We start from the raw sequence: 70003 nt of genomic DNA on the forward strand, positions 1-70003 counted from the left end.
TCCCAAGGCCTCGTGATGCTTCATGGCTGCAGCAGAGAGTGAGCACGTCTCTTGAACACAGTCCCAACATCAGAACTTATGGTTCTTTAGAACCATGGAATCACAGAGTCATTCAGGTTGGTGAAGACCTTTAAGATCCCCAAATCCAACCCCAGCCCACCCCCACGGTGCTTACTGACCATATCCCTCAGTGCCCCATCTCCACTGTTCTGGAACACCTCCAGGGATGGGGACTCCCCCACCTCCCTGGACAGCCTGTGCCAATCGTGTATCTGCAGTGAGATGTCTCCTTTGGTTGCCGTGGTGGGACACTTCTCAGTTACAGGAACACTGGCAAGGCCTAGAGAGCCCTAAATCCTACCCTGTGTAGGAGAGATAGTCAGAGCCTCCTTAGTCGATGCACCTGAAGAACCAGGGTCCAAATCCTGCTCTCAGCTTGCCTCGAATGACTCTGACAGAGCTTTGCAGGCAGAAAGCCACTGAAATTTTAGCAAGTGGCCTCTGGGGGCAAAACATGAGGAAAAGGCCACAAAAGATTGAAACTCCACCCACCTGGGTCCCATATCCCCCTCAGGATTAGGGGATCTGCCCTAAACCTCCAGCTGCTCTCCGACTTCATCCCACCAGCCACGTCATGACAGTGATTTGAAAAGGGGACGTTCCCAACATGTGAACACTCCTTGTCCCCACAGTGGGGCACTTGGGAAGAGGAAAGAATTGTGTTACACCGAGACCTCCCCCTTCCCCTCATGGGACTGTCCCAGCGGGATCTTGAATCAGGGCAGGTGAATCCCGGTAGCCCCAAAACGCATTAAAACCCATCAAAAGATTCCACCACCTAGGCTTGGTGGAAGTTAGGGGAGAAACTAAAGCAGCCCTCTATTTCACCGCCTTTAATAGGAGAAAGAACAACCCCCTTCCAAAAAAAAACAACACAGAAACCCCCACACCAAGTCAGAGCAGACCTCTGGCAAGTGCAGACAGCAGCATATAGGGCCACAGGAAACTGCCAACCAGCGCTGTCCTGGAGGGGCTAATATCTGCATAATACTGAAAAGCTTTTGCCTTTTGGATCCTTCCATGAGAAAAGGCTAAAATTTTGGTGTACGCATTTTTCAAGACGAGAACATACCATACATAGTTAAAGTAATGACTAGTGCTCTTAATCCCAGACACAAACTTTTCACTGAAGCTTTTTTTGGGCTGGGTCATGTGATTTGTTCGGTTTTCAGTATCTATATATAAAACGACTCGTTTTTTTTTCCTGGTTCATCCTTACCCATATTCCAAAACCTGCACACTTCATAAGCTATTTTGGTTTACCACATAGCTTGGCACATTTTTCCTGTGATGTGAAAACAAAACTGCAGCTTGGCTTTTGGTGGCCATTATCTGAGATGCAAATCTTCTCACTTGATTGCTGGGCGATCTAATTACCCTTTTTGGCATTCAGGCAAGCCTATTACTCAGAGACCTTCATGCGGTTACCTCAAACCCCCAGGGTGGGAGTCCCCGGGGACCTTCACCTTCCCACATGGAGGATGGCTTGATTTTGGTGCCAAAAGTTTTGGCTTTGGGCAAAAAGCCTCATGGCCAGGCAGAGCAGAGTGAGCCTGATCCCGCTGGCTTGTGATCTGCTCTACCGCATTGCCCATATTCCGGCCCCAAAGCTTATGTTTGCTGTGAATAAATTAATAGTAAATATGTCCTCCAGCCTCAATAGCCCATTCGGAAAACTACTCTGCTCAGCCGCACGCATGACATCATCATAAATTTTAGTTTCGCGAAAATAAAACCAGGATTACCTGCATTTTTAGCACCGGGAGAGGGGAAAAAAAAACAAAGATGGGGCCTCCTCTGGGGGTTGGATGTAGGGTTTGGGTTTTTTTTTTGTTTTTTTTTTTTTCCAATTCTCTTTAATTCTGACTTTCCTCTTGCAGCAAAGGGCCCCATATCTGCCGGACCCGGCTCCGTGCTGTTTCTCAGGCTCCGCAGAGGCGCGTGCACCCGGCTGCTGGCCCCCAGAGCTCACACGCACTTCCCTGAGCTCGCTGGCTGCCAGCCCCATTGTTCTGCCCCCCGCCACGTCCCCATTGTTTGCGTCCCTTGCTGGTGGCATCACATCTCGCTCAGCCAAGCTCCTCCTGAGCGGGGGCCCAGGCTGTGGGGATTGATCTCTTCATTACGATTTTTGTAATTATTATTTGTGATTCCGAACGATGGGTGTTGGGGGGGCCGGTTTTAGGTGCCGCATCTGGAGCTGGTTTGCAAAAAGAGGGCATCTGGGGGGGAGTTCTGCAAGGCAGACACTTTGGCAACGTGGAGAAATGGGAGCGTGAAGACCAAGAATCCGCATACATCGGCTGTGAAAAACTTGCAGCCCCATTTTTGTCCTTCTCATCTCTAGCAGGTTCTGCCCCACTCATTGCAAGGTGGGGAGAAGGGGAACCATCAGCCAGGCATGGACACGCTGTTCTCTGCAAAGCTTTCATGTTGGCAAGACCTTATCTTCTGCTTTGGCGCTGGGCTGCTCTGGGGCCTAGCTTTAGAGCAATGCTGCTCTCAGAGCGGAGGGAAATGAGTTGTCACTCAGGGCTGTCATCTTGCTGACAAACATTGCAGCTTGCAGTATATCGGAACAGCATGGGAGCATCGTATCCACCAGGAACAGCACTGGGTCGATGCTCAGCATCCTCTTTATGTCAAATATTGTCATTCTTTTTTTTATAGGAAGCCGAGAGAACCATGCATCTGGGATTCCTATGGAGTATCACCAACTAAGTCACTTTTCAGCAGGATGATCAATGTTGCAGTAGGCTCAGTACATTCCCAGCTTGGTTTCCGAGCTCATCTCCTGGCTAGCAGATGCTGGCCAAAGCACAGCATCTCTCCAACCATCCCGAGCTACCTGCCTTCTGCTCACCCACCTTTGTCAGGTCCTCACTGACATGGCCAAGAAATAGCACACACCTCCTACGTGCATTTTTAGGGAGAAAAATGAGACAAGGCACAGCCGCATCACTTGGACCCAATGGTAACACAACATCCACACTGTTTGTGTCCCTGCTGCATACAGGAGAAGGGCAGGATCCTGACCCTGCAAAGCTGTGTTGCTCAGGTCACGGGATAGGAAGGGGTCATTCTGATGGGGGCTTGGCTGTCGGTTCAGAGAGGAGATTGAGCAGCCCCATACGTGGGATCAAAGACCCTGTGCCTTTGGCATAGCCAGCTCCTAGGTCCACTCCAGCACACAGAGGCGGAGATCATGGAACAGCCTTCTGCTACTGATTCCCCTCAAGAAGCCACTTCTGCAGCCTTGGCCCCTGCAGAAGAAGCTCTCCAGGGTTGTGCTGGGCACATCACCTGCTGCAAGCAGAGCGAAGCAAGGCGATGGGCTCCTACCTACCAGCAACATCCCCAGGGGTGGTTACCTTCTCTGAGTCAACTGTTCTCATAGATCTGGAGGGCTGAACACTTTGAACGCATCCTAGCAGAGAAGTTTTACCTTTATACTGGAGTTTGCCTACAGCCACAGAGCTCCAAAGCTCCAGCCAGCTCAGTAATACCAGCTTGGCTCCTTAATCATACATAAAACATTCAAATATACAACAAATAAATAGACACGTTTTGTGCTCCTCCAGCAGGGCTTAGCACCTTTACGAAGGGATTTCTTTGATACTTAAGCAATAATAGATTGGCTTTCATTTTCTTCAGACTTCACTTATATCAACATATCTGTTCAAGTGCTACACTTCCTTTTATGAAACGCTGGAATTTTTTCATGTTGAAAACGCTTTTACAGCCAAGTCCTCAGTTGTGCTGGCATTTCTCGTGTCTTGAACTCCAAACTGGCTAACCGCAGTCTCAGAATTCCCAAAGGAAATAATGAAAATTCCTAAAATCCTTGGCAAGGAAACAGTTGAAATTTTAAATTGAGTTAATCGTTTTAGCGAAAATGCTTGTAATAAAATAAATATGGGGATCTGGGGTGAGGAGGGGGAGAGATCCGCTTCAGAAATGAGCGTCAAAGGAAAAAAAGAGAGGGGGAGAAGATCTTCAGAAACGAAGCCTTTGCTGCTGCGTCGCAGTATTTTGTGTTGGAGATGGCTGGAAACTCATGTTGAAAGGAGACTTTTCTTGGGTTTTCTGGTGCTGTGGTGGAAGCAATTTGCTCGAGGTCCCTCTCAGTGCTTCAAGATTACTCTGGTCCTAAAGAATTGGCATGGACAATGCCTGGTGACTGCAGCGGCTGCTAAAAGGCTTCCGAGGGCAGAAGCCACGTCAATGTGACTGCAATTCTGTGACACCAAGATGACTTAATTAAGCTTCTAATCAAAACTATCATGATTTTTGTCTCTTCCTTTCTTTTTAGCTTATGTAACAGCTTCCTGCAAGAACACTCAATTATCAGATCATCTCAGCAAATAATTTTCAGATGATTGGTTGTTGCTGGTGCCTCTTCACCATGTCTTTTCTCCCCAACCTGTTCAGGTGAACCAGCAAACGGGAAAGAACAGCAAGGAACAGCAACAACAGCAAGATGCACCAAGAGAAGGGCATGGTGACAGAGAGGCGGCCAAGCCCCAGAGCTCTGCGCCTCACATCACTGGTGTTTCATAGCTTCCCCTGAAAGCTTTGCAAGGCATTACTTTGTCACTTGGTCTTTTGTAACCACCAGCTCGCTGACCAACCCGTGCTGCATGGGAAGAGTTGTGTATTTCTGTGTATATTCACTCCTTCCCCAAGCCAACCATCCATCTGCTGGGAAATCTCCTCTGGCATCCAGATATTCCCGCTTCTGTGCCACGTACTGCAGTATTTGTTTATTGCCATCTGGGGCTTGGAAAAACACAACAGCTGGGTTCCGGATAGCATGCAAATGTCCACAGTCACCATGGGGTTTGTCATTCCCTACTGCACACCCACCAGCATCTTCTATTTGCAAGCTCTGGGAGGTCAGCAAATGACACAACAGTCATCTCCACATTGAAATGACACCCCAGAGGCAGCCCCTTCCCACTTGTGCTTTGCAGCCTTGTCTTACAGGAAAGACCATAAAAGGCTTTACCACAAGATATAAGACTGGCAGAACTTGGCCAAGCCAAAGGCTCATCTGGACTACAACTGTGCCTCCACCCACAGGCAGTGCTAGGGATGGGGTGTAGGAAAGGGTTGCAATATTTACACATGGAAATAGCAACAGGGGACTCTTCTGGAGTCCTGCTCTGCGGTAGATCTCTACACTTTCTCCAGAGAAATATCCTCATCTTTTTCCAATCATGATGCAAAATATGTTGGTATCAATTTCAGTTTTCTCTCTGGGCCATTGTGAGCAGTTGGTGTCACAGAAGCCAGTGAGCATCCCTGCCATGATAACTGCATGCAGCTGGTGCTGGCATGAGGAGGATCCATGCTTCAGAGCACAGAGCTTCTGCCTTGAGACCTGAAATGCAATCAGTGTGATATTGCAGCTACTAGGTTCCTGACCTGCCCCAACTTACAAATGGAAAGAAAGCATTTCTCTGTCTGTCTGAGCCATCTTCCCTTAGTACACCAGGCAGATGCATTAGCCTCCTCCAGGCTTCCATCATCAGAGATCAGGCTCTTGAAACTAATTGCACCTCTGCTCTTTGCTCAAAATATGGTTTTCTAAGGTTCTATGTCTCCAGAACACAGTACATTAAAGCCATTTTTCAAGGAAGCCTTGCCCAACGAAAGGCATGTGTCCCATATGGTAGCATTAAGGATATTTGACCAAGTGACACCAAGTTTCCATTTCCTGCCAAGCACATAGAAGAACAAACACTCTCTTTTCCCCGAGAAAGGGATCTCCCCAGTTATCCATAGGAAAGAAGTGATAATTGTAGAAGGGGTTTAGATATTTTCAACAATAAACAACCTTGAAAATAAAATATTATTATTATTATTAAAGGAAAAAGAAAGCAGACTAGAAAAAGAGCTCTAAAACATGATGCGAAGGTAATGTCAGGAAAACAGAGGCAGCAGGGGTAACAAGTCAGATAAGATCATGCCATCAGTGAAAGCAGTTGAAAAAGGAAATGGATATTGTTATAAACCTCAATTAATTTAATCTACTGCTTCACTGAAAACAAACCATGACCTCAGATAAAACAAAACTCCAGTGAAACAAAGAACAAAGCTATTGCAGTCATGATTTACAGTTCAAAGATATTTTGTTTATTTCATCTTCATCAGAGATCTTTGTTTCCTCTAGAGAGCATATGAATAATTAAAGGTGGTTTCTTAAGATGTGTTTGCTATTGCTCACTGTTGCCAGCCCAAGGAGTGATATGGGAACAATGGTAGGTTATTAGCCTTGCTGGTTGCACGCTGCCTTCAGTAAATAAACCACAGGAATAAATGACTTCCGGCAGTACTAGCAATCATAACTCTTTGTTTAAGTCAGGAATCTAAATAATGGGTGGTTGAAGACTTGTGTGGTTTTTACACTTGGGATGTGTTTAGGGAGTACATGGTGAGGACCACGCTCTGCAGGCAGCCTCAGTATCTGAGGAAACACCTGCAAGGCTGGAGGGAATCAGAGCTGTCCCACCAAAAAGGCCCAACTAAAATCCATATGTAGTGCTCAGACAGGAGCGATAAAGCTGAGCTTATTTGGGGCTTATCTGCCCCAAAGAGGGATGTAACACATCAATTTCTTAAGCTGATCTAGTAAGTGGCAACTCTAACCACTTCAGGAGTGCCGAAACTAGACGGTCTCTAAAATCCCTTCCAACTAAAGCTATTCTATGATATGTGGAGCACAGATGGCTGCAAGCCCAGCTCCCTCTTCTGCATCATCAGGACTCAAGGGCAAGCATGGGCTTTGCAAGCCATGCAGGCCTCCTCTTTGAACAGTGGAAATCAGGGAGCAAGTCTGGGAACACGCCATCAGGATTAAACACACAAGTAAGACTGAGCTGGGCTGGGTTTCAGTGGGGCCAATCTCTTCCCTTTAGCCTCAAAGGAAGGATCATTACATGAGGCTTGTTATATGTCCTATGGCCTTCAGGGAAGGGTGAGATGAGCCAAAACCATGTTTCAGCTTTTGAGATCCCTTTGACATGCCCTTGTGAGCAGTTTAACTATGGCAATGCCCTTGTGAGGCCCCATCTGAAGTACTGCGTCCAGATCTGGGGCACCCAGTACAGCAAAGACAGGGAGCTGTTAGAGAGGGTCCAGAGGAGGGTCACAAAGGTGATCAGAGGGCTCGAGCACCTCCCCTACAAAGACAGGCTGAGGGAGATGGGAGGCTTGTTCAGCCTGGAGAAGAGAAGGCTGCATGATGACCTCACTGCAGCCTTCCAGGACCTGAAAGGAACCTACAAACAGGAGGGGAGTCAACTCTTTGAAAGGGTGGATAATGGCAGGACAAGGGGAAATGGTTTTAAGTTGAAGGAGGGAAGATTTAGGTTTGATATCAGGGGGAAGTTCTTTACCAAGAGAGTGGTGAGGTGCTGGAACAGGTTGCCCAGAGAGGCTGTGGATGCCCCGTCCCTGGAAGTGATCAAGGGCAGGTTGGATGGGGCCCTGGGCAGCCTGGTCTGGTATTAGATGTGGAGGTACGTGGCCCTGCCTGCAGCAGGGGGGTTGGAACTTGATGATCCTTGAGGTCCCTTCCAACCCAAGCCATTCTATGTTTCCATGATCCTATGATAATGAAGGAAAGCAGGAGGATCGCCTTTTATCTGTGCACAGGGACAAAATGGGGTATCCAAGGAAGGAAACTGGATAGCAGAGGAGCACTGGCTGGTGCTGGATGCTGGCAGGGACACTGTGTGAGGCTGACTGCCTGCAAACTGCAGCAAGCACATAGCAGAAATGATCCAGAAATACCATCCCCAGGGACCAGGGAAGGAAAGTGTCTTCATTGTACCCTCGCTAAGACACGCCAAGCACCTCACAAAATATGTGGTCAACATCCTGGCTGCAGCAAGTCCCAATTGCCGGTGGGGTCCAGCTGAGAAGCACGTGGAGTGCTGCTGACAGGGCAGAACGAGCGTTGCTGGAGGCTGGTGCAGGACAATGGCAGGACACAGAGCCTCCCCGAGGCTGCCAGGCTGCTTGGGGTTATTGGTCTGTGCCTGGTGTACGAGGGTTTGAGCCCTGCTCCTGGAATGGGGTCCCCAAGGAACTGCCACAATTGAAGAGAAAATAATGAGAGCTCTGGTCTCAATGCAAGTTACCCTCTCTCCCAACGAGGTTTTGTTCCAGGGCCTCCAGTTTAACCCAAATTGACACTAACTTGGTGAAAGCCCCCAGCTGCACATTCCTTCCATACAGTTTTACAAGCTGCAAATGCAAAACCACAAACCAAGCTGGGAAATAAAAAAAAAAAAATTAGAAATGACGAAAAAAAAAAGAGGAGCCTGAACCATGCAGAATCCCAATACCTTCCCTCCTGCCTCTGTTTCTGGCCATCTTACCCCTGTTTCCGGCCATCTTACCCCTGTTTCCGACCACTTTTCTGCAGCAGCTTCTTGCCTTCGAAAACCCTCGACCTCCCACGAACAGAGACTGAACTCCTTGCTGAGTGCTAACCTGTCCCATCTCTGCCTCAAGGGAAGAAATCAGCTCCTGAACTCTTCATTGTCCCCAGCTGGGTTAGAACATCTTCCTGGGGTTGGGCTTGGGGTGAGACGCTGGGATCCACAACCCACCAGAACCCCCTTCCCCACTGTCATAACAAACAAACAAACAGAAACCTACTAATGAAATCCAAGCAATGAGCACGAAGCTCCTCTTGGACAAGGAAACTACTTGCCAGTTGGCCAGAATTGCTGAAACACAATCTGTGGGACTACGTGCTCGTGAAACGCCGCCTCACTGAAGCTCTGTTCCCTGGCAAAACGTCTCACCCTGTTTTGTGGGCAGAGGGAATGGGGATGAGTTGCCTTCCTGGGTTACGCAAGCCACTGCAGTGCTGTCCAGATGTTAAACAGGTTGAATCCCATCCTGGTGTCTCCTAAACCAGTGACGTGACAACAAATGATATCTCACAGCCATGAGATACGTGCTTATCTCCACCAGAAGAAACAGATTTGTCCACCAGCCTTTGCCAGTGGAAGATGGATCAAATCTTTGTTCCGTTTTGCTTCTTTTCATCTCCATTTCAGTAGTGCTAGCTCATCCTCCAGTCTCAGCAGGCTGGTGGCACACAGAGCATCCCAAGACTTAGCAAGCTCTCAGTCCCCTTCCCAGGGCAAAGAGGTGTCAAGAGGGGCAGGTTTGCCCAGGGAAAGGAAAATATCACATTATAACAGATTACATCCTGGACTAATGAGGTATTGATGCTACTGAGGTGGTTAATGAAGAAATATACACTTTCCAAGCCTTATACAATGAGTGCATTTTTGCTGCAAGAGGCAACTCTCATGTCACCTACTTCAACCACATGTTGGAAATGGACTATTGTATTACACCATCTTTGCTCTGGACTGAGCAGAGCAGCAAAGTTGATGAATCCTCTTCTCTCTGGCTTCTCCATCCATACCCAATCTCCACTGGAATATCTGAAGAGCTCTTTCTAATTCCTTGCCTGGTTGGGAGCTGGCTGGAAAGCTGCCCACACCTACCAGTATCTCCCAGTTGGTGTGAGGGCTGTGTCATGCAACCAAGATTGTCATAACAAAATGAGCCATCAAAATGGGCACATGTGCACCTGACTGGTCTGAGTCACTTTGGTCATGTTTCCACACAACATCTGCTGCCCAGCCTCCAAATTTAGCCCCAGGCATGAAGGTGATTCTTCCTCTCCCTTTTTAGGTGGAAGAGCAGCCGAGAAATCACAGGGAGTCAGCGCTGGAGTCAAGGGATGAGAGCAGGGTGTTCTGGTTTGTTTTTCTTTCCCTTCTTCTGCTGTTTTCAAAGTGACTATTTTTTGGTATCTTCTGCTGCCAGCTCTATTTGGATACTGCTCCATCACACTCCAAGCTCTGTAAATATCTGAGACTGCTCTGGTACATTCAGCAGTAACGAAAAGAGGGACTGAACTAACCCTTGTGCAGGAAGGTGGTCGGGTTTATTAATACAATGGAGATAGCGATGGAAAGTACAGTGCACCTACTGGGTCTTCTCATTCTGCTTCTGGAAGGATGAAAGCACACTAGGACAACAGCTGTTCTCTGAAGATGTGTTTGCATACCAGCGTTGCTAATGCATAGAATAAACTGGATTTTTCCAATTGCTAACAATTTTAATCTTTTCCTTCTGCCTCTGAAATCAAGGGGCCGACAGAACGCAGAGTTGGCTCATGGTGTTTCCTTCTCCTTCTCAGTGTATTTTATGTAATGTTAACCACACGCAAACTCAGAGATCACCTTCTGCCTGAGGATGGCCATGGTTATTCCATTTCCCTGGGCGTTTCTTCCAGCAGGCTGTGACCTATTGCAGTGTTGAAGAAAAGATGCTGTTTTCCAACATGCGTCGCATCGTCCCTTGGCAGCTCTGTCTCCTTCACCAGTCTTTGCCTGGGAGCTGTTCCTGTTGTTTGTCAGCTGAAGCAGGGGACAAGCCTTAATCTCCACATCAGCTGCTGCACAAAAGCCAAGCCATGCAGATCTCTGCTTGCTCTTTGGTGGAGCTGACCTTGAAACCCTCTGTTCAGCCTAGGCACTGCACAGCTGTCCATAATTACACAATCATTGGAAATACCTCCTCCCCAGGGCCAAACGCAAAGACTTTTCAATTCAGACAAAGCACTTAGTCAATTTGAATTATTGTCATTTGCAGACATATCCCCACAGGTTGGCCTGGTGTCTTGGGCCCTGGTAAGGCCCATCTACTTTTCAAGGCATGCTATTCCATCCTGAATTTCGCCAGTAGCGTACAAGTTTTTTCCATCTTCAGCATTCAAGGGTCAAGCCTGGTCACCACCCAGTAAGGGAGCAGAAGGCAGGGACCCAATGCGAGAGCCCCAAAGGATGGAGAGAACTCAACCAGCTGCCCATTACACCAGCAAACAGGTCATGGGCAGACCCTTTTGAAGAAAGTGCAGTTTTCTGCATCTCAGATCCTAGAGGCTGTGCATGGACCAGGAGCCTGGTCCATGAAGAATTCATGGGGGTAACAGGCACAAGATGTGCAGGACCCACTCTTTGTTAACTTCTCCCGCTGCAGCAGGTAGCCCCAGTCTTCCTTCACATCCTGGATTGCCCCTCCTTCCTACTCTCACCTCCAGTCAGTGCTCAGAGCACAAATCTTACTTTTTTTTTTTTTTTACTTCAAAGTGAAACATTCAGTACCTTATTTATTTTGAAAACAATTTATAAGGGCAATAATAACATCCTTTGGCTTCTTGCCTTGATAGCCCCAGGCACTATATATGCCTCATTATTGCAACAGCACACACCCTGCCATGTACTAGTAATATAGGCAACTCACTGTGCGCTCATTAAAATTCTGCAGGCATTGGCTGATATAAGCAAAGTAGAAAATGCGCGGTACTAGCAAGTCTGCATATTACTGCCGAGCATAGAAAATGACTGTATAATAGGTCGTGTGGTTCAGCAACACGGCTCGGTATCCTGGACATCTGAAAATCTTTTGTGGTTCCAGCATCCCACACAACCGCACGCCGTTCCTGGACACAGGAGGTGGTGATACGAGCGGTAACGCAAGGAGGCAGTCGTTTTACACGGATCTACGCTGGAATCGACACAAAAAAAGTTTGCCTTTCGTGGAAGGAGATAAATAATGCAAAATCAAAGCTGCTGTTATAGAAGATATGGGGAAAAAAGCCAAAGCGTGGAAACCTTGGCCTCTCAAGTGCAAGAGAAATGCCCCTCAAAATGGCCAAGAAGAAAAATGCACAGAATGTCCTTGCATTGTAAAGAGTAATTGCACTGGAAAGGAGTTTCAAAGTAAGCAAACATGACTTCCAATCCGTATTAAGATTTATTGACCCTTAAAGTCAATATTCTCTGCATTAAGGCCAAGGTTAACATTGACTTTGAGGCCAATGAGAAAGCTGTAATGAAGAGCAGGTTAAGAGGCCCTCAGAAAACTGTGTATTTTTTTGAGAGGGGGTTGAAAGTCTCTACACAGGATCAGCTCCATCTTCCTCCATATTTCAAAGCCACCCAGATCTGCTAAGCTTTCTCCAGAGCCCCAGACATTTCAATACCGTGCCAAACTGATCAACTGTTTGGAAAACACTTCCACAGAAGCATATGCAACCTCCACTCTACAATCACCCTGATCTTAGAATCATAGAATCATAGAATGGTTTGGGTTGGAAGAGACCTTGAAGATCACCTAGTTCCAACCCTCTGCTAGGGACACCTCCCTCTAGACCAGGTTACTCACAGCCCCATCCAGCCTGGCCTTGAATGCTTCCAGGGAGGGGGCATCCACAACCTCACTGGGAAACCTGTGCCAGTGTCTCACCGCCCTCACAGTAAAGAATTTCTTCCTAATTGAGACCTGTTCATCTCAATTCAGTGTAAACCCAGACAGAAGGAAAACTTGACGTCTGCTGATGACTATCTAAGAACTCAACAACACTGTAGAACAAGCCAGTATTCGTGAAATTCTGTCCTTTGACAACTCTTACTCTAGGGAAGAGCAGGCAATTCCTGCTCTGGGGAACAGTAGGCATGCATTGTCAAAACCAGAGGTTTGCAAGGTTGTACATGTACAAAGTATTTCTTTTGAGTTAATAATGACGTGACTGCTCACTCAAGGAGAAAGGAACCCGTCCTGTACTGTCATACCCTAGCCTCAGGATTGCAAGTTTACGATTTCCTTTCATTTCACTGTGAGATGTTAAATGGACAGAAAATGAGCAAATCCAGAAGACTGAAAATAAAAAGCAGTCACCCAGCATCTGCTCTGAGGTGTAATGCTGTGCTTTCAGAATATCCATGCCTGCAGAAGCCCAGATTTCTGAAGTTGGTTTGGGCACTGGCCCAAAACCTTGCTACACCTGCAGAAGGGCTTGTGTCCCAGATGCGGTCTGCTCTCCCCAGTATTACTAATCAGGCCGGTAAATGATATGACCTCTCCCAGCAATTCTTGGCTTCCTCAATACCAATCTGCCAAACCTTCATTAGCAAGAGGTGGGGAGCCCAGCTGGAGAGAAACGTGGTTATTACGCTCCTGGTGATAGTGCAGTGCAGCACATCTCACCATTCACTGCATGAACATGGATGGCTTTGGAGTGCAGCACACATTTCAGCTCAGGGCCAGAGGCACAACTTACTTTTCAAACTACTTTGAATAAAGTTGCAACAATTTCCCTGGGATTGTGTTAGTTTTGTACATTTTTATGTCTTTCCCCAGCTGCTTGCTTTCTCCTTGCATTCATTAAGACATTTGGTTTTGTTTCAAGGCCTGGGCAAAAGAAAAATAGCTGTATGTATATATAAACAGACTATTAAAATACAGAGCACCATGTACTGGCTCTGAAGAATTTCTAGTGTTATTCGAACGTTTTTAGGTTCAGCAAGGCTGTCGTTACGCTCAGAAAACAACATCTCAAGCCCAGCTCTTACCAGTTTTCTCATCACCGTCTTGTTTACCCATGCTTCATTTTTCTCTCCCCAAGAAGCGCCTAGTTTGGGTCAGATCCTGCAGTCACAATTGTCTTCTGTAGGGAGTGAGGTTCACTCAGCTCTCATGGATCTCGAGAAAATTGCTCCCTGATGACCTCTTTTGGCACTCTGTCATGGGCTGACTGCTAACCACCTCCCTCTGACCCTCTGTGTTTGTGCTTTGCACTGTGGCAGCATCTTTCTTTAATAATCTAAAATAGGAAGCACCTCAGCAGGGCCTATGGGGTGTATCCAGGCTGCTTCATTATGCCAGAATTAGGAAAAAAAGAAAAAAAAAAAGGGAAAGAAAGAGACAGATGGACAACACATACCAAATGGGAGCCCAGCCTCTTTGCAGCAATAGAAGCATGTGAGCCGTGCTCCCATCTCACAGGTCTTGGGGAAAGGAGGGGGGACTTGATACCCATGACCCAAGCGAGGTACACCCCGAGCCCCACGCCGTGGCCCTTCTTCAAAATGCCATCCATAAGAAGTCAGTGCCCAACCTCAACCTTTATTTAGCTGCTTTTTACCATTACCGCATAACTTGGCTCCATGGGCATGGCCCTACATGGACTAGGAGAGCGCGCAGGGAGCAGGGAGGCGAGCTGGCTGTGCAGCTTTCCCACACTTTCTTAGAGAACTAATTTTCTTCTCCCAAATGACAAACAGAAAAAAAGAACAACAAGAGGAAAAAAGCTGTTGCCATTCACTTGCTCTGGGGAAGATACAAAAGATGCCCTGGCTGCAACTACTCCATCCTAGCCATGCAAGATAAAGCCATTAGCATTTCCACACCGTTCTGTGCTTTTTCTCCCTTAAAGATGTCACCGTTATTTTTTTGCAGGAAATACCCACACTCCCACCCAATCATAGAATTATAGAGTCATGGAGTCACTTAGGTGGGAAGGGACCTCGAAGATCGTCTTAGTTCCAAACTTTCCATGTGCATTTGAATCGTGTATTGCAAAATTAAAAGCCTGTGCAAACAGAAGCACCAGTGAGCATCCCCACCTGCAGAACAGGGCAAGCAGCACGAAGCCCAAGGTGAGGCTCCAACTTTCTGCGTGCTTAAATTGTACCTTTAAGAGGAACAACCACAAAAAAATAATTAAAAAAAAATAAAAATAAAGCCGATCCTTGGGATGAGTCACTGTGAAACGTGCCCGTTTTCCCCCTCGCAAGGCTTATCAGCCTCGCACAATGCCCCGGGGCACAGGCTCCTCATTTGGCAGGCTCAGCCTGCGGAGGGGCCGGGGAATACCTTTACGCTGGAGAATTTGGCTTGTAACAAGGCTTTTCAGGAACATGGCAATTGCCCACGTGAACGCATGGCTTCCTGCATTAATATGCTAAAGAGACAAGACAAGCATCTTTAGCTACAGCTGAGGACTAATTAAGACTGCTCTTTTACAAATATTGCATGGTTCATTCCATTCTTCCCCGATTAAGAACAAAAGAAGAAAGAAGTCATTTATTGTCATGAGTCACTTCAGATACAATGGAAGGAATTCCAACAGATGACTGAGACAAAACAAAAGCTGACATTATGAAAGCCACGTCTAAACACTAATTTAAACTGTCAACTTGCTAGTGAGGAAGGTTCATGACAGAGGGAGAATTAAAACTTAAAAGAGCACATAAATCATTGAAGAGATTAGCTACGTGTGATGGGGCCAAAGTACGCCGCCTGGGAGCTCGCTGAATGGTAGCAAGCTGCCTCCTGGTTTGGGGGTGAATGCTGTGTTTTGCCAACAGTCGTGGGCTAAGCAGAGTGGTTTGGGCCATTTTCCCAGAAGTGGGAGCTGCATGAATCTGCAGCATTACTCCCGGGCCCAGCAGGTGAGCATCAGGCAGCAGCTGAGTGCTAGATAACATCCAGCCCAAGCTTCCCTCCGACTTATCGGCAAGTGCTTGGTTTCAGAAAGGAGCCAAAATGGCTTTGGTTCACATCTGAAGCTGCTGTGAATAGCCACAACTGGAGAATTTTATTTTTTTTTCCTACACATAAGAACACGTTCTTCTACAGATTTGCAAGCAAGCATATACATTGCACCCCATGCTTTTCAGCTGGTGCACAGCCTCCAGCCATTACACGCAGCTCTACAGCACAGCTTATCCTGTGCAAGCCTTCAAAGGGCTGTGGGAAATAGTTCAGCAAGATGAATGAATACGGGGACTCTGGACCATCTGAAGTCTGTCTTCCCCATTTAGAATCATAGAATCACGTGAGTTGGAAGGGACCCTTAAAGGCCATCTGGTGCCAGCCCCCTGCAATGCATAGGGACACCCACAGCTCCATCAGGAGCTCAGAGCCCCATCCCCTGACCTTTGGTGTCTGCAGGAACAACCACCAAATCTCTGGGCAACCTGTGCCAGTGCTCACCACATTTGTTTAGTTGTGTCTAATACGCTCACAGCAGAGGAACCATTACAGATTACCAAGGACAAACCATTCGTGTTGATGGATTTATATAAGTTTAGTGGCCATTTTAACTATTGATTAGCCAAGTGACCCTGAAATCCATGAAAGTAAAAGCTCCATCTTTTCTTCAACTCAGCACACAGACTGCTTCCCTCCTAGAGCAGAAAGACACCAGTAAAGTCTCCAGCCACAACTCTGTCCTCCCAAAGTTTACTTTAGTTGAAAGTTGAAGGCCATTCAGCAACTATTTGATTAGTTGCTGAATTAGAAGGCTTTTGAAAATGCTATCGTTTACCCATCTTGGGGAAAACATTTAACACCTTGCCCTACAGGCTCATGGGCGAGATGGCCTCTTCTGGACACTAGCAATGAAGAAGTCTCCCATCCTGCTGCACCTCTCTTCCATGGACAGGGATATTAGCCTGGACAGACTGCAGGCTCTCTTTAGCTATCTGAACATCGTGCCTAAAATTTAATGGAGAGACTGCGCTGCAATGGTCCGGGCCTTCACATCCTCAAAGTGCTGCTGGAATTAGGTCACTGTCTGCTTTGGCTCCAATTCAGGCAGGAGTTCAAAAAGTCAATTATAAAATAAATAAAAAGAGAGAAAGTAAATGAGATGCAGAGCCCTTTAACTTAGAGGGATGAAATCACTGTGGATGTTGAGGAAAGCTTTGCTATGAGTTTAGGAGTGATCAGAGCCCTTTCCAACATCCTTGCATTTGACTAAGCTTGTTAAAGAGCAACAAATTTTTTTCCTTCCTGCCCTTGCCATGGAAATCGATATAGCTTTGGTTATATGACTGTTGCCTACTAGTGTTACATTAGCTGTTGGGACCCATGGCCATTAGTACTGTTGTGTAAAGCACCACAGGAAGTCTGAACAGCAGGATTGACCTGCCCTTTATGTGCAAGGGGCAAAGAGCACAAGTGAACAAGAGGACAACGCTGGCCACAAACATGAAAAAAGACGTTTCAGTAGAATTTGGTTGTTTTTAATCTATGGCAAGCTCCTCACAAGTGTGAAAAAAGTGCAAAGGGTCTCTACTTGGAGGCTCACTGCCTCCTCGTCTGGCCTCTATTACTGAATGATGGTTAGCTCCTGGCCTTTGCCTCTTCTGGCTAGAATAAGGAAGGAGGAGATTATTGGGGAGCTGCTAAGAGAGGAATCATAGTCAAGGTGGGGTCAAGCAAAGGGCTCGGGAGAATGATTTTTGTAGCAGTGTAACAGGTCATTTCAGCAAAACTAGGGTGCACATGAAGACCAGAGGAAGTGTATTGCAGAAATCAGGACAAGAAATGAGATTGTGGGTGGAACATTTAGCTGTGTGAATGGGGGACTCCCACTGTGTCTATTAGAGATGTTCTCCAGAAAGTCTACAAGAGTTGACCATTTCCTGGATGAGAGGCACATAGATGAGCAGGATAAAAATGATGCATGGGTTATGGACCAGAATGGAGGAAATATTGGTAATGCTATCTTTGGCATGCAACAAAGAAAGAAACAGTGGAATGCAGAAAGAAAGATGAAGACCCATTGTTTCAGCCATACTGGTCATCTGAGGAGACAGATCATGGATCCATTCTTGGAGTAGAGAACAAAGCTGGAAATTCCACAGCAGAGAGATCCCAGCTGATTCTTTATGGATTGATAAAATTAAGTGGAAAAGGAAGAGGTCCCATGTAGAAGATAGAGCAGGACAAACTCAGGGCAAGATTGCAAGGTTAAGAGAAACAACAAAAGCAAACAGAATTATGAAATCCCAGGGAGGCAAGACTTCGCAGGGAAGGATGTGAACATTTTCTCCCAAAAGAAAGAGGAGGAGGATGAGAGAACTGGGCTTGCTCCAGCTGCTGGAGGTAAGGATCCTATTCAGGACATTGAGTATGGGGTGAGGCTAGTGCCCTGGCAAAGGCAGGTCATCCGATGAGGGTCATGCTTTGTGCACTTCGGTTACCTCTCTTCAGAGCCTCCAGTGGGAAAGGTGGAGCATTGTGAGAATCCACCATAGTTGATGGGGTCACATGTTGGGTTGATGGCTCATGCTGAAGCCAGCGTTAACATTGGAGATACTTTTCCGTAAGCCTTTGTTCAACAGTGCTGCAGTGAAGGGGTGAATCAGGCCTTCTCACATTGACGTCAGTGAAGTTACACCCAGGGTAAAATTAGCCCCAGGACAGTTGTTCTGACACTTTCACAATAGCACTTTTTGGGGTTTTGGCTTAGTTTTGCCTTTCTTTTTTTCTTTCTTTCTTTCTTTTTTTTTTTAAGTGATTCTCCACTAAGCCTGCTTTCTACAGCATGGAGAGGGAAGGAGGTGGCCCTGACCACTTCATGTGTGTGGATCACGAGCAGTATAACTGTGCTGACAAACATGTCATGCTTCGGAGATCTGAGCCTGAGTGTTACCTTATGTTTTAGCTGCTCCACTGGCTCGCATGCCTGGGACCATTTGAATTTCCCACCAGCTCAGCCCAACTATTTTCCACATATTTTAGGTGCTGAATTAACTGTGACCTCAAAGGAACGACATTTCCAGTCCATCAGTTGAGAGCAAGACAAGTTGCCAAGCTTCTCAAGGGTCATTCACCCACATCTGACATGTAGATGAGCATCGGCCCCACGAGGTTATTTGAGGACCCACCGGTACATGCTGCAAGATGAGGCCAACGTGAGTACCCTACATGTGTTGACCGAATAGAGATCTGCAAAGACATGTGCAGTTGGCGGCATTTTGTGCTCAGCTCCCATCCGTGTTTGTAAACACTGGAGAAAGAGACCCAAATCTGTGTCCAACCCCGAGCAGTTACAGAACATACTGTAATTCTGTAATGTGAAACAGAGTGGCTCGCTAACCGTGCAGATCTGGAGAGAATTCCTGACATGATCCTTTTACGTATTTTATGTTAATCACTTCCATCTCAAGAACACACGCAAACAATACTCCATTAGACGTTCCCTTTGGCACTCGGACAGCAGCGCAAGCCGCTGCGTGTACCCATGTGGCGGCCGGAGCAGCCGCAGTAAGGATGGGAGGCCTTTGGTGCATGCTGCAAACAGGAAGAAACCAAAGGGCAATGTGCAAAGGGCAGAGACGTGGCCACCAGGTCCTCCTTTGGGTTTCTGTGCAGGTTTTCTTCTGGGTTTTTCGTAGAATCATGGAATAGTTTGAGTTGGAATAGACCTCCAAAGGTCATCTGGTCCGACTCTCCTGCAATGGAGTGTACACCTACAGCTCCATCAGTGCTCAGAGCCCTGTCCAGCTGGTGTCTCCAGGGAGGGACATCCACCAACTCTCTGGGCAACCTGTGCCAGTGCCTTACCACCTTCACTGTAAAAGCCTTTTCATTATATCCAATCTAAATCTCTCCTTTTTCCAGGATACCGTGTGTCTGGCTGCCTGCCCAAGAGAGCTCATAAACATCAGAATGTTGCTGTGGTTCCAGAGACCCCAAAGCTCTTCTGCATTGGAGTAGGAATTTCCCCACACAGAGCTGCAGGTCACTCTCTTGAGCACATGTCCTGCCCTGAGTAGAACACAAAGGATTTGTACCCTCCTGCTCAGGTTTGAATTCCTGTGCTGAAGTTTACAGAGTGGTGTGAGCGATATGTGATTATTTGACTCTTCAAATAAGCCTTTGCTGCTTTTGAAATCAGCTGGGAAATATTTTCCCAGTGGAAGGAAAAAGGCTGAATTACCTAAGAGCATGGATGTGCACAGAGTTGCAGCACGGCTTTGTTGCAGCCTTTGACACCAAAATCCTCTATGGAGTGGAGGTTGGACATGCTCAGACACTAAGGGGATGAATCCTGCTGCTATGGGAAATAGGCAGGAGCCCATGAGGATCTCAGCATTGCTCTGCAAAGAGCCTGGCAGCAAGAAGAGAGATGGAATGGGAGAGGAGGCATTCACTGCATTTGCAGGAGCAAACCCTGCAAAGCAGTGTCTGGGAGATGGGTTATTTCTGCTCAGGATGTACTTTTGAAGCAATTAAGAAGCAGCCCTGACTTTGAATAGTACTGCTGAAACAGAATCCACTCCAACATTCACTCACCCAAATGTCTTCGCTGAAATCATGCTGTTTCCCTATTGTTATTCAACAATAAATCCTGCCCCCTGGGAAATGCATATAAATATGAATTTAAGAGTTCCCACATACAAAGAATCTCCCTTTTTCACCCTCTCAGTGATAAATAGCTCAGAAATCTTCCTACAAATATGTGCTTTTCTCCGTACTTTTCCCCTTAATGCTGTAAAACGCTTCTGTAGGAAAGGGAAAGCATCTGGACACTGCAAGGACGCAGCATGATGAAGAGAAGCTTTAGGATCTGCTGGATGAATTCCTTCACCCTACTGCTGAGGGTTTAAGCACCTCTGTGCACAAGCGTTTGTTGCTCTGGAGCCTAGTTGAGTGGTTTTGCTCTAGAACTGTTTGGGAAGAATAACCTGGCCATATTTTTGCAAAAGGTTTCCAAAAAATTGCAAATGTTAGTGCAATTTTTGCACAATTTTCCTGAGTCTAAGCTGGACAGAGAGGCAGGGTGGGGGCTGCCCGTGGGGCTCTGACTGGTTTCTTCATCTGGCGAAGCACTATGCAGAGGTGCTTCCATAAGTTTCATTCTATGGCTGATGGGAGGGAAATTCTGCCCTCTCCAAAGCAGGTAACCTTCATCCTCCTATGGGTATTAGAATCATAGAATCATGGAGTCATTAAGGTTGGAAGAGACCTCTAAGAACCCTAAGACCAACCCCAGCTGTAGCGGAAATGCTAAGTCACGGCTTGAACCAGTGATGGAGCACCTGGTGAGAAGGCAGGGCCAACCCAGGGGAGCTCAGCTGCATGCAATGCAATGCACTTGCATGATGGAAGGGGTGGAGCCAGATCCGCCCCTTCCCAGACCTCATGTAAGGGTTGGCAGTGGAGGCAAAGGTATCTCACTGGAGATCCCTGCCTACTGGAGGCATTCCAAAGGTAAGGAGCTATTCTTCCTTTGTTTCTGTACCCATGGCTGCTGAATTTGGGCTTGTTTTCTTTTGCTGCAGCCTAGGATTGTGCCACTCTGCTATTATTGCTGTACTTTCCATCACGTTGTTGCATTACATTAGCCCATGTCCACTGACCATGTCCCTCGGTGTTCCAGTTCTTGAACATCTCCAGGGATGGGAACTTTACCACCTTCCTGAGCAGCCTAGACCAGTGCATTGTCACTCTATCTGAGAAGAATTTCTTCCTAATATCCAACCCAAACTGTGGCAGCCTCCACCCCATGGATCATGGGGATCAGAGGACCAGAGCAACAACGTAGGGACATTTCAAAACATCTAAATTAGTTTCCCCCCCCAATTCACCCCAATAATAGTATGTTCTAAAGGATCCCCTGATGGGGATTTATCCAGGGAAGCAATGTTTGGCTGCCAACAAACACAAAGGCACGTGGATGATTGGCAAGGAGTGACATGGTACAGCGGGCGCTGAGCATTCCCAGCCTCCCTGCATATTCAGCAAGCAGGTTGGACACAGTCCCTGGGAGTAACTCAGAAATGCCCCAGGCACTCAGAGAGATGTTGAAAGTAATCCAGCTAAAGCTCCACCTGGAAAGCAGGGAGTGGGAAATTTAAGAGCTCGGTGACTGGCATGCCAAGAACGTGCAGATGAGATAGCTGGAAGGAGAGACACCATAGGAGACAATGCTCTTGCTGCAAAGGAAGACACCTATCGATATGTTTGTCTATCCTGAATTTTAATCAACAGTCTAATAACCTGATGGGGAACTTCTATCCCATGCAATATCCACAATTGCTCATTTCTCCCAACTGTGTCTACCTTTATCAGTATTTTTTTTTCTAGCTCTAGTTCTGCCTGGAGGTTTTCACTGAACTTTGTGGGGAGAACTAATAAGTTCTTATGATCTGTTCCAAGGTGCTGGCAGTAGTGAGGGAGTGCTGGCCATTCCCATCATCCATGTTGTGCAATGCTCTCCCTGCTCCCCCTGCCTCTGCCACAAAAAGCCAGAAATACCACTTAAATCACCATTGTTCCCTATGATTTAGTCTCATATCAAGGCTCAGCAGCTACAGCTATTTACAGCAGTCCCCCGCTAGGTGATCACAGCTCACTCTGCATATTTATAAATTTGAAATCTTCTTCTTGGTGTAAGATCATCCCCAAATTCAGCATCTCTCCTTGCAGCTGGTGTATAGATAGGGCGTGTTTACTTAAAGCACTGGAAGCTCAAATATTTAGCTTGTGGTTTCAATGGCTGAACAATCTGTACTGTGCTTGGGGACTACATGTGCATCTCTAAGGCAGAAGAGCTCTGCAAATGAAGGCACAAACATGTTTGTCAGCGCGGCAGAGGGCCCCCCCCCACACTGCTTCTCACCTCCCCGATGGCAATTTTTAAGAGGGCATGAATTAATATAAACAGCCTGCTGATGTCTGTTTGACAGAATATGTGGGAAATAGAGTTTACCTTGAATTTACGAACTGGGAAGGCTATTTCTCATGGTGATCAATGGTGAGTCACAGAGCAAACCTGAGGCCATTTGCAAGCCCGTGTGCTGTACGTCAGGTGTCGTGGGAGTGAGAACAGTGGGAGAGCAAAGAAAGGTCTCATGACAGTCTGTTAACTAATTTTCATGTGCCAAGTGAAGACGTGTCCTGGAATTTTGCAAAACTATATTTAGCAATGCTGACTGTCTCCAAAGAGAGCTTTGTAAGATGCTGGAACGGGAAGGAAAATACACACAGGTATAAAAGCACTCTAAGAAAGCAATAACTTACACAACTTTGGAGGGATATCCGACAATATATTTACTGCCAGCTGGGGACTGAGATGTATATCCAGAAGGCTGACGAACAGCAGGCTGCCCAGCCTTGTGCTTCTGCTTAAATACAAATGCAATAATCACTCTTGCATGGCTTTCCAGGGGTTGTACCTTGGGGAGCCAGTACTCCCACACCGGGAGCCCTGCATTGGACCATTCACGCACAGCAGATCTGCTTCCAGTGCAGCCTGAAAGATCAGCAGAATGCAGAGGTATGGTTTTGGGGGGCTGCATTTTGGAATACTGATCTGTGCTGACGATAGTGCCAAGGAAGAAGGCAAATCCTTACATCCTCAAGCACGCAGAGAAGACAGCAAGGAAAGGTGTCAATGTGCAGCATGATAGAGTGGGCAGCTGACCAATGACACAATGGAGCTTGGGCTGAAGATTGCCTTTGTGCACAAAGGAGTATAGCATTTAATTTAACAAGGTGTCTTTTCCTGGTCAAAATAAGCTGTTTATCGTGCAATCATAGGATTGAGTTGGCACAGACTTTTAAAGGTTGTCTGGTCCAACTTGCCTGCAATGAACAGGGGCACCTACAGCTAGATGGACAGGACTTCAGGATAGGGCAGAACTCATTCTTTTACATGTATCAGTAATCTCTTATGGGCGCCAAGGGGCCTCCTACTCGTCAGAGGCTTGACACAGGCTTAGATTCAATATTCAATAGAATGGCAACACAGAACCAATGTTATTTCACCCCATGGTTACCCATTGCTTGGTCCTATGTCTGAGGAAGATTTCTCACATCTTCAGAGTTTTTCTCCATCCCATGTCTGATTCTTTGGACACTGCACGAAAGAAAAGAGAATTTCACCCCCAAATGACCTTTCAGAATACTCTCTAGTTGAATTATAGCACAATAAATCATGTCCAAGCAGCATTACCATCAGATATCTACAGGGCAAACAAGCCTACTGCCATACACACGAGTTTCTTTCATAAAACAGAAGAGAGGGGAAAAAAAAAAAAGAGGGGGGGAAAAATGAAAACAAAACAAAAAGAATAATGCTGTAGGGTCTCTCCAATAGAACAGGGACGCAATCTAGTGCTGTATATATGGCAACACGATGAAGGCCCAGAGGACATGCTGTCCCAGCATCCTGACAGAATTAGGAAGTCTTCTCTCACAGTTGCCCCGTAGAGATGAAATTACACAAAGAAAGACTTCATTAGGATCCCAAGCTAAATATAGTCAAGTGGGGAGAGTGGAACATTCAATTTTCGCTCTTGGCAAGTGGCATGGCTTCGCAACCTTTAGGGTATTGTTTTAACAAAGCTGGAATCCCACACCGCTGATTCTGAGAGCTCAGCACCTACAAGAGGGAGGAAAACATTTGAATATAAAATCTTTACCTGGAAAAACCCTGAAAAACACACATGCCCCAGTGGCAAAGTTCTCACCCAGCTAAAACTGCCTCTGTCAGTAAGAACGAAGGGCTGGAAAATTCTTGGTGTCAATAGGAGCTTTGTATGAGCAAAGATCATGGGGTCAGAGCCAAACAGATCACTTGCAGCTCTTAGAAAACTGTGGATGAGAGAGAAGCAGCGGTGCTGAGCCTGTAACAAGCTTTCCTGAATGATAAAGGTCTGTCAGCATCTTGGCTGGGGCTCATTCCTGGTGCGAGAGCCCTGTTCTGCCCATTAGTGAGCACCTCAGCATCACAGCTCCTGCAGCATCGCAGGGCTTCAGGCTCGGTACTCCTCATACAAGAAATTCTTTGCTGTTCTTTGGATATGTAGGTGCCATTAAGGTAGTCAGTTGTGCAGTCAAGCATCTTGGGCAATTATGTGGACAATAAGGGAAATGGAAGCATGGGGACAGTGACTGAGGCTTCTTTTCGGGGCTATCATATTCTGTTCCTGCCTGCTCTGCACACGGAAGTAGCACATAGCGCCCTCAAGACAGCAGAGGACCAGCTTTCATGACCAGAAAGCCAAAGGCAAATGGGTGCTCAGCTCAAGCACATAACAAGTCCCATGGGGTTAGGACTTAGGCATGTAGAGGCTTTCACGAATCTGGCTTTGGTCTTGTCCTGGATCTCTGTAATACCTAATTCCTAACAAAGAATCAGAAATCCCAAACTCATCCAAATAGCATCCATTCAAAAGCGAGTGAATCCAGCACATGGGGTGATAAGGAGCAGGAAATCCCAGCAACAAGAAGGACGCATTAAGAGAGAGTGGAGGTCACAGAAGGAGAAACATCCAACCTGTAAAAGATGTCTCCTATTTCCCCAGCAGTAACATCAGTAAGGGTGGGACCTTTGATGGAAATAACTCTTCCATGGGAATGCTGCACAGGGCGAAGCTTTCACAGGGGCATCCCACCTCGCCTGTAATGGAAAACCTGAAGTAGCATTTTGAAGACATCTCCCATGAAGCGCACTGCCTCCAACAGATGTTCAGGGGAGAGGGAGAATGACCGCACACAGCTGAACTGAGGGAGTTTCCAACCCAATGGGAATATCCATGGATTGGAGAGGAAAAGATGCACAGCCTTGAGCAAGTATTCACGATGGGTTGGTCAAGTGAACCAGGTGAAATGAAGCCAGATCCGTTTATTCTGATGAACATTTAGGCATGGAGATGTCTGCGCATTGCCGTGAGCAAACAGAGCCCTCCGGGTTGCATTCCACTATCCCAGTTCAGGCTGTGCCATGGGACCTCAGCCCCAGCAGCTGGCAGCCAGGACTGGCGAGGGCTGCAGCACTCCGCAAACATCACTCTTTTAGGAAAAACATCAGCAAACAGTGGTCATGTGTTTCACTCCCGGAGCTGAAGGCGTGAGAAGGGCTTTAAAAAAAAAAAAAGAAATTCTATTCATTGAAGAAAAGCAATCCAGAAAAGAAACCAAAAAAGGAAGCAGCCCTGATGCAGATCCCCCCCCCAGAGCACTGCAGGGCATCGCTAGCAGCAGAGTGGATTTGGACAACAGCAGCAGCCTGGGCTGGGCTGCCTTGGCCTGGTTGTGTGCTGGTACCCAGCTCTCTGGAGGGGTACAGGGACACATCCCAGCAGCTCACGCTCTCAGGGCCCCATCCATGGCCTCAAGCACCTACAGGATGGGGGACCCACAGCTCTGGGCATCAGTGCCAGCACCTCACTGCAGGAGTGGCAGCAGGATGCTGCAGCAGTGCTCTTCTGCAAGCATGGCACCACCAGGGACAAAGTGACATGTGAGTCTAGCATCTCGCTTCTCTACCAGCCACCCAAGACCAGCATTTGTCCACTGGTTTAAATGCACCATCTCTTGTGTCCACCCCTAGACCAGATTCTCACAACCAGGGGCACCAGCAGCAAAGTGGAGGTAGAAGGGTCCAAAAGCAACACCAGAGCTACTGAGAGGTGAAAACAAGCTCTGCCACTGTGCAAGAAGGAGCAGGCGTGTATAATATGGTATATACTGTACATACCAAGAGAAAGAATATACTTCTCACTGTGAAGTGTTTTATATGCTAACCATCAGGCATACGCTAAGTCAATGGGTGCTGGCACTTTACATAAATATATGATGATGCAGTGCTATATGTAATAAAAATCTGGAGCTCAAAATATGGAAGCAATTCAAGAAAACAGATCTCACATTTTTGCCTTTGTTACAGTCAGATTCTGACATGCTCTGATTAAAATTCAACATCTGCATGTATTTAAAATTAAAATATATAGGTATTCATGTTTTCCTCCTTCCACGATGTTTTACTGCTGCCTTTTTCTTCTTAAATATTAAAAACATTACATTATTTTATTTCAGATGTCTCAATATATTACACATCACCCTTTCACCTCAGAGCTTTGGTTCAAATCCAGCTCTTCTCTGAGGAAATAGAAAACATCTGAAAATATTTAGTAGTCTCATCTCAGTGTCTAATCACAGTCTGCTCTGACATGACAAAACACAACAAACAAACTGGCTTGCCACAGATGAAAAATGTTTACACAAAAATACTCAGGAGTGTAAGAATGAATAAAGGCATCTCTAAATGCATTAAAGCTTGTGTTGTTAAGTCATAAAATAGTTTGCAGATAATCTGAGCTGCACCTGCCCCTCTGGAAAAAAGGAAAAAGCAGGTGATTTAGAGTCCTCACAGTCTAGCAGGTCCTGGCTGCATGTTTTTCTGTTATTCTAAAGCAGAAAGATGTGTCAAGCTACAGTGCAAATATTGTCCATGGGCATCATGGTCTGCAGAGCCTAAGTACCTCGTGATTTAGGAATCTCAGAAGAAAACTTTATTGCCAGTAAATCCTCCAGGACTAAAATATATGTACTTTGAGAGGCATGAGCATAAATAAGGTCTTTGTCCTTGCTGGAGAATTCAGCCATTTGGTGGGCGGATAGGGGAGCAGCTGTCCCAATAGATGTCCTGGTGGGCGCTGGGACAGTGCGCAGCACAGTTCCTCCTTCAAAGCCATGACAATTTAAACATGCAAAAGAAAGGCTTGGGGAGAAATAAAAGCTGCAGGGAGGTGCAGTACTTTCCCCACAGCCAGTGGGAGAATGAGTTGTGATTGTCCCTGCCCTTGACAAATGGTCCCTGGATTTACCTGGCCTGCAGGCATCAAGCCTGAGCACATAGTAGATGTTGGCTGTCCTTTGGTTCTCCGGCAGACTCAGCTTCACTTTCTATCTCTATTTTACTGGAAGTAAGAATGGAAAGTACTGCAAAGGGTGGTGAGTTAGTAGAAGCTGCTGCCCAGGATGGTGGTGGAGTTACTGTCCCTGGAGGTGTTCAAGATCTCATCAAGAGATGTGGCACTGGGGTACAAGGTCAGTGGGCATGATGGGAATGGGATGGGGTTGCACTTGGGATCTTAGAGGCCTTTTCCAGCCTTAATGATTCAATGATTCTATGGTTCTCTGGTTCTTTGCCCATGGATTGGATTGGGTTGGACTTGCAAGTTGTCCTGGACTTGTGACCTCCTTATCCTGCTTGGGTTCAATCCACCACTTGCTGAAGCTCTACCAGGACAAGATGTGTTCCCCCTGACCCTGGATGCCTGCTGTCACAGCTGCATCCCTCCCCTGAGATTTAGCAAATGCCCCACCAGCATGGCCGATGCACCTCAGGAACCAATGGGGCTCATTCATTCTCCCAGCTTGGCAGAAGAATCGGGAAATTATACCTTTCTTTATGGCTTTTCAGAGCTCCAACATAAGAAAAAAGGCTGAGAGTAAAGACAGAGCAACATTTCCTCTGTATTTCAGTCCCCCATCTACAGATGCTTCCCATTCATCCATCCTCCACAGATCTTTGGGGGAAATGGGTCCATAAACTATTTCTAAGCCAACCTGCAGGAGCTGACAAAGACCTACAAGGGGAAAAAAATGTTAAAATCCATTGCCCTCTCTGTCAGTATCCTACAATGCCTTATTATAGGAAGATATTGTTGTATCTCCTGCTGCAATGGCCAAATTCAATGTGAATAAATTAACATGCTCACATTTCACTATATCCCCTTTAATGCAAAATGATATGTATCCTGTAATTCAGTAAATTTGAGAGTTTATTTTCTTAAGGGAAAAATAGCAGCGTAGCTAAGCCTCTGCAGATCTTGGCATGTCTACAGTACACAAAGGACAGGCCAAGAAGAAACCCAAAGGATGACCACGCTGCCTCCAGAAGTGAGGATTCATCTCATAAAGCTTGCTGGGAGGAATGCTTGCTCTGCCTGGGCACAGTGCTGATGGATAATAATTTCCTTTGCACATGACATAGGCAATATTCCAAGCATTTTCAATCTCGTCTTCTCTACAACGTCCTTTGGTCTGTCCTTAGGTTGTATTGTCTGTGTTTCATGTACATGTGTTTTCTCTCTGCTGTCATGTTTTCCTTGTGCTCCTTGAGGAAATTTCTCACTTTGCTGTATAAATGCAGCATCGACATGCAAGCTTGTTCACACAGCCTTTACTTCTTTGCACTTCGTTACCCTCTTGCAAGGCTATTCCCAAGTAGTCTCCATTCCAAGATGTGAACATCCTTCCAATTAGCCATGTTGGCCTTCTAGGCAGTATATTAGCAAATTATTTCTGCAGGCTCTTGATTGACATTGCTGAAAAGATACTTTTCATGCGTGTCAGTCTTTGTGGGGTGAAAATGCCTTTAACATGCTTCTAGGATTTACATGGGCTTCCCTGGGCTGCTGCTGCCAAGTTCAGATGCGGTTGGAGCATGTGGCATTCTTTCTCCTACTCTTGTTACATTTTCCTTTTTATCCAACCCTGCTGCATAGCTCATATTTTTTATATTTCTGCCCTGTGATGTAAAGAACAGCTAGTTGCTAATTGTGCCCTTGTCACACCTGTCCACTCTGGTGTGAGCCTCTCAGATTCTGCTGTGATCACCAGGGCTCCTTCTTCCTTCCTTCTGTTTTTTTGGAGGGTAGGGAAGATTTTTGTTGTTTGTTTTGAGTTCTTTGTTTTGAAGTTTGATTTGTTTGTTTGGGGTTTGTTTGCTTGTTTTGGGTACAGTTGTTTGTTTTGGTTTTCTTTTAACCATTTAACTCCTTTAATATTTGCTGGCTGAGACTCTCAAACTGTTGAGCAAGATGCCCCATGTCAGCTGAATCATAGAATCATAGAATTAGCTAGGTTGGAAAAGACCTACAAGATCACCTAGTCCAACCATCCACCTACCACCAATAACCCCACTAAACTATGTCTCTCAAAGCTGAACCACAGTAAGGGACCGCACGCATGCTTGTAGATGTGGACAGACCCAGCTCTTTGCAGGCACAGCCCTTTCTGCTCAAGCTCTTCCAGAGCTTCATGCTACTCAAGATGTCATCACACCATTGGCATCTCCACAACCTCATTACATGTCAAATTCCATCCCACCCCACTGTGCCCACTGCCCATGTCCCTCAGTGCCACATCTCCATGGTTCTTGAACACCTCCAGGGATGGTGACCCCAGCACTTCCCTGGGCAGCCTGTGCCAATGATGGAGTTGTACATTCCCTGAGGGCTGGAGTGCATCATGAAGCTCTGGGTGTTTCCTAACTGGCAGTCTTCAGCTTGGACACACACTTGTCTTTAAATCACAGCACTGTTTCTTCACCCCTAAGAAGGGTTTGATCTACAGTACAGTACCTCAAAGTGCATGTCCAACACCTTCTCTGGTGACAGACCTGCCACCAACATGAATCTCACCCAATTCCTTGGAGAACACCAGGAAGATACAACTTAGTACAGACGGTGACCATACTTTAATCCCTAGAGCACTCAAACACAATCAGCAAATCACACACCACGAAGGAAAATCTTAGGAATAGAAGTATTAAGGCACAAGCATTTAAGTCATAGTTGATTTCTGTGTTCACTTCCCAACCTCCAAAAGGAAACCTCAAAACCCTGCAAAAATCACCTGTTTCTTTGGCAAGCAGCAACTTGAGGAGATCTTTCTTAAATGTGTGGCAGTGGAGTCCACGCTCACATTGTTCTGCTGATGGAAATCCAACAGTCTTCTCCATCACTATTGTGGGTAGAGGACAGGCCACCGATGGGAATAGTTGCACAATTCTTTTATTGGAAGCATCTGTAGAAACCATAAAACAACAACTACAACAACAGCAACACAAAGCCATGTTTTCTCACTTCTTTCCGAGCAAGGAGGGTGCCAGAGCGATTCTCCCCTCCCACCCCACCGCATGGTGGTTTCCTTTGTTCACATTTCACTGCCTGCATCCAGCAGAGAGATTGATGGGCTGGTGCTGAGCTCGGGACACACTGCACAGCTCTCCGGGGGCCTGAGCTTGACCATGTGGAATGGGGCTGCAGAATAGCTCCCGTGGCTAGAAGGGAGGAGGAAATTTGAGGGAGGAAGGTTACTTCGGGCGAGGTTCCAACAACTTCCACTGAGCTGCAGCTTACCAAAAGTCGAGCCCTGGTAGCAGACGAGACTCTTCATGGAGAACATGTCTGTAGGGCATCTCACTCAGGGACACAATGCCTGGACCCAGACCGACATTCCCTATGCTCCCCTCTGATCCTGGGCCACATCCTAGTGACAAGAAGCCCATTTATTTCAACGTCAGATGATTTCCCATCAGCAAAGGGTGCCAGGAGCACTTGCCAGCCTTGCTGAGAGCAGCTTTTGGTAACACAAGCTCTGTTGAGACCTGACATGGAGCTGGGCAGAGCAAAGCCCAGAGGGGAGAGGTGGTTGGAGAGCGGGATGTGAAGCCCTGGGTGCACTTCTTGGCTTAGACACATGCTCTCAGTGTGATTTTCGGTAAGTTGTTACATCAGCCCTGAGTCACCCTACCCCAGCAAAGGGGGGACATGGCATTTCCTGGCTTGTCAGGCTCTCTTCAGAAAGAAAGTCTCCTGATTTGTGATGGGTGGGAGGTGGAGGCCAGAAAAACAAAGCCAAAAAGAAGACAAAGAGCTAGCAGTACAGCAGCTCAGCAAAAGCAACAAGGCTCTGAGCACGCAAGGTAATGCACATAAATATTCATGGTCTGTCCGACATCCACCCCTTCTGAAAGCCCGAGTGATGTCCAAAAACTCATATGAGCAGGGCTCCAGCGCTGCTGGCAATGGTGACAGCCATCAGAGTAGAGTTTATTGTCTCAAATAGAGAAACAGGCAAACACTTCTGCCTCAGCAGAGCCTTCCCCCGGGGTTCAGACCTAAAATGCCTCCAGAGTCTGGTTTGACACTCACACAGCACCCAGTGTCACAGGACTCTGAGCCAAGCTGGGTCCCAAGTGTACAAAACCAGCAATTTTCTTGCAATCCTGTGCATGCGCATGTTTTTGCAGTGCATGTGCTCATGATAAACATAAACCAGTAAAACAAACCCAAGTGAAATACAGACTGGGAAAAATGTAACCTATTAAAGCCATGGAGAAACTTTTTTTTCCCTGTTCTCGCTCTTTTTTGGTTTGTCTAAATATACCTCCGGGCTCTTTCTCTTGGTTTAAGTGTGCTCTTTCATGGATGGTTTTCAATGTATGCTAAAGCTGCTGCCTGCTGCCAGCTCAGATTTTTGCACTGCGCGTCTCGGCTTTCCGTTCTATTAAGACAAAGTGCTGGCACTGCTCTCCGGCCGAGAACATTGTTCATGGTACTGAGCAGCGATTTTCCATATCTGACCGTCTCTGGGTTCACCCCAGGAGGAAGGGTGAGCCTGGTTTGTTAAGCTCTTGTTTCTCAGAGAGCAGCAACATCTGGAAGCCGGAGCGGGCTGCTGGCACGCCTCAGCGGAAAGGAATTCGGCACGGGGTGAGGTCTGCCCAGCTCCAGAGGTGTCATTGCAATCGGTTCTGGTGGCAGAGAAATAACGAAGCCCCCACATGAAACAGTATTAGGAGTGCATTTCGAGCTCTGTCGTGCCGCTCGGGGGTTTCGTTTCATCAAACAGGGAGTCCGGAGGCCCAGCAACCATGTAGTTCTTCATTTTCATGATCAAAACTACGTTTTCCTCAAGAAAAGAGGTTTACACTTCATAAAAGCTTGCTTCCCCTGTTGCCTGCCTCAGTGGGTTAGCAAAAAAATCAAAGCTGGGTAGAGGATGAACTCTCGCACTTGATTTCATTGCCACATTTCTAGCTGCCTTTGAGGCACTGCCTAAAACACATCCCCAGTGCAACTGTCCCATGGTGCGGAAATCACCTTTGGATGAAGACGAGCAGCGTGTGCCACGGCCACCAATGTGGGCACCTTTCAGACACAGGGACCTTTTCTGCATTTTGGCCAAGGTGAGAAGAGATGCTGTGAAACAAGCTGGTACTGCTCTGGGGCACAACACCTCCAAAAGCTATACGTGAAACTCCATCACGTCACACCTCTACAGATATCCTCCCTTCCTCAGGCTCTTATCCATCCCAGCTCTCACTTTGAGCTGACACATTTTTCCCTCTCAATGTCATAGAATCGTTAAGGGTGGAAGAGACCAGTAAGATCACCCAGTCCGGTATTGTCAGAGAGCTATGTGGACAAACCTTCACTAGACATTGCTTTCCAAAGCGATGCCGAGATGTGGTAACTGAACACCACCTCACCCGAATGTTTGCATTTTTGGGTCTCCATATGGGCTTGTAATTGTGCTTGCTGGAAAGCCAACCCACCACCACAACGGGAGATAAGAGCCATCCAGCATGCAGCTCCTAAAAGTTTATTTTGGCTGCCAAACCAAATGTGGAGATAATCTCTAATTAGAAGTGTTGCCTCTGAGACAGTGCGAAGCAGTAACAACAACAGTGGAATTTGTCTGAAGCGCGTGCTCCCCTCACTTGGCTATGGTGAATTAAGCAAAAACGTCAAACTCAGTCTGCACCCAGCACACATGTTCCATCACATTAGATGTTTACACCGTACAGTAGCCTGACAACGGAGTATTGATGAGAGCACGCGTCTTGATGAGCACTGGTGATGTTCACACTAGTTTGGATCTAGATACAAAGAAAGAGCTTCAGATGTTCCACTCTCCACCTTTCCCGAATGCTGGGGTAACAATTAAGAAAAGGCAGAAGTGGAAACTAATGCCTATCAGCACTTGGTTTGGGGCAGATCTATAAGGCATTTTAACCAGAGAGCTCCAAGGGCTGGAGTGCACTCCCTCAGGGTATTCCTTGCTCCTGGCAGCATTTATCCAGAGCTAACATTCAGAGACCTTTAGACTAATAGAAATATTTGCAAAAATTAGTTTATCACTCTAAAAGCTTTCTGCTAAAGCTATACTTCTTATTTTATTTGAAAAGTTTTGCGTCTTCTTGTATTGTATGCAGAAATGATACTTACTTAGCTACAGATGTTCAGGATTACAAAGACCATGAAACTGAATGTGTGGCAGCACTTTGCCCATCACAAATATGCTGCATTTCTTGCAGGAAGAACAATATTTTAATAATGTATGATGTTCTTACGGGTTCTATGACTATGTCTGCATGCAGTCTTGCCTGAAAAGCTCATGTTCCCACTTGTTTGTTTGTTTGTTTTGTAGCAGAAACCTAGCAGGCTCCAACATCAGAAGAATACTAAAAAAAAAAAAAAAAGAAAAAAAAGCTGAAAAAGCTGGAACCTTCCAGCAACTCTTCAAGAAATAACTTCTCCTTCTGTGATGACAATGTGATGTTAAGGTAAAACATTCTCAAGACCTACCAAACCTAGAAATAATTGCTCCATCAAATGAGGGTCTCTGGTTTGAAGCCCGGGGGACCAGGCCTGCTCTCAAGAAGTATAAAGCTATCGGTTTTCTCCTCTGTGCCAAATGCTGTCAGTACCCCGGCTCCTTGCCAGAGCACATCGCTACACACCAGGCAGAAAAGAAAACGAAGAGTGAGAACAAAATGGTCAAACCCCTCCAGGCCCTCGGCTGGAGCTCCACAGGGTCAACAGAGGCCAGGATGCAAATGTGAGGTTCATTTCTCCCCACCTGCAAGAATTAGTCTGATTATTTATGAGGGCTGCTCTGCAAGAAATGGCTCCTATTTTATGATGTTGGCCCATGACATCAGAGGTGGATGGTGGTGGAATGGCAGTAGAGGCTGAACATTCCTGACAGTGTCCTGTTACATTTCGGTGACAGATGGCTGTAGAGGGGCACTCTGACAAAATGGCGTCTGACACGGAAGTGCACATGAAGCAATGATGCATCACTGAATTCCTCCATGCAGAAAAAAACTGCACCCATTAACATTCATCAACACTCACTTGAACGTTTACAGAAACCAAACAGTGGATGTGATCACAGCGAGGCAATGTGTGGTGCATCTCAGCTTCAATGTGTTGGAAACAATGGAGACAATGTTGGAATATCCCAAAGTTTGCACCAGGTGGGGTTCCATGAACGCTCTGCAGGAACAGAAAGAACCATATGCAAGTTTGTAAGGGCCTGTTGATCCATTATGAGACTGATAGTAATTGTTTCCTGGATCGCATCATTCCTGGTGACAGGACATGATGTCACCACTACAAGCCAGAGTCAAAACGGCAATCCATGGAGTGCCAGCATGTGAATTCCCCCATCGAAGAACAAGTTCAAGACACAACCTTCAGCGGGCAGTGATGTGCACTGTCTCTTGGGATAGGAAAGGGGTGGGTGATCCTTCTGGATTTCCTGGAACCCAGACAAACCATCAACTCTGACTGCTACATCATGATGCTGACTAAGCTGAAGGCTCAAACTTCCAGAGTCAGATCAGAGAAGACGACTTTTCTATTGCCAGGCCCTATCCTACTTCAAAGACTGTGGAGCACATTGTCAGTCTTGGTTGGACTATCCTACCACACCCACAGTATAGTCAGAATTTGGTGCCTCCTGACTCCCATCTGTTTGGGCTGATGAAAGTTGGACTGTCTGGACAACATTTTCCTAGCAACTATGCCATCATAACAGTTGTGAAACAGTGGGTCACCTCCACTGGTGCAGATTTTTATGAGCATGGTGTGTGGGTTCTTCTTCATAGCTGGTGAAAATGGAGAGCTCATGGTGGTGGTGACTATGCTGAAAAATAGTGCTTTGTAGGTGAATACTTGCTCCATCGCGCAGTGTTATTGTGCTCTTTGTATCTGCTGTAGTCTCCACAGAAACAAGTAGGAAGCAACCTATGTAAATCAGGCTTTAAAAGCCCTCAGCACTTATTGTAACACATTTACACCTTTTTAGAAGCCAGACAAAGTCTAGTGCCCCTTAAGTGACTGCATGGAGGGACAAACCAAGACTATCTCAGCTTGGAAATGTCCAAGCATGGTTCTATTGCAGGGGTTGCCCCCGTGCTAGCTTGCTCTTGGCTACCCCAAGCTAAAAGCTGTGTTTGAAACACCTGACTGCAACCAATTCTTTCCAGTGAAATCATGTGAAAGCAGAACAAACAACTTTCTTCCTAATAAAAGCAAGGCCCTCAGGACCGACGGAGCCAACAAGTTAATCAAGTTTCCTACTAAACAGGAAGTTGTGGGACTGCAGCAGGAGGAGCAGAACTGTGTTTCATCTGGAGAAAGAGCAGAGAGGAATAATATAAATGAAAATTATAAAGAAGAATTGTAACATAGCATATTCTCTTACAAGGGTTTTATAAGGAGAAGAGACTCACTGCTTGCCCCATTCTCTTATGCACAGGGCAATTTCCGCTTTCAAGGATTTGCATGTTACCCTGTCCTCAGATGGGCAAACACTGCAGTGCATCTCACAATGGTGGCGATAGGTCAAATGGAGGAGAGCAAAAAAAAAAAAAAAAAAAGAAACAAAAATGCAATCATGTCATTACTGCAGAATATACGACCCCACTTTGCTCCTAGCTACCAAGCAGTACTGTGGGACGTGCATTCATGTGAAAATAAGCCCAGCCAGACATTGAGATATATACAGAATGGATGATTCATGGTAATTGTTGCACTGGAATTGCTCGACAAAGAGACAGAAGGAAGCTGCTGATTATCAAGCACCTCAAGAAAGACCACAGATACACAGGAATTAAATATTACAGTCACTGTGGACGTGTGAATTTTCATCCACAGAATAACAGGCAGGCCTGTGCAAAAGAAATGAAGAAAAGCGTGCTCATTAGATTCAAAATAACTGGAAAAAGTTGCGTATCCACCAATTCAAAAAGGGTGGAAGTCACTGAGTCACGCCGGCTGAGACCATTGAATAGGTCAGTGACGAGCACTCAGAGGTTCTAATGGGCACTACACCCTTTATGGGGTATAATCCTTTTCTAATCCTTTGAATTAGTTAAGTCCTGAAGACAGAAGAGACAGCAGAGAAAGCACATCAACCATCTGCTAGTTATCGCCCTTCTGTTCTTGGGGACTTTGCTTTCCTCAGGGAAAGGAGCCTTATTGAACCCTCAGCACCACGAGTGACTCGAAAGTGTAAGTATTTGTTGGAGCAAAGTATGCATTACTTCAAAAGCATAAAATGCCTAGATATTGAAGGTAATAAATCTTTCTCTTCAAATATATGCATTTATAATTTATACGATAAGCTTAATACTGAGATTTTCATGTTGGCTTCCAGCAGACACGAGATGCAGGCATTTACGTTCCCCAAGAGTGAGTCTGTCTGTCCCCTCTCCATCCCAAAGAAAATAATTTTTGATCCCATTAGCCAGTTTCAACCAATTTTGGCAGAAGGATAGAGGTCTTGAGGGTATCAGGTTCCCATGTGCTCTGTGATGGTAGGTGGCCAGGTAGGAGTGCCAGGCTTATCGATGCTCACCTTGAAGGCATGGCATCAGCATGGACACAACCCTTTCTTAGACCTCAGAGAATCCCAAAAGACCTCATGAATGCCCAGACAGACATGCAGTAATGAAAGCTTCGGTCAAAATTCACGTCTTATTGGATATCAGCAAAATCAAAGAGCAGAACACAAAGTAAATGTTGCCCCGTTGCTTTCCTGCTTGTGAAACCACCCATTTCTCCTTCTCTGTTGGTCACGACGGTGCCTTCAGAGCACCTTCACATCACAGCTAGCAATTCTACACGTCCTGCTTTTGTTTCTTCCCATTTAATGGGAGCCCCATCGCATTTTTATGCCTTAACTCTCTGCTCATAACTGTCAGGCTATCTCCTAACATATGGAAACAATTCATTTTCTTTGTCATCATTTGGATCTGAAACGAGGGTACTCTGAAATGCAGCTATACACGAATTTCCCTGAACTAATTACATAATATTTATCCTATTTTCTTTAAAGTAATACTCGCTAGCTAAGAAATGAAGAACTGCATTGCTTATAATAAACTCTGCATGCTACATTGTAATCTAAACTGTACAGTTATATATGGTGAAGAACTAAAAGGTCTGAGTTATTCCCCTTGGCAAACATTTTTTTAAGGATTGCTTAAATAAGCAGTACAGAAACCAGATGTCATTTGGTAAGAGTATCTGAATGACCAAAAATTTGCTGTCTGGGTATTTTTTTTTATTTTTTTTTTTTTGCTTTATAAAAACATGAGAAATTCTTTGGATTTATATCATATTTAGCAGCTGTGAAACAGTGCAAACATCTGTTTGTACCTACAGGGAGCTGACCTACGGGGTCCCCATCTCTTAATCACCAAGCAACAAGCTAGTCTCATATACATAGTTTATTGTTTTCTTTTCAGCTGCCTCCTGCACTTCAAAGTTTTTATACTCTCATGTTCTATTATCGCGGCGAGAGGGACAGTCCATTTATTATGAGCCCGGATCGGTGCAACCACCGATCACAACTGCCATAAAGCACCACGGACCCAGAACTGCCCTTCAACACGGTTGCTTTTTCCTTTTTTTTTTTTTTTAATTCTTCCAGCATTGTTGGGTTACGTATTTTAACTTAAAGACTGGAAGAAAAGAAGATGAAAAGGAACAGAAGTCTCTCTTTGCGGCTAGTCCTGTTGTGGGAAGAGGGGTTGACAAGACAGCTCCATGAGGTCCTACCCATCCTATTTTTCTAGGTTTCTATGATTGTTATCACAAGGCTGGTATTTCCTACATCCAGACAGCATCCCATTCAGTAGAGAGCAGGGGAATCGGGTAACTTTATTGGCTGTCCCCCTCCAAAGTAAGATCCCAGCCTCCTTCAGGCTTTTAATGCAAGGCAGGGGAGGGAAAGGGAATTTACTCAAGGGGAACGTTTTACCCTCTCTTTACAGCGTTACTTACACACACACACTATCCTGCAGTGATTTAGCCAGGAGCAAAATTTTTCAGCCTCTGCGATAATCTCTCCCCTTTTTTCCCTAATGGAATATTGACCTCGGGACCTTGATTTTTATGCAGTGAGAGAAAGGTGCAAACAGCGGGAAAGAAAAGATTTGCGAGCCTTGGACATGAGAGTGGAATCAGCACTCCCAGATATACTATGGGAGCTTAAACTGTACTCTGAACTAAGTCTGAAAACAAATGGGGAACACTGTATGATTCCATCCCATTACAGTACAAATAAATCATTTCTGGAAATCTAAAACAAATGGCTCGAGCTCAGCTCTACGGATGATCCAAATGCAAAAAAGCTGCTAATTCTAAAAGGCAGATGCAAGCAACCAATTAAGCAAGAATGCAGCAAAAAAAATTAGGAGCATAACTTGTTTAGCAGGAAGATGTTAAGGCCATAGAAGTGGGTCTTCCAATCACCTTTTTTGGTATTCCTGAGCAAACATTCTTTTTTGCTTACGTTAATATGGAATGTATTATGACAACGTTCTTATGGATATCCATGCCTTTTGTCTATCAGTACTTGCAGATACATTCAAAACAGCTGCAAATATTTTTTAAATTATGTAAAAGTCTCAAACACTTTGAAAAGAATATTAATATCCCTTTAAAACAGCAGTGTATTATATTAAATTAAGGGTAGGAATTTAGAGAACAAAAAAATATGTTGTTAGCATTAACGTTTTCACTGTTCTCAAATGCAGTCATCTTAGATAAGGATTAGGCTTATTTGGGTTAAATTTAAAAGAGTTATGGTGTTTGCACATTTAGATGACAAAGTAGATAATCACATATATGGATTACAAGGAAAGGTTTGTGTTCACAAAGCTCGGCAGGTTTTCTTTCACTATTTGTACACACTTATCTCTCTCTCTGCACATAACCTCTCTCTACAGCTCTTGTCTCTTTTATCACAGAATCCTGGAATCATAGAATGGCTTGGGTTGGAAGGGACCTCGAAGATCCTTTGGTTCCAAGCCCACTGCCACAGGCAGGGTTGCCATCCACTACACAGGCACCAGCTCAGGGTGCCCAGGGCCCCATCCAGCCTGGCCTTGGGCACCTCCAGGGATGGGGCACCCACAGTTTCTCTGGGCAGCCTGTACCTGTGTCTCACCAATGATCCGCAGATCATCGTGGCCGTACCATCGCTCCTCGTGCAGATAGAGAAATTATGTCTCTTAATGCTGCTTACTCTGTTTTCATCCATGCAGCTGTAAAAAAAAAAAATTACCTTGGAGAGATTTTCAAAGAACCTTTCTATCATCGTCCAGCGATGGCTTATTGCAGTCTGTCACAAGGAGCAGGCTGGTCTGGGGCACAAGCATCAATATCCATCCTCTCTTCCATACTCACTGGGGAAGGAAAAACATTAATTAGTGCTTTTCCCTGGTGCATGAGAGCAATGCCACTGTAACCCAGAAGCACTGGCACTACCAAAGAACCGCTGCACAAGTACAAGCACAGGACCATGGGAAACCCCAGAAGCCATCGCAGCTTTCCACACAGTTTGGGGACCATTTGCTCCACAAAAGCAGGAGGACTGGCAAACTGACCCAGACTCCAGCAGAAAAGAGAAACAACAGCGAGAAAGAAACCAGGAGAGCTAAGAAAACGTGTTGCAAAATAATCCTGTGAAAGCATGCACATGCAGAAGTGATTGCAACTTGGAAATGTGTTTCCTGGCTCTCAAGCCAACCATTGTTTTTAATTTTAAGAGATGCCCGAAGTGTAACATGGAGGTAGCGTAAGTTCTGCAAGCAAGGGTCCCGTCTTTCTTCTGCTTATTTCTTTTGTTATGGTCTGTGATGTCATTTCTTTTGGTTTGATGTGTGCAGCTCCATTTACAGACTCCTAGCCTTGACAAACAACATGACAAATAACAGGGAGGATAGGGAAAAGAGGAAAGAATAAAGCTGATCCATGTGCTAACTCCGCTGATGGGGACTTATGGACTGTTATTACATTTCATTTTTTGGTAGGATTAAACAGCTAATAAATATAGATTTCATGTCCCATAAATAACATTGTGTTTGTCAGCTCACTCAAAGAATAATCGATAGTTAGTGCATGAGATTTTCCAGCATGATGAAATAAGCTCTACGTTTACTTTTTCCAGAGATACCTATGACTTCTCCATTTGATGTTGTCCCTATCTAAAGTACCAGCTATAGTCTCCCCAAAACCACCTCGAGTGACCTAGATGTTGGCAGCTGGGTGCCTTCAAAACTTCTGGAAATAAGACCTGGACCTAAATAACTCCTGCATCTGTGGAAAAATGAAAAACCACTTGGGAACTGCTTGGAAAATCAGGATATAAGCCCTGGTCAGAAGCTGCTATCCATCCTGGGTTGTCTCCCAGTGCCAAGTCCTTGCTTGGAGTTCATCGTGGGGGAGCAGCTTGTGGATATAAACATCTGGATGCTGTCAGCCCCTCCTGACATGGGCATTGCCTCTCTGCCAGGCCCATGGGTTACAAATCTTGGAAGTCTGAAACCACTCTCCACACTGCTGCAAGCTGCAGAATGGATAGCTCAGTGTCACAGAATCATAGAATCACAGAATGGTTTGAGTTGGAAGGGACCCTTAAAGGCCACCTGATCCCACTCCCCTGCAATGAACAGGGACACCCACAGCTCCATCAGGTGCTCAGAGCTCCGTCCAGCCTGACCATGCTATGCTCAAAGCATTACACCAACCTGGACTGAGAATGAGTTCATGATACAGTCGTCTCTGCTAAAAACATGGGAGATGTTCACTTTACTGCAGGGATTGGGGCCAGATGGTATTTAGGAGTTCCTTCCAACTCAAACCACTCTATGATTCTGTGATTTCAGCATCTTTACCATGGGGCAGGACGTCTCCTATTCAGCCCTACAAACCAACCAAGAGAGATTTTTAAAAAAATTTTTAAGTGCTCGAGTATTTTGCTACTTGTGCACTGCTTGTTTGGACAGAGGCAAAGCCCCATACTCAATGCATTTGTTTTTTTTCTTTTCATCTCTACCTTCCACTCATGGGTGGCACTTATCAATTCTGCTTTTTCACCTGTATCTAATTTAAAGGTTATAGTCCGTCCATTAACCCCTGCTAATACCACCCTAGAGGCAGAGCAGTGATATTAATTCAGTGGAACTCTTTCCTAAACCTTCATTTCTGCATTTCTGACTCCACATACTCCTGTCCCCTATTTCTCTCTAGCCAGCAGACTTCGTATGCACGAAAACAGGCAGCAGTTCAGCATCAGGATGCTTGTTGTATGGCATTCCCAGATATTCTATCATAGTCACTCTCCTGGCCTCCCCCATTCACTGGAGTTATTTGCTCCTCTGTGTGCACGTAGCCTGGGGTTGTCTCCCACCAGCTGCTCCCAGCACACAGCTTGCAGGAGCAGTGGTCTCACTGGAGGAGCTGAAATTTGCTGTGTCTGCACATGGAAGCAGCCCTGCTATCTGCACATGTGGTTACCTGGCAATTCCAGCAGACAGTTTTTGTATTACAGTTCCATTACCCGCACTGCTACCAATTCTTGCAACCTGCCCCTGCCAAGAAAACTCCAAGAGAAACAAAATCCCTTGAAACCCATGCTCACAATGCTCACAAAGCTTGGCAGCTTCCTTCCAAAATTAAGTGATTAAAGCAGTGCTAATGAGACATTCATCACCTGCACCTTTTCCCTTAAAGTAAATATACAGGGCTCTGTATATTTTGCATACAGGTGCATGCAAAATCGCTTTAATAGACAGCTTTGAAGCACAGTAAAAAAAAAAAAAAAAAAAAAAAAAAGCCTTTCTGGCAAAATGCTCCCCAAATACTTGAAAATATAACTGAATAAATAACTCCTTTTTGGACTGAAATCTGCAGACCTTAGCAGATGTGTCCAAGCTAAACGAAATATCCAGGGAACTGGACCTCCTTTCTGATGAGAAATAATGAAGAGCACTGCCCTGGCACGGAGACAGCCTGGAGGAGCCCACTTGGCCTTTTCCAGCTCTGACTTCCGTGATAGCTCTGTGTTATCCTTAGGCATTGGCCTGATCCACCAATGAGGTTATTTACTGTGAACCCAGACCAACGAGCCTCCAAGCCCACATCCATACTGAACTGGAAGCGCTCAGACCTTCGCCAAGTGGATGGGATTATTGGATGCTTACGGTGGAGCACGTGTCTGTCTATGCAGGAGTGGAAGCACTGTAAAGATGACTGCGTGGAAAGAGGGGAAAATCCTCTTAGGAAGTGGTGGCTTTGGAAAGATATAGAGGTCACTTAAAGAAAAAAAATTAGCGTTTTAAAAATGCCACCGTGGAAGAGTCAGCTTAAATTATTAGGTAAAATGCTAAGGCAAATAAAGAAATCACATTCCACAGACCTGCATGGAGGTGTAAAAGGGATATATTCAGCGGGGTGGTTTTTTTTTTTTAGGCTGTGCTACAACAGTACCCACCATTGTATTTGCAGGGCAGGGTGTGAAATCTGCTTACGGGATTTCTGGCGGCGCTGCTCTGCTCCGCGACCCTTTGCTGTGGGGCTCCGAAGGTGAAGCCCTCAGCAAAACCTTTTTCTTCAACGGCAATGGGAGCAGGAGCAGGCCTTGAGTTTGTAAATATTAACTCATTTCAAATGTCAGATTATTTACTCTCCGCTCTTATAAGCGCCCAGGCCAAATGGACGGGATCCAAGTTTGTTAACAATAGCTCTTGGCCAGGACAAGCTGTAGCAAAGGTTAAATCCTGTTTGCCGTACTCCAGCCCGGAGCCCCATTGACTCGAGCAGCACTGGCTGCTTTGGGAGGATGGCAGTGAAGGTGGTGAAGGCATGGCAAGCGGGACCCCTGCCAGCATGGGTTTGCCATCACCTTGTCATGGGCACCTTGCCAGGGAGGGTGCGGACACGTCCGCATGTGCACACAGATGCACAGCACGATGGAGGTGGAAAAGAACCACGTCCTATGAAACAAGGCTCTTTGCTGTCAAGGTAATACAAGTAGGTTTGCTTGTTGTGCACTGCAAAACTGAAAAAGTGTCCCTTACCTTGCGTAGGGTCTTTCTGCACGATGTTCCCTTTGCTCTCAGCCCACGTTGCCACCATCTCTGCCAGCGGGAGGTGGTCCATAGCATCCCCACTGAGGGTTACTGCGCCAATACACAAATGTGCAAGGGTGAGTGAATAAACATATATATATGCAGATATACGTTTATATGTATATGTAGATGTTTATGTATTTATAAGTGCATATATACAGAATCACAGAATCAAAGGGGTTGGAAGGGACCTAGTCCAACCCCCAAATATTTATGTTTTTATATATAAACATACGTATGCACTAGAAAATTTGTTCCATTCTATTACACAGCTCCTGCATCATTCCACATTTCCTCCTTGCCTTGCTCTATGCCACCTCCACCATAATATATGGCTGCTGCATGGCCCTGTGAAAAGAGAAACTTTTAGGAACATGGAATGCTCTGGAAGGGACCCGGGGTATGAGCCACCCTGTTTGAGATCTTCGCTCTTCTCATCTTGTTGACCAACCACGCAACAGCAAGCAGCTGCCATTTGAGCACAAGTCTCCAAATTCATTCCAAAAAACAAGTACTGGGAGGCAAGGAGGTATTGGAGGTACTGAAACAGGCTGCCAAGGGAGGTGGGGGGTGCATCATCGTCCCTGGAGGTGCTCAAGAACGGCAGAGATGTGGCACTGGGGGACATGGTCAGTGGGCATGGTGGAGGTGGGTTGGGGTTGAACTTGGGGAACTTGGAGGACTTTTCCAACCTCAATGATTCTATGATTCTAAGGAGGTGGCAGACCATCCTGAAGCACACACGGCACATAATGAAGAGTTACCTGCACCTGGCAACAGCAGTGGGACCACAAGACCTCCATAGACCTCAGGATTTCCATGGACCACAGAACGTCCAGTGGATCACAGGAGCACAAGACTCTCTTCTGGCTCGGTGTGATAAAACATGCTGACCCATCAGGGCACGTGGTGTGCTTTGCCTGGTGTGACCTGCACAGATGGCTCGCAGAGGAAGTACTTGCCAAGCCAAGTGGTGCACAGAGCAGTTTAGCCGGGAGCACTCATGTCCAGAGACATTCCTGCGTTGATTAGGGAGGCTGAGCGGGAGCCAGGGGTGGGTCGGCCATCTCCTTCCTCCGGCTGCAGCTCAGATCACACCTCTTGGAGATGCTTGAGTCGGGCACGGGAAGTTCACGGCTGCGAGCTCGCCGGCGGGGAAGGGGATGCGGGGGAAGTTCACCGAGGTTCAGCCAGAGCCAGGTCCGGAACAAAGGGTCTGATAAGCAGAGAGAGAGTTCGACACGGACATGAGCCCCAGGGAGTCCTCACCTATTCTCCAGCTGCTGCAAGGTGCTGGGTGCTTTGGGAACAAAGGGCCAGGCTCTGCTCTGACTCAAATTATCGCTGCAGTGAATGGAGGGACCAGTGTCCAATGAATAAAAAGAGCAGAGTACCAGATGGGACGGATCAAGCTGACCACAGAGCCTCTGTCCAACATTTTTTGACAACTGTCAGAGACATATGTTCACGAGGGTTTTGGAATAACATGTGGGCTCGGGTGGAAATGCATGGCTGCAGGAGGACGCAGGCTCTGGGTGCTAACTTGGTGCCTTTGGTGTGTGGCCCCACATTCTACAAGGGGAAAGAAGCTGGTAGATCATTCATCTCACCTCCTTGCCAGGCTGAACCAGCCCTTTGCGTGCTTTTCCTGGTGTTTGGTCCGTCACTAATGAGCCATGTGCTGGGGGAACTCTTAGGTCATTTATTTTGCATCATGTCTGCTAGGAAAGGTAGCAGTACAGTGGCTAATTGGGAAAGCAGACAGATAGCACCAAACAAAGCCATGGGCAGGGGGACCGTGTCTGTGAGCATGAAGGACTGGAGCCATCCCTTCTGCCAGCTGCCCTGATGAAGTCTGCATTTGAATTGAGCAGAAGTGGCACATCCCAAACAGCCTGTCCTGCCCTTTGTGCAATGTCTCTGCAAAAAAAAAAAAAAAAAAAAAACACTTTGCTCATTTATTTTGTCAGCTGCTCTTTTGGTTATTTAGTGCATTCCAAGGAGCGTGAGGAAATACGACGGATGACGTTCTGCAAAATCGATGGCGACAGTTTGCAAGAGTGACTGGCAGCAGCGGGTGCCCAGAAAACCACAGCCCTGGAAACGTGCAGTTTGTCACCCACTCATTGGTGGGTGCTGTGCCTCCATCAGGCAAAGCCAGGTCCCTGTGGCGTGTTAGCTATGTGGCAAATTCAAGACCCTGGAGATGGAACCCAACCATGCAAGAAGTGGCTTTGGCCTCTTAAAAGTGGAAAGAATTTAGCCCAATAATACTACTTCCTCCTGGCCCAGTCATATTACCGTTACATCATTACAGCCTTCTTAACAGGCTGCTTCCCACCCTATGCTGCCTTTTCGTCCATGAGTATTTGCATTGAGGTAGTTTTACACCGCGAGCTTCTCATCTGGCCCTGGGCTTTAACAGAGCCTTGAGTCCTTCTGCAATCAGAATAACACATGTTCCTAAAAGCATGGTTCCTTCCCATGTAGATTTGCTTTCTCTTGCTCTCTCACACACATGAGGAAACTCTGGTTTCCTGAAAGAGACTGGCTAGGAGTTGGACTTGATGATCGTTACGGATCACTCTCAATTTGGGATATTCTATGATTCTAAAGAGCAATTGGACATTACTGCCTTCATTTTACCAACTGTAGGCAGACACAAAAAGGTCACTCAAGGAAGCTGGGACCAAAGCAGGGATTTTATAAAGCACTTATTCCCTTTGCTGCAGGCAGGAAACAGGGAGCAGCAAGTCAACTATGAGTGCCATTTTCTCCAGGGCCAAAACACCACACCAGCAGCAGTGACAGCCACGGTCTCACTGTCCCTATGTGTCACTTCCCCATAAGAACTGCTGCCATCCCTGAAGAGAAATTCTGCAGTAAGGCTGACGGTGTTCACACTGCCTGGGCATCGCAGCAGGAACTCTTCATCCCAAGGAACACCATTCATGGTAAAGATTTGTCCATGAGATGTCCACCAGCACCACAGCAGCTCCCAAATCCTTCTCTCACCCTTTCCCCCAGCACCTCGAAGCTCCATACAAACTTTGCACCATTTCCTAGCTTCCTGCATGACCCATGTTTTATATACGCACACCTCCCAGAGGCTGACTCCATCAGTGGATCCAGCTCAGCTCTGCACCTTGCTGTAATTCCTCCAAATTCTCACCAACAGCAGGTCATTCCTCATGTTAAGGGTGTGTTAAAGGTTTTGCAGGGTAGTACTTCCTGAATTTCTATCCCGTGTGCTGGTGTTATCCCAAGAGCTCAGCAAAGGCATGCGGACCGCGTCCCCTGTGCTCAGCAGCCTCCCACTGCCACACTCATACACACCTACATAGAAGAAGGAAAAAGGAAAAAAAACAATTTGCTGTGAACAAGAGCTCCCAGGGAGTCAGAGTTAGCAAAACAGCCAACCACCCAAGAAAAGGGGAGTTTCCAGTGCATTTACATGGCTGTGGCTGGAAGCAGCAAAGCTTCCCGGGCAGATGGGACCGACATCCAGGTTAGCAAATGCCACCCCAGCCCACTCCCCGCCAGTTAATGTAAACAGGGCTGTCGGGCGCAGCGAGTGCTGCAAGGCTTTGATCAGAGCCAGCTGCACAGCTGGCCTCACCGTGAGCCCACAGTCCCTGCCCCGTCCCAGGACGGGGGCCTGAAGCAAGCTGGCGTGTTGGTCGGGAGGGGAAGGAAGTTCTCGGGATCTGTACCTCGCACGAGCAAGTTTTCTGATGTGGAAGAAATCGTGTGGGTCATGCCAGGAGCTGCCTAGGCATAGCTAGGAGAATTTGCTAGCCCATTTTGCTCTTGAAACGATTCCCAAGTGAAAAAAAAAATAGCATTAGGGTTGGGGATTCCTTTTTGGGGGGTGAGCGTGGAGGGAGCTCAGCAAAGGTTTTTCTCCACCGGCAAAGCCCAGGGAGCTGGTGTGGGAAGTTCCCACCACAAGCATTTTGCAGCAGAGCCCTTCCTCAGAGAAATGATCCAGGTTAAGAAAATAGTGACTGGGGGAGTGAAGAGACTTTTACAGGCCTGGGTCACCCCAGGGATGCGCTTCACAACCCAGGCTGCAGACGGCTTCATCACCCAGCAAGGGTTGGGGGGACAGCGCATCTCACCTTACATCCCCCCACCCGAGAGCTCTGCCGTTGCCCTGTTACACGACAGCTGCAGTCCTTACAGAGACAGGGAATAAGCTGGCTTTTTTTGGTATGGAGCTGACCTACGCTGTGCAATTCCTGCATGCTGGTAGAGGAAATAAGTGTCCCAGGCTGGAAAACGCCAGCGTTTTCTGTTTGAGAGGAGCAATAACTCAATGAAGTGGTTAGGAGTTTACAAGGGCTTGGAAAAAATTACCTCGTTTTAGTAAGTGTTAATTATATGACTAATTAAATAGAGAGGAGGTTGAAACGCTTTGCTAGTCATAACCTGTGTGCTTCCAGACCAGTCCTTGCGTGACAGAGAAAACAGGGAAGGAATCCTGTTTGGCCTCCATGGCAGGAAGTGGCTACTAAACCAGCTCTAACTTCTAAGTTATTTATCTGGAACTGTTTTAAAATTCACCAACGTTTCTGCTACTTATAAAAAAAAAAAAAAAAAAAAAAAAAAGAAAGAAAGAATAGAAAAAAAACCACCAGCCATTCAGTAAAACACATTTGGAACAGCCCGAGTTTTAGGAAAGAGATATAACAGGCCACTTTGTTTATGTTTTTCAGCAATGGTATGTTGGCTTCTTTTTTTTCTAAATGGCGGCGGAGAAAAAAAAAAGCCATTATGTTAAATCTCTTATCTTCACACAAAGTGGTTGCAGCTATCACAAAGCACACACATTGTGTCATTTCAAAACACAAGCAGGCTCGCAGACAAACATTCTCCAGATTACCTCTTCTCTCTCCCTCTGTTTTTTGTTTTTTTTTTTTTTCAATTATTTTGTTGATATTAATAAAGTTTAGCATATGCGAGTGAGGTGCTTGGTTCCTCCAGTCAGGTCTCAGTTGCGTTCTTCTGGGGAAGCACAAGGAAACCACAAAGTCCCAGACAAGTCCTCAGCGCCTGTAGAACTCCCTCTGCACTGCAGTGCCTCTTCTCACTCTCACTGCTCCCATAGGCTTTAAAGGGGAAAAAATATTACCTAAAAGTGATGAGCATAGGGCTGTGATGCAGAAATCTATAATAAACAAAAAAAAGATCAAATCTCCCCCCCCCGGAGATTTCATCTCTGTTCCATAGGACCACACTGCAAACTCTTCAGCTTTGTGCAGACCCAAGATGCTCTGATCCTGATGGGATGTAAGGGATTGCTGGCATATGGACACGTGCCATCATCTGCTGCCCTCTCCCTCCCACCAGCTTCCACTCACACTGGCAGGACTGGGCTGGGCAACAAACCCCAAGCCAGACTCCAACTTGAGAGCACTGGGGAAGCCCAGCCAAAAATAAATTCTAAATGTAACACAAACATGGAGGAGTGGAAAGCAAACAGCAGCTGTGCAGGTGCATGGTGCTTTGGTTGGTACCTTTCTAGAGAGGGCTGCAGGTTGATTTGAGCCAAGCTTGGTCCTTCCATGTTACCAGTGCCATAGGACACATCTACTGGCCACCAAAGGAGGGACACTTCATTTGCTAGAGCATCCACTGGCTCCCATCACGTTTCCCTCACAGCGATTACATGCCCCAGCATTCTCCTCCATCCCCAAACACCTCTTGGTGTTACCAAAGATGAGTTTGACACAGAGTCAACAGTCTCCAAGAGCAACTCTAACCCAGGCCATATGCCTCGGTCTCCATGACAGAGTCATAGAGGTTCAAGATTTGTGAAAAAGAGAAACTAGTGGAACAGAGATGGCCAGAGTATGACCTGGTTGGTAGTGCCTGGTTGGCATGCCCAGCTAACTGACCAACCAGCTCTTACACATTCAGACAGCCAACCCAGCCAACCACCACGTGTGCATTCAGCCGACCAACCACCACATGCACAAGCACACTAACCCAACCAGACAGCACATACACGTGCACAAACAACTCAGTCAACTCACAGACGTACTTGCCCAAACAACGAGCACCTGCACAAACACAAACAACAATCACTTGCACACGCACCACCAGCCAGCACATGCACATGCACAGCCAACCAAGCAGCACTTCTCCAGCCAGCGCTGCCTCGAACCACGTTGGGGCATCATGGCAGAAGACAGGTTGGGTTGTTATAACCATGGGCACAGAAGACCAAAATGCTTTGGGAAGCAGGATTTGCCTTTACAACCTGTTGGAAACGTACTCCATTGTCACAGCAGGATCCTCGGTGTTGTGCATTGCTCTGATAGCTGTGATGATCCTGGAGGAGTGTCACCAAGCTTCGGGGACACTGTGTAGATTCAAACAGAGACTGTGAAACCACAGGTTGCTTGCAGAGAGATTTCCTCTTCTGGCAGCAATGGGAACTCAGAGGAACTGAACCCCACCAGGTCTCTGCCCACCAGCAATGGTTTGGGATGCTGCCAGATCCCATCAGCAGGAACCAGGAAGAATATCCCAGGGCCTGGAGAGTGGGTGCCCTCCCCAGGAGGCTCACATATCCCTGCCCTCATGGTGGTGAGAGTGCAGGAGACAGTGACACCAGAAAGACACAAGGTGAGGCCACCATCTCTGTGCAGAAACCACGTCCCTTTCCTCCACTCTGCTGCCATGCAGACGCTCAGCCTGCCAGCTCAGACACAAACCCCTGGTTTCCCCATGAGTTCTCACTCTGGATTAGCCTGGGGCAAAGGAGGTAAATGGACAATAGATATCAGGCTAGTCCAAATAAAAAAGTTCAGAGGCAGCACACACTCTAAAAACAAAGGTCTAAACTTCAAAACAGAACGAATGCACCATTTCAGGGAAACTTCTGAAAGCATTTGTTTCCTCTAGCGCCGTAAACATGATGGATTTAATGAGCTTGTCCCACCGATGTGCTGAAAACAGACGGAGTCGCCGTGAGTCACCCCTGGTGCTAGCAGCAAACAAACCCACGGAGCACAACACCAGCACCGATAACACTTGAGCAAGGCACAAACCGGAGGACCTTTCAGCAGCTATAACTAATCTATTTCCACCGCCACGCTGCATTGCTTCAGAGACAAAGTGGGAATTTTTTTACTGTTAATTAGCATTTGTTCGCACACAAAATGCAGAAGCCGGTGCCAACCGGACATACCTAGATACAGCCTAATATTAGATTTCACAAAAGCATTCATCCTGTCTAAACAAACATCCTCCATACGATGTTAACCTTAAAATCTTTGCCCAAACAGATGTTTGCATTCGTAGGCACGGCTTGGCATCGTTTCCCAGGGCGAGGCGAACCCTCCGCATCCATGACCGTCCCTGCACCCCAATTAACCCAGGCATTGACAGGAAAACAGGCTGTTGTTTTAGTAAGCTTTGCATAAAACTCGGTTTCAGATTTAAAACCGTATCAGTCGCTATTTGTCTCTAGCAGAGGCTCGGTGTAAGGTTTCTTCCTCTGGCTTTATTGCCGTGCAGTGTTACTCACGTTTTGTTACAGCCAGAGACAAAGTCCTGCTTTAACAGCTGAGAAAATTTGCTGGCAGATGATATACGACGTTGATTAACCAATGATGTGGCTCAGGTCTGGTCGAACATGCGAGCGGCTGAAATGGGAAAGCAAGTTTTTTAACAATTTGTTATACACAGTAGCAAGAAAAACAGGAAGTAGGTGTTTATTAGCAGTTTCCAAATATACCAGCCAAAATAAAACTCCCCGTGCAGTCTGAGGTATTCAAAATACAGCAACGACCAGAATTCCTAAGATTATAAAAGGGTAATTAATCACAAACTGTGTTCACAGACCAGTGACTTGGAAACTTCCTTTTTATTGAAGATCTGGATCAAGAGCAAACTTCAAAGCAAAACTAATTGATCTGAGATTCATTGCGTCTGGTCGATAAAGCAAAAAAATAAAATATCATTCCAACGAAGCCAGATCTACGGTTTACATTCATTATGCCCTGACAGCCCATAAAGCACATTAAAAAGCCATTTTTCAACGAATGCTATAGCTCTGACCTATTTCAACATAAAAGCTATTCATACACGAGAGACTGTTGCTTCCTCACAATCAGCGTGTTGCACCCAAAAGCCAGCCGTGTTATTCCAGGCTTGTTTCTCAGGAATGCGAGCATATCTTGGAGACTGATTCATAAAAGGAAGAGAGCAGCCCACTCCTGGGCCAGGCTCGCATGCTTTATTCAGAAGTGAAATTTCCGAATTTTGTTTGGCTTCAGCCAACCTGTTAACTCTAGCGGAGCTGAGAGGGAAGCTATAGCAAACAGCTATGGTGCCAGATGAGCTCTTTTTCTCGTTCCTCTTCTGAAATTACATGAAAACAGTACCTTTTCTCTTAGGGCTTGTACGCAAATGCATCTCAGACAGGGGACAACCCATTCGCTGCCTGCAGTCGTCGCCAGATTTGCAATTTCACCTTTGCAATTTGTTGTGGGAGAGGAGTTGCTTTCACTGGAGGATGCAGCGTGCCCCAGCCATACACTCACAAAACACAGCCCCTCTCTGAATCATAGAACCACAGAATCATTCAGGTTGAAAGAGACCTCCAGGATCTCCAACCCCAGCCCACCCCACCGTGCCCACTGCCCATGTCCCTCAGTGCCACATCCCCATGGTTCTGGAACACCTCCAGGGATGGTGACCCCACCGCTCCCTGGGCAGCTGTGCCAGTGCAGCACTGCTCTTTCAGAGAAGTGTTTCCTAATATCCAACCTGAACCCCCTCTGGGGCAACTTAAGGCCATGAGGTGGATATGGAATTGGGAAGAAACATAGAAGAATTTTCTCTTTTCTGGCTGGCACAAACTATCCCAGCCTGAAAGCAAAAAAGCCTCTTGCACTAAGCAGAGCTCTTCGAAGCAACCTGTGAGGCTTCGTTGTTTTTCTGGAGAGCTGGAGGAGTCCCTGGCAAAAAGACACGGAAGCTGCATCCCCTTCAGCCCTCCCTCCATCCCACTGGAGGGTTCTGCTTCTCAGCAATCCCAGCTGGGCTGTGGGATGCAGAGCTTGGAGCGCGCACCCGGCCCTTCCAGCGCCAAGACTCCCCACCTCAAGCCCTGTCAAAACACAGGCGGTGCGGACACATCCAATTTATCCTCAATAGGTTTTGCAGGCTTTAATTTTGTTACTCCGCTTTCCTGGAATCAAAAGCAGAAGCCTCCAAGCTGCCAGGTCTCTGAAGCCTCTGATAAAGGTTTGATCCTAAATGTGGGCTGAGATTTTTGCCTTTTGTCCGCTGTTGTCTTCATCTGTGCCATCCTCTCTCGGGGAGGGAGCCTGTTGCTGCGAACAGGAAAGAGCACTGCGAACAAAACCTTTTACAAGGGATTAAATTTCATCTAAAAGCATGTAATTCTACATAGCCAGGAGCAGTTTCTAATCTTCATATATAGGAACTTACAAGGCAAGGAATTCAAAGCCACCGGATTAAATGAAAAATGTGAATGAAAAGCTACATGCTGATACTCAGCTGACCTAGGCAAGTTACTGTACATTTTTCAAAGTTTTAAATTACCACTAATGGAAAACGTGGGGAGCGAGCTTCAAGTGCCTCTCCACATCATTGCTGTAAAAAAAGAGTCCGAAACAGTGAATGAATATTTGTGGAGAACTCCACGATGCTTTCCAACACAGTTGGCCTCGCTTTGCTCTTGCTGTATAGATCAGTAGGTATCATCGGATCAGATTAAGACCAGCTGTTGGTTTCTAGTGAAGGAATTTCCCAAAAAGGTAAAATATAATTCAAGCTTAGAAACTTAGACACTTTGGAAGAATAAAACCTCTGCTCGTGACTGTAAAAAGCAGAGAGAAAGACATTATAATGCACTTAAGAACTTTGGTTTCAATTATTTTGTATTAAAGGATAGGTAAGCTTAAATTGCTCAGACTCTTTAAAAAAAAAAAATAAAAGGGATTGTAAATAAAATTGGAAACAGATATACAACGAGCGGGTTCCCACAGGTGTGCTCCTCGCTGTGGAATATACCCGTGTGAATTTGCTGTTTCCCATTGTGTCAGGGGAAACAATGAATTCTGAGGTTACCCCGCATGCCTCCAGACCCAGTGCTGAAGAAGTGACCTCTTGTCTGGGCAGGCTGAGGGCTGAGGTCCCTGCACCAGCGCGAGGGGTTGTGCCGCTGGGGCTCACCGCCAGATCAAAGCCATGGGCCACTCACAAGGAAACAAGAGGGGAAGGCCCAAAGAATCAAAGAAACAAAGGGAAGGTTGAGGAGATAAGGATCAGCCTCAGATATGATATTTCACCCAGATCAGAGCCGGTGCAGAAGTTCAATTCAAAGTTCATAAGACAAAAACACAAAGAGAGCTGCTTGAAGGTTTCGTTGCTCTAGATCTGTGTTCTCAGTGATATTCCCATCCTCCAGGTGACAAAGGTTGCCACTGTATTATGCAACGTCACAGAATTGAGCTCACTTTTTCCTCCAGACCTCGCCCCTACCCAAATATGCACTTTGACCATTTCTAACACCTTCCGACAGCCCAAAACCGAATGCCTCCAGGTGCACCCAGCAAGCAAGGTGTGAAGTTGTAGGGTACCCAGCACGCTCAGACCCCCTGACTTTGGGGAAAGGGACTTCTGCCTGTGCTGGAGTTGCACCAGGGGAGGTTCAGGTTGGATAGTAGGAAAGATTTCTGCTCCAAAAGGATGATAATGCATTGTCACAGGCTGCCAAGGAAGGTGGTGGGGTCACCATTCCCAGAGGTGTCCCAGGAAAATGGAGATGTGGCACTGAGGGACATGGGCAGTGGGCATGGTGGGGTGGGCTGCGGTTGGGCTTGGGGATCTGAGAGCGCTTTTCCAACCTGAATGTTTCTGTGATTCTATGAAGCTTGGTGCAAGCAAAGCAAAGAGAAAACCCAACCCAACATGCTGAGATGCCTACGGTTAAACCTTGACAGGACCAACAACAAAGGGAAAAATCCCACACCTTCAGATTTCTCAGAAGCGCTGAGCGTTTTAGAAATTTGGTGCATGCTGTGTTGGTTTATTCAGATCTACGATTCAGTACATGGAGTATTTACAGACACAACTGTTTTGGCTTGCAGGTGGATACCTGGGAATCATTTGGTTGATTGAGGCTGTTTATCAGGAAGAAACAGAGACCTCTTGGAGATGTAGATCCTTTAGAAGGAGCTGGGTTGCAAACAGTTCCCTGGCACATCAAACCCTGCAGAAATGCAGCCTGCACCGCGGCCACTAACCTACTGCTACCTGTGTGAGGCAGCACAGGAACATCAGCTCCAGAGGCTTTATTCGGACTATGGGGGACAAAGGTTTGCTGTCAACACCATATACAATCCGATCTACTGCAGGCTGTATTATTTTCCTTATTGCCTCCAGAGAACACACACCTTCTGAAGTTTCCTAACATGTTGTCTCATAAGGTGCTTTCACAACATCCACGCTGCGGATACATTAGCCAGCCACAGCCAAGCATAATTCCAGTCTCATAAATCTTCCAGCAATTACGAGGCCTCATTCAACCTCCCCGTGAGATAAAACAACTGCTGCATCGCGGCGTCACGATGGGATTTTTTTTTTTTTTAGCTTTTGCTTTCCAACAAATCAACCCTGCAAAATGACAAGTGCAATGTGCTGCCTTTCACATGGAGCCCGGGGATATGGAACCAGCCCATCCCTTCCTTATTTTCTTGACAAAAACATAGAATCACAGAATCATTAAGGCTGGAAAAGACCTCCAAGATCAAGTCCAACTCCAATGCACCCCACCATGCCAGCTGCCCACATCCCTCAGTGCCACACCTCCTGGACCTTCTGGAACACCTCCAGGGACAGTGAGCCCACCACCTCCCTGAGCAGCCTGTGCCAATGCAGCACCACTCTGTCTTAGAATAAATTTTTCTTCGTATCCAACCTGAACCTCCATCCTAGACATTGCTATTTGTCACCCGCCAAGGAGATGCAGGGAGGCCACTCAGAACAGGAAGAAATCCAGAATTTTGGGTTACCAGCATTGGGCAGTGGCATCCAGGTAAGCACAGCCAAAGGGCAGGACCTTTGTGAGCCATCTTGCTGCAAACGTGCTCTGACTCACAGCAGATTCTTACTGCTGCTTGCCCACAACGTGTGACAGAGCCAAACTACCAGATTTCACTGCCTGATGTGCTCTCTTCCCTTGCCATAAAGATGAAGTAATGGGTACCCTGGGCTCCGTGCACGAGGTGCTCAGACTTTCCTCTCTCCCCATCAGGAGTGGAAAGTTGTTGGAGTTCAATGGGCAAAGAGCTCCCTTCTGAAAGCTCTTCCTTCTCCAAACACATTACTACGCTACTGGAAGCCGTTCAATTCAGCCAACTCGTTAAGTGACGTCTCCTGAGCACATTCTGCAGGAAGAGGAGGCTGCGTGGTGGGCAGGGTTGGGAGGAGGGCTGGGTATAAACCTGCAAACACTGGGGACACGTTACTGTTTTGGGGCTGCTCTTTTCCACCAGAATGTTATTAATAACAGCAACAGCCAGCAAAGCTGAGGCATCTCCCCTGGCAGATGTTCACAGTATGTGTTTGTGCTCCCTTCGCTGATGTATGAAAACATTCCCAAGACAAGATGCTCAGCATGGCCAATATGCCCCAGCCTAAACAGCAGCCTTTATTTCTCCTTCACCTGTCCCCAAAACAAGATACTTTCAGTAACTTCTCATGCACGTTACAGAGTGGTGACCATTGAATAAATATACAGGACGCCCCTTATTCTGATGATGTTGCTCAAGAAAGCAAAAATCCCAGAGCATGGGCTCTAAAGTCTGCTTGGAAAGCATTAGCAGCTCATTACCGATCAACTGTTTAAAAATCCCCATTAATGTATACACATACGTCCCTGGACAGTACGTTTACCCCCAGTTAATGGCACTGAGTGGAGCTGGAAAGATATGTGCATAACAAGCCGGCACGCTCCCAGCCCACCCTCATCTACAGTTTTCTCGCACAGGCTTCTTCTGACCTCTTCAAATCCCATCCCAATTACAGCCTCCCACTTACCCTTCAATGTAAATAAATCCTGCATGGTGGGATCGCTGCTACCAGTGCAGATAAAAGCCACGATGGTGATGGAGGCAAAGCACAACCTGCAGACAGTTCCCAAGAAGGGCAAGAAAACAAAGAGCACACAGACCTGGCAAGTGGGGTTGGCAGTGACACCTGTGGGATAAGAGGTGACACCCATCAGCATGCTTGGAGGTTGGGCATGGGGATCCGGAGGCCATAGAATCACAGAATCATAGAATCACTGAGGTTAGAAAGATATCCCAGATCCTCAAGCCCACCCCACCCCACCATGCCCACTGCCCATGTCCTTCAGTGCCACATCTCCATGGCTCTGGAACACCTCCAGGGACAGTGACCCTACCACTCCATGGGCAGCTGTGCCAATGAAGAAGATGCAAAGAGAGGCTCCAAAGCACAGTACGGCTTCCCCTGCTGAAGAGATGGGAAATTTTCCAAGGAGATTGCCTGATTTCTGTGCTGAGATGACCCCAGCCACTTCATGCTGGAGGACGTAAACCCCAGGAGATGCAAAGTTTTCTTTACATATTAGCAAGGGCTTGATTCAAAGGGAGTAGTTTGAACCAGTTCAGATGCAGATTACTGTGGTGCCATTGGCTTTGGTACTGCTGCATTGGTTTTACACCACTAAGGCACTGGATCTTTTCCCCTTGGGGAAAAAGTAGACTTCCTCAAATGTGCTCAGAGGGCTCAGAGAGAGCAAAAGCTGGATCTCTGCTGTCTCTTGGAGCTTCCTTAGGCTGCTGCTGAGGATGTTAACGACTTTTTATCAGCATCTGTGGGCATTTTAGAGCACTTTTGGGCATAGCAAAAGGGTAAATGCCACAGCGATATTCCTCCCACCATAGTGTCAATTGCTTCTCTGAAAACTTATCTGTAAATGCATCTTCTCAGCTCTCATCCAGACTCAGCTGCACATCCATCCCGGGTCAGGATGCTGGGATCTTACGCTGTAGTTTCTGCATGAGCCACTGCACCAGCACCACGATTTCACGCTACTGGGCGCATAGCGGGTGAGGCAGGTCATGGGATTTAAGTTGTTGGAGTTCGGGGGCTGGAGGAGATTTTGGATTTTTGGATATTTTTTCTCAATCGTGGGCTTAATGTGGGGCTCTTCTACTGATCATTAAATAATTACCTTGTGGTTTGAAATTGCTTTTAGTGAGAAAGGACTAAATGATCTTATAATGTCCTGGAACTGTCAACATGATATATGGGGCTTATTCAGCATAAATTATAGGCAGTTTCCATGCCACAAAAGCCGCACAAGTTCATGGATCCAGCCAAAATATTCAGCAGAAGTTTCTGCCAGGCCGCAGGGCCCGTTTTGCCAAGAGGTGCAGGTGTACGCTGCCGAGAGTGGCCCCATCGCCGACCCCAGTGGCCCCACTTCCCCTCCTGCCATGGATTACCTGAGTCAGCACGCTATGTGATTCCAGGAACCACAGGAGGGATTTTCTAAACAGGCCCAGCTCCAAGATGACCTGGCCTTTCCTTTGCAGGTGCTGGAGCAGAGGATGGAGACCCTTGCAGATGCTCTTGGAGAGGTGTCCATCCCCAACACACAGCCGAGGTGCCTTGTAGGGACTGTGAATCCACCACCTCCCTGGGCAGCCTGTTCCAATTGCCACCCTTTCAGAGAAGAACTTTTTCCTGATGTTCTCAGACACCTCCAGGGATGAGGTACCACAGCTCTCTGGGCGATATCCCTGGATGGTCCCTCTGAAAGGACAAGGCCACCACTCAGCCATGGAAGTCCCAGATTTACTGTGTCCATCACACCCATCATGTTTCTTTCATGTGATAGTGCTCCAAGCTCTCATTGCATTTCCCCAGACACTGCCACAGGCTGAGGAAATCATGTCTGTGCCCCTACCACTGACTTCCCCAAGAGCTCAGGAGCAGCAAGGAGCCTGCTCCACTCCTCCCGGGGACAGGCAGCCCAGAGGATACCCAAGGCACCAATGTGAGCCCATCAGCAGGTGAGCATGGGCATCAGCAGATGGGCATCATCAGCAAGTGAGCACCTTGGCTCAGCACAAATGCCTGCTTTAAACTAGCCTGGAGAAATAGTGATGGAGACCTGGGTGGCTTGGTGGGATGTCCACCACCAACACTCCCAAAATGGGACAGGAGTGAGAATGCAGGCTTGAGCAGAATAAAGACACAGAGCAAGGATGCTGCCTAAGCCCCCTTAGCTCTGCATCAGTCCTCCTACTGGGCTCTGCACTCCACCACACACAAGCATCCTTCGTTCAAGTCTCCATTCAGGCCAAATGTCTCTGCAGCCCCACTGCCTCTTGCTCTTGGCCTCACTTTTCTGTGCATGCCACAGGGATGGTGGGCTGCAAAGCTCAGCTGAAATCCCATGGCTTGGAAATGCTTCTTGCCATTAGCCCCAGTAGTTGGGGACAGCAGTCCAGCCACCACCAAACTTAAGAGACCATAAACAAGTTGCAGTCCCACCAACTTTCCATGGCCAGCTTGTCCATCCTAAAGGAGATTTGGGGATGTTTTGCGGGAGATTCCTGCACGGATTTGCCTGGTCATGCCTTTTCCAGCAGGCAATGGGAAAACTCTGGTGTCAACATCCATGAACAAGGCCAGGAAATTGTTTCCCTATCCCTGCTCCTGGTTTTGCTGAGTCTGAAATGAGTTGTTCAGAACAAGATAAGAAATCAACAGCAGCGGATGCATGCAGGAGGCCACACGCTCAGACCAATACATCCTGTTGGCCTTCACAGCGTAAAGCAATAGGGACAGACACGGAGCATCAGCACGAGCACTGTCCCTTCTGCAGGCACTGCATCAGGGACTTCTAGGAGGTGATGTCATGTGGGTACCTTTAACCACAGGATAGGCTGAGACTGGTGCCTAGTGTCACTGGGAATAATTAAAACATAGAATCATTTGAGTCGGATGGGACTCTTAAATGCCATCTGGTCCAGCTCCCCTGCAATGAACAGGGACACCCACTGCTTGATTAGATGCTCAGAGCCCCATCTAGCCTGACATTGAGTGCCTCTGGGGATGGGGCATCCACCATCTCTCTGGGCAATGTTTAGGAGGGATTCCTATGGGGCTGTGAGATCAGGAGTCCCCAAAGAACTGGCTCACAGTAGGCTCTTCTACATGTCACATTCTGCTCCAAAAAATGACATTTTCCTTCAGAAAATGCTTCCTGGTCCTTCTCTTCAGCACTGCTAATCGTCACCCTCCCAGCCTCTGGATCGGGCCCAAACCAATCACATCTGCACCCAAAAAAAGAAAACGTCCACTTGTGTTTCATTTACTTTTATGGGAGCGTTAACACATTTCAGTCACATAAAACCTTCACCTTCAAACGGGAAAGGGGAAAGACAGAGAGGAAAGCCACGTGAAGCGAGCAGCTTAGCCCCAACTCTACACCGAGCAGCACCAACCTGAGAGAAGCAGATCCAACGCAGGGGGACTTTGGGTCAAGCAGAGGTCTGAGGATGCCAAGCACAGGATGCAGGGACAACACCAGGACCGCTGCATCTCGGTGTCACCAGGCTGCTGGGATGTGCCTCCCCGGCCCCAGCCAGCCTGCAGCTGCAGACGGCTGCCACGGCCCCATCTGTGGGGTCTCTTGTTGGTGGTTTGGGGTTTCTCCGCTGAAGATGCTCCTAACCAAAACCAGATTTGATTCCCAAATAGCCCCAAACTCTTTTAAAGCTTACAAATCTTCCGCACCTGTGTTTGCTCATTCCTGCTGCTCAGCCCTGCCCTGGGAAGGACGATGTTTATTCCACTCCTCCGCAGTTATTTACAATGGGGTTTTTGGATGGAGATGGAGCACATATTTGTCTAATGGCGACAGGGCAGTGAATTTGATTCTCCTCATTAGCAGTCATCAGCTTAACGGGAAGCAATAAAAGATTTTTTAAATAGCGGGTGCTTGAGAGATGTTATTTATTGCAGTTGCTGTCAGCGGGATGAGAGCATTCCTGGGCTGCAAGGGGGGAAACTGAGGCATGAGGCCACTTTCTGACCCACCCTGGACCACACAGATGGAAGTGGGAAGAAACCTCCGCCCTTCTGCCAGCAGCCGTGCTGCCCTGGGGACACACAATGATGTTGTTATTATAAGCCATTATTTGGCCCACAGCAGAAGCCATTTGTGAAGAGAGCCATGTAATGTTAGCTACATCCAGCACCCACGAGTTCTGCTGCAGGGTCCCCTCCCCTGCTCCTCCCTCCATCGACCGTCTCCAAACCTCCTTGTCTGGTTGAGGACAGCAACATCCCGAGGATCACATTGTACTTCATCATTAGTAAGGAAGCATCCCTACCAGACAAGAACAGACTCAGCCCTTGATAGTCTGATTGCTGCAGTCCATCTGGGCTCTCACTTCTCCAATAGCCAGAATTTTTCTCCCAGTTTCCCAAATGTCTCTACTTAGAAACTAGCAGCAATTTCCTCCCCATAGGATTTACCAGCTGTACCATCATCTTTTTTCTCCTAAATGGCATCCTGTACATATTGCTCCTCCTTGACTCCTATTATTGGTAAATCAAATTGGAAATATCTTTGCAAACAATCTTTGGGCACTGCCTCTTGCAGGGAGGCCGTCCAGCTCAATCAACCATTTTTTGAGGAATGCTGCAGGGATCATTTTGAATATTTTTGAACACCAAAACAAATATCAGCTACTCGAGCTGTATATGTTAAATGTCTCAAAATGACATATAGGAATACCTGCTTCGGATGTCCCATGTCCAGAAGTGGTAAAGGTCAGCAAGTTTCATGGGATGTCTTGCTTGATGCCTCTTCCAGACCTGAAAGCCCTTGCATAATGCTCTCCACGAAGAACAGGAGCACAGTGCCATGCAGGATCCAGGCTCTTTGCTTAGATGTGCAAGCAGAGACAAAGAACGTGTCACTATGTAGTTCAAGTGGGTTGTGAGGTCCATGAGAAGTGAAGCAAGTACAAAAGCATGTCCTAGAGCCCTGATGCTTCCATTCAGTGTAACCCAACAGCAAGGAACTCTCCCCCACAAACCTCCCAGCAGTGTGGGAACCCTCCTACCACAAGTCCAGAGCCCAACAACAAGAGCAGCCAATATGGCATCAGCGGGGCTGGGGTGCCTCCACCAGCCCACACAGCTTCAGCCAGTCACCCTCTGCTCCCCAAAATGGAGAAGCTCAGGGTGGCAGGGGTTGGAACCAGATGGGCGTTAAGGGTTCATTCCAAGCCAAACCTTTCTATGATTGTATGTATGCAATTCCCTACTAAAAGCAACGTACCCAACACATGCCCCATGGCCCTGTGAGCCCTCTTCCACATGTCTATCCTGCCCAGGGCTCTCCCAGTAAGGTCAATAGTTAATTTAGCAAGTCTTACCTAATCTTGGCATGGGGACTTTCACTTATTTTGGTATTAAATAGCAGGTGTGCATTACCGTGCAGGCCAAACTAACAAAACCAATAAAAGTCACACAAAATTCCAACTGTCTACCATACATGCTGATATGTAAAGCAGTGCCACTTGTTTCAGCCCATTGCTTCATAACATGTCATCTCCCTTTACTGGAGGGAGAGGTGAGAAACGGGTGGGTTACTGGGAGAAGCACTTGCACCTTGCCTGTGGGACTCTAGACCTGCCCACCCTGCTTGCTGCCAGGGGCACCAGAAAATAGAGGTCCAAGCAGCATTTCTTGAAGAAGAAAGTGGGTGAGAAGCCCTGTGCAATGCTGTGAAGGAGCCTCAGGAGAGCGCATGTATGCAGTGGAGCTTCCAAACTTCAAGAGCTGCTTGGCAAGGCAATGGATGATTAGGTGCCAGTTTCAAAACGACAAGAGGAAGCCGTTCTAAAAGAATAACCAGGTACACTGTGCAAATCACTGGCATAATACGTTGTTCACTGAGAAACAAAAAATGATCCGGTTTATAAATGAGCTCTCTACTTTATGGAAATAAAATTCAAGCTGTCCTGTTGAATGCAACAACCTTAATTTTGGCTCGGGATGCTCTGACCTGTAAATAGGTAGGGGTAGTGGGTACTCTGGAAAAACATCATTGCAGGCTTGCTGTGTTCTTTCGTCCCCCTGCAGCATCTTCAGAGATGGGCTGCAGCACTAGATGGTCCTTTGGGAAGAGTTAGCACAGGCTTCTTGTGAATGCAGAGCAGCATCAGCATTTTTCCATTCGTAGCTTGCTAAGACTGGGAGCCAATGTCTCCTCTAGGAGCTATGTGGTCTCCCTGGGTCTGCACATCTGCAGCCTGTGGGAAAAGGGGGAATTAGAACAAGAGTGGAAAGGAAAATGTGCGTTTATTAACACACGTGCCAGCACCTGAGTGAAATGTGAAAGCAGTGCTGAAGGCAGCAGAATAACCAGGCAGCTAAGAGCACACAGGCAGGTGTGAGCACACTGAAACATACCTGTGTTATCTGAGGCACGTGAACAGACCCGAAGTGTAGGGCTGGGTTAGGATCAGAGCGCTCCTCAGCTCTGATGTTATGGCAGAGGCAGCAGAACCGAGGTCTCAGCATGTGTCCATCTGCTGGGTGGGACAGCCCATGGCTGACACAACAGAACCAGAGCTCACTGTGGCCTGGTTCCTCTCGGGCTCTACAAGCTGATCTTTCTTTATGTGCCTTGAGATTAAGTGAAGGATGCTCAGGACAGACCCAAGGGCAGAGGAGAGTTTTGCAGCTAACTCACAGTGCAGATCGGGCAACTGCTGGCTCTCTGTGTGTGACTCAGCCCAAGTGCACACATCTCTCTGGGCCCAAGATCCCCACCTGCAGAAGGGCAGAAGGATCTCCTCATACCTGCTCAGTCCTGTGATTCCACATAGGGACCATGTCTTATCACATGCTCAGCCCAGAGGAGAGCCTTTGGGCCTGCTATCATGTGATGAAACCCCAAAATAAAGAGAGCAGAGCAATGCCAAGGTTCAGCAGTGTTTCAGGCCATCAGAGCTCAGCTATTATTGCAATAGGTGAGGAGCTTGCCAGAGGTGTCCAAGCACGAAGGCCAAAAGGAGAAGGTCCTCCGTCTTCCTTTGCTGGCTCCTTAGCAAAGCCTCTGAGCTGATCCCAGAATAGCAACATGCAAACCTTGGTGCTTCTCATCCAAACCAATTCGCATTTTTAGAAACTAATTTGCAAAGCCTCAGACCCTGTGGCTACAAGCAAATCCTGGCTGTCCAAGCAGCACTCCTCAGTGGTGGCATCTCCAAGACAGAGGCTTTTCTCAGACTGATGCTGTAAGATCTGACTTCGGGGGGGGGGGCAAACTTTCACCTAGAAGAAGGAAGTTCTGCCAGATGATCCTACAAACCAAGAATCTGTAGGAGCTCGGATGGAGCCACAAAGGGTTACAACACCTTGCTGAGATGTTCTCCTCGTTTCCTATATCCATAAGCCTCAGTCTCGTAGAGGTATAGAGGCATAGAGTCAACAGCTTGGGTTGGAAGGGACCTCACAGCCCACCCAGCCCCAACCCCTGCCACGGGATGCTCGCCTCCCACCAGGTCAGGCTGCCCAACCACACAGTCTTCAGTAAACCAGCAGTTTTTGGTACCCAAAGTCACAGCCCTCCCAAGGCGGGCCCAAAGATGAAGATGCCTCATAGTGAGATGCAACACTCACCGTCTATCCAGAGTGCAAGATTTTGGGTCACGGCTGCCTGGAGCTGGTAGGAAAGCTGCACACTCACCTTCAAGTCGTTCTGCTTTCGTTCACAGCTCGAGCTGTGTAAGAGGGGGGATTACATTGATACACCTTATCTCAAACCTTCATGCACCGAACGGCCAGGGATTTCTGTGCCAGCCACAGACAACAAAGCGCTCTAAAATAAGTCACATTTGCAAATATCACATTCCAAGGGTTAAAGGGGGTGATTGCACTTTTAAAGCACGTGTGTTTGTCACACTTTTAAACAAAGTTAAACACAGGCTCTGCAACACTCTAGCTCTTCCCTGATGTGTGATCAAGGTACTTTCTGACTCAGATAAGCCAGCGAGAAGCCAAATAGGCTGTAGACACCCCGATCATTGCAGGGAGTCGGACTTGATGACCTTCAGAGGTCCCTTCCAACGCAAATGATGCTAGGACTCTATGAAATGGGCACGTCCATGGCACACAGCTAGCAGGAGGCACTGCCACTGTGCTGGGGATCGAACCCCAGCGTGCAACACAATGGCCAGAAATGCTCCATGGAATTCCTCTCTCTGTCCCACACCGGCACTCAATTCACAGCTTCCCAAAGCAGCCCCTTCCCGAGGTGGTGAGAAGAGATCTGATCATCAGCAGCAAACCACCAACAGCAAATCATCAACACCACTGGTTATCAGCCGGAAACTGGAAAGGGGCCTGAATCTGTTTGCCCTGACCATTTTGCTGTATTTTCCTGGGGGACAGAGGGACGCAGGCACATGGGAAGGGGAATCCTCAGCCCCTGCACTCAGTTTGCATTGCACGCAGGACTTCAAACGTGCTCCACTGAGTCGGCTGCTCAATGCACCCACAAGCATTCTGTTACATACATCGCTTTTACCGACAGACAGTTCATACCCCTAGGTTAGGTTCTTTAAGGAGTTACCCAATTGAAACGTCGTGATTTAACAATAAAAAAAATAAAAAGAGAAACAAACAAACAAAGAAAGATTAAAAAAAAAAAAAATAGCAGTTTCCTACAGTTCGGGGGCAGGACAGACCGTGTAGGATCAAAGCAAACGAAACGCTCTCCAAGGCCGCGTAGCACCGGGACAACATCTCCCCTCGCAGCACCTATGGACATGCAGGTGCCTCTGCAGGGCTGAGGCTCTGATTTCGTCATCGAAACGCAATGCAAAAAACCAACACCAAAACAAACAGACCCATAAAGCAGCAGGAATGCAGCAAAGCGGTTGGAGACTTCTCCTTCTCGCGTGACCGCGACGGGAATGACCTAAATCCCAGAGCTGCTTGCACTCGTGCTGCATGGCTTCATCACACTGCCAGGGGTGGGAGAACCCAGGATGGATGAGAGCAGAGCAGACAGACAAACCTGGGAGAAGCCTTGGGAGCCCTTTTTTTTTTTTTTTTTTAATCTTTGAGGAAAAGCAGAGGGATTTTCTGCAGCCACAGTGCTGCGGGGTGATGGGGCTGAGCCCCTTCCCCTGTCCCCGCAGTGGGGTTATCACGGGGAGGTGGGGAGCTGTGTAATTGCCCTGTCAGGCAGCTGAAAGGCGCTCGCCTTTAGCTGATGCCACTTCAAAATGAAATTCCTTCTTTGGCACAGCTATGTCTGATATGCAGGCATCAAAGGGGAGGCAGCAGGTCGCCGGTGCCCCGGGCCACGCATTTCCCTTCTTAAAGGCAGGAATGAGAGTGTCAGCTCGGGGCCGAGGGGGGCCCAGCAGCCATCACCACGGCCCCACACACCCTACACACCCCACGAACCCCCATGCAGAGCCACGTGGGGACCCCACAGCGTGGGCAGGCACAAAGCGCCAGCAGCCCTTCCATCAGCCGTGCACTGGGGAGGGGGAGGCAGAGGGGAGCAGGGGAGGGTTGGCAGGGTGGTTGGTGGGGTGTTTTTGTTGTTTCCAAGAGAACTGCGGGGCCATGCTGCCTCCCCCCTGGCTCCCATCTCCTCTCTCCACCTGCACTCCTCAGGGAGCCAAGGCTTTTGGCAAGCGTTCCCGGCTGCTTTTTTTATTGGTTTCGGCTAAGCTGCCCCTTTCGGAGGTTTGGAGAGCTTCAATCATTAAAAGAAAAGAAAGAAAATAAGAATAATAATAAAAAAGAAATGCATCACACCCCTCCACCCCTGCTGCTGCCCTCCCTTCCATTCCCCCAGTGGCTGCGGGGTTCTGACCCCCCCCATGCCACCGCTCCCACCCCAAACAGGCTCTGAGCACAGCATCCAAGCCCCAACTGTACCTGTTTGGCTCTGATCCCCTTCCTGCTCGGAAGCAATTTGGAAAGGACGCAGCGCAGGTAGCTATTAGCTAACACACATTTAACTGCTCCAGATATCTTTTTTTTTTTTTTGGCATTGTAATGGGGCGATTTGATCTTCAAAGGCCCCGTGCAAACCTTTGAAGCTTCCCAATCTCCAGTGGGGAGGGGAAGAGAGATGGAGGGGGGGGGGGGGGGGGGACGGACGTTAACAGTTTTAAAACCCGGAGAATCCTGAAGCTGGACAAAGGGTATAGAACCCATCGGGTTTAGCATATAGCCCCCAGGTAAACCTTCACCTTCTTTTCAAATGCATTTTTGGTGGGTGGCTTTGCAAACACTTGGGCCAGGTGAGCAAGGTGGGCTCTATTCCCAGCAGCTGACTCTCCAGAGAGGTGCTCCCCAGCACCGGGGCTTCCGCGGTACCTTGGTGAGAAATAGAGACACTGAGATTGGCAAAGACTTTGGGAGCGGGGGGGAGGAGGGGGTGGGAAAGAGAGGAAAACAGGGAGAGGAGGGAGGAGGAGAGGACATCCACTCCCTGCTGCGCTCTGGGCCAGCAGCACCCTGAGAGGTGAGACACAAAATGCGTTTACCTTTAAAATAATGACTCATTTTATTTTTTTCTCTTTTAATACGTAGTTATAAATATATTTTGTCAAAATATATGATCATTATTGTCAAAAACATTTGCACATAAAGTCATAAATAAGGTCAAGGTGAACGTTTAGTTTAGAGGAAGAGTCCAGCTAGAGCAAGCAGTTCTGGGGTGGGACGGGAGGGAGAGAGGAGGGGAGGGGAGGGAAGGGGTCAGCGGCACCCGCACCCCTCCACCACCATCTCCTGGTAGTTTTTCAGCACCACCTTGTCATACTCATCCAGGTAGAGCATGGAGATGGCGCTCAGCTCCGTGGGCACGCAGCAGGCCTTGGGGATGCTGGAGTTGACGGAGTTGACCAACGTCTGCACGATGGCGTGGTTGGTGGAGTTGAGGTGGTCGGCCAGAGGGAAGGGGCAGTCCCCGTGGCAATAAAACGCCTGGTAGCCCGGGGGGGCCACGATCCAATCGTTCCAGCCCACGTCGCTGAAATCCACATAGAGAGCGTGGCGGCGGCAGTTTTTTTTGTTCTTGCGGGAACGTTGGTGCTTGGGGCTCCGGCGGGCTCTGCGGGTCAGCGCGTGGCCTCGCCCGTCGTGCCCGAAAGTGACCAGGAGCGGCCTGAGCTGCGCCCAGTCCCCGCTGTGCCCTTGAGGTAAAGATCGGCTAATCCTGACGTGTTTGCCCTGATGAGTCTGTGCCTGGTGGAGGTGGGTCACCTCGATCACCAGCCCGTGGTTCGGCTGCTTGTCCTTGGTCCACCGGATCACGGCCGGGCTCACATCAAAGGTCTCCCAGCGCGTCACGTTGTGGTGCACCAGCCGCGTGTCCAACAGCCGCGTAATGGCCTGGGAGCGCTCCGACAGCGGCTTCATCACTTCGTAAATGTTTATCCGGTGGAAGCCCCTCTCCCACGCCGCGCTCGGCTCCTCCACCTGCTCCCGGTACAGCCGCAGCTCCGCCGACGAGATCACCTCGTTGTCCGGCACGCTGCTGAGGTTGAAGACGAAGCGGATCCGCGGCGCTTCGCTGGGACCCGGGACGCTCTCCAGGTGCTCTGAATGGGAGCAGGGAAACGGGACAAAAGAACAAAACAGGAGCGCGTCAGCCTCGGGGCACACAGCCACAGCCCCGGCGCCGTTCCGGCCCGCATTCACCTGCCCGGCTCCGCCGCCCCACGCATCCCAAGCCGAGGCGGAGCGGTCCCGGTGCCGCGCACTCTCCCTCCGCGCTCTGACCCCTTCCCTCCGCCTCTCTCCCACTTCGGAGGAGGTTTTTTCCCCTTTTGCTTCCCCCCCCCCCGGGTCTCCAAAGCACAGAGGTGCCTTGTTACGGGGCGCAGGGGGAGAACGCGAAGCGAATTCCTAAGCCGTAATGATGCGGCCGGATTAATAATTCAGATTTACTTTGGAAAAGAAACATCCGCTAGGAAACATTTGGATCAGATTACAAGGGCCTATTGAATAAACCTTATAAACACACAGCTGTAAGTATTAAATTCGAGTAGGGTTTTTTTTTTTTGGGGGGGGGGGGGGGTGAATTTTTTTTTTCCTTAAGAGCAAAACCAGGCAGCGATCGCTTGGGAAGTTCAAAAGAAACACTCCGGGGGCGGGCGACCTCCCGCCCTCATTCACTCCCGCATCTGATGCATTAAATCCACGCGAGCCCAGGAGAGATCCCGGGGCACAGGGACCGAGGGACACTGCCGTCAAAGCGCTCGAACACCTTGAAATAGCCACGGGATGCTGGAAAACAGCCCGGCAGCACGCTGTCACCCGCACACCGCACACGTCGGGAGCGTTTTTCCTCCCGTAAGAAGCGAAGAGGCGGGCACAACCCGCTCCTAAACGCATTGGCGAGCTCCCGAGCGCTCCCGGGGCTGGGGATTTCCCTCCTCCCATCACTGACCTTCATGGTGGAAGCTCCTCACGGTGTTGGCCCGGCTGGTCGATCGCTCGGGGTACTGCAGGCTGATCTCCTGGAGGCTCTCCTCCTCTTCTCCGGACTGGAGCCGGTAGAGATCCAGCATGTAACTGGGGATGACGGCTGATTTGCTGGGCTGGGGCCGCCTTCGCAGCCCAAACATCTGCAGCAGAGTCGTTTCGAAACCCCGCAAGAGTTCATGGCTTTGGGCAGAGCGGCGTCCGGATCCGGCTTGTCCCTGAAGCTCTGCGACTTTCTTCCTGCCGGTCTCGGGGATCAGGCTAGCATGGTTGGTACCTCCCAGCAGGACTTGGCATAGTAGGATGACCATCAGCATTCGGTTACCAGGAATCATGGTGTCTCTGGGGTGTAAAAAACGCAACAACAAACAACAAGGAAAGTCAGGATGAGAAGCGAGCCCCCCCACCCCCCTTCCTCCTCTCCTCCTCCTCTTCCGAAGAAAGTTGAAAAATACAAAAAAATACATGGCAAAGCGAGATGAGAAGGAGCTAGCGGGGGCAGGCGGCTCCCGGGGCATCGCGGCCGCTGCGGGGCTGCGGGAAGGGGCGCGCGGCGCGGCGGGGAGCGGGGCTGAGGGTTCGAGTCCCGCCGCCGCGGGACGCGGAGACAAAGTTAAAAAAGGAGGAAAAAAAAAAAAAGTTTTTTAAAAAAAGTAAAATAATTAAAAATAATAATAATAACAAAAAAAGAATCCGCATAAAAAAATATTAAAAAAAAAAAAAAAGAAAAAAGCCAAGGCGAGGAAGAAGAGGGCTGTACTCACTGACAGCAAGCAAGGCATATCAGCACAGTCCATGATTCTGGAGAGCCAGCCCGGACCCAGCGCGCCGAAAGCCTCCGGGGCAGCGGCTGCCGAGCGCCTCCCGCGATCGCCGCCCGGGCGCAGTGCGGCCGCCGCCGCC

The 70003-nt window shown here is 47.6% G+C and overlaps 1 protein-coding gene and 3 long non-coding RNA genes across 17 annotated transcripts in view; all 4 read right to left on the reverse strand.

Moving 5' to 3' along the window:
* On the reverse strand, nt 22965–35734 carry LOC110402148. The gene is made up of 4 exons (XR_002440929.1): nt 34467–35734; nt 30175–30345; nt 25025–25147; nt 22965–24127 (listed from the first exon to the last, which is right to left on the reverse strand). It is a non-coding gene; the product is annotated as an uncharacterized LOC110402148 (long non-coding RNA).
* Nucleotides 39697–45451, reverse strand: LOC110401791. Its single transcript, XR_002440606.1, has 3 exons — nt 44302–45451; nt 43487–43588; nt 39697–39811 (listed from the first exon to the last, which is right to left on the reverse strand). It is a non-coding gene; the product is annotated as an uncharacterized LOC110401791 (long non-coding RNA).
* LOC110400754 lies at nt 45496–51697 on the reverse strand. Its single transcript, XR_002440052.1, has 3 exons — nt 51608–51697; nt 51075–51192; nt 45496–46873 (listed from the first exon to the last, which is right to left on the reverse strand). It is a non-coding gene; the product is annotated as an uncharacterized LOC110400754 (long non-coding RNA).
* The window catches only part of BMP4 (bone morphogenetic protein 4), a 163763-nt gene continuing 160918 nt past the window's right edge, over nt 67159–70003 (reverse strand). For 13 of the 14 annotated variants that reach the window (XM_021403059.1, XM_021403055.1, XM_021403056.1 and 10 more), the window contains 2 exons: nt 69066–69442; nt 67159–68214 (listed from right to left, as the gene is read on the reverse strand). In XM_021403059.1, the coding sequence (XP_021258734.1) occupies nt 67370–68214; nt 69066–69442 (1222 nt within the window). In that variant the 3' untranslated portion in view covers nt 67159–67369. Of the gene's footprint in view, nt 68215–69065; nt 69443–69864; nt 69998–70003 lie in introns of those variants that run through there. The other variant, XM_021403065.1, reaches the window with a different exon arrangement.

Source organism: Numida meleagris, chromosome 6 (genome assembly GCF_002078875.1).
Source record: "Numida meleagris isolate 19003 breed g44 Domestic line chromosome 6, NumMel1.0, whole genome shotgun sequence".
Lineage (NCBI taxonomy): Eukaryota > Metazoa > Chordata > Aves > Galliformes > Numididae > Numida > Numida meleagris.